General features: G+C 36.3%; 1 protein-coding gene and 2 long non-coding RNA genes across 5 annotated transcripts; all 3 read right to left on the bottom strand.

Annotated features, from left to right (window-relative positions):
* Nucleotides 1-2,631: 2,631 nt before the first annotated feature.
* Nucleotides 2,632-19,313, bottom strand: LOC118802031 (sialoadhesin-like). Of its 3 annotated transcripts, XM_036562481.1 has the most exons (11): nt 18,825-19,313; nt 17,654-17,920; nt 12,409-12,678; nt 9,013-9,285; nt 8,561-8,899; nt 8,157-8,423; nt 7,226-7,474; nt 7,030-7,140; nt 6,566-6,637; nt 6,409-6,483; nt 2,632-4,543 (listed from the first exon to the last, which is right to left on the bottom strand). In XM_036562481.1, the coding sequence occupies exons 1-11, from the start codon at nt 19,162-19,164 to the stop codon at nt 4,536-4,538; spliced, it is 2,271 nt and encodes a 756-aa protein (XP_036418374.1). In that variant the 5' UTR covers nt 19,165-19,313; the 3' UTR covers nt 2,632-4,535. The 3 variants fall into 3 exon arrangements, with proteins under 3 accessions (XP_036418374.1, XP_036418373.1, XP_036418375.1); XM_036562480.1 differs by lacking the exon at nt 2,632-4,543 and having other exon boundaries at nt 6,368-6,483; XM_036562482.1 differs by lacking the exons at nt 2,632-4,543; nt 12,409-12,678 and having other exon boundaries at nt 6,368-6,483.
* Nucleotides 19,314-22,041: 2,728 nt separating this feature from the next.
* Nucleotides 22,042-50,252, bottom strand: LOC118802032. Its single transcript, XR_005006612.1, has 3 exons — nt 50,191-50,252; nt 24,707-24,973; nt 22,042-22,085 (listed from the first exon to the last, which is right to left on the bottom strand). It is a non-coding gene; the product is annotated as an uncharacterized LOC118802032 (long non-coding RNA).
* On the bottom strand, nt 25,751-35,683 carry LOC118802033. Its single transcript, XR_005006613.1, has 3 exons — nt 35,643-35,683; nt 28,232-28,267; nt 25,751-25,905 (listed from the first exon to the last, which is right to left on the bottom strand). It is a non-coding gene; the product is annotated as an uncharacterized LOC118802033 (long non-coding RNA).
* Nucleotides 50,253-62,771: the final 12,519 nt, after the last annotated feature.

Raw genomic sequence — 62,771 nt, 5'->3', positions numbered from 1 at the left:
CTACTTATCCTTCATCACTGTTCTTGAGAGGGCAAAAGAATGACTGTCATTTTGGTAAGTAAAATGATTAACCCCTGCTATTTTATTAGCTTTTAATCAGTAATAAAGTGTGACTGGTTCATCGCTTTACTTTAGGGTGCACAAACATTATGAACTCATCATGAAGAAGTAGTATATAATCAGTAATAAAGTGTGATTCGCTCATCACGTTACTTTAGGGGGCACAAACATTATGAATTCATCATGAAGGATCAGTATTTAATGAGTAATAAAATGTGACTGGTTCATCACTTTACTTTAGGGGGCACAAACATTATGAATTCATCATGAGTTATCAGTAATCACTGCTTTCTTTATAGTGAATTGAGAATTGACACTGCTTAGTTTTGTGTTTTTCTCACTCTGACACACCTCAACCAGCACAACAGGAGCTTGTAAATTAGCAGTTGAGTTCAATCAGGTGTACTAGATGTGGGAAAGCACAAAAATGTGCATACAATTAAGGATTCTTATGACCCCAGGAGAAAGACACTCCAATAATGAACTCATTTCTGAGTTCAGTGGTAACTGTAGGCTAAAACATTCCCTCATGAGGCTCTGTGTATCAGTACAGGAGTTAAAACATGTCATATTATTAACATGAAAGATGAATTAAAACTATGGCAACTGTCACAAATGAGGACTAGTTGCAAAACAATGTCAGTGTAAGCTTTTAATTTTACGAAACAGTCACTAGGTGGGTGGAAACAGACGAGGTAACATAAGAAATCAAAAACAATAAACTCAAGACCTGACAGATAGAAACAGGCAAATACAAGGGCTGCTTACACAACATGATGAAGAAGAAGGACAAGATGATGAACCTTCTTTAATGCATGGATGTTTTTTTAGCTGGAATGAGTGTCTTATTCTTTTAACCCAGAATGTAAATTTCACTATGAAATGGGGAGCAAAGCTATACAAAACAATTACAGTACAAATACAGTACAAAATAACACAAATTTAAATACTAATAAGCTACAGCAATGTAAAGAGAATCTTCACTCACAGATCATCAGAGAGAGCATACTGAGCTCCATACTGCCCCAGTAATGACTGACTGAACAATGACCTAAACACTTCCCCTTTAGTCATAGACCAAGCACATGAAAGAGAGAGAGAGAGAGAGAGAGAGAGAGAGAGAGAGAGAGAGAGAGTTCTTGGGTTCTGCCTTAATGTTTTTTGTATTCGGCCTGAATCCTACAAACCCAAGTCCTTCTGTAAAATACGAAGGAATTGATCTTTAAATCTACTTTGACCTGTTTTTGAATAAAAACAGTTCAAAGAGAAGATATAATGTTCTACTTTATCAACTTCATTGTTTTTTTTTTTAACATATGAAATTGATACCTGCAATACGTTCAAAGAAATGAGACAAGAACAAAACAGAAATACTTTGACAAACTGATTTTAATGACGCTGCATCCACTAATGCAGGTTTAGACTGTACTGTGCACAGTGGAAGTCATTTCTCAACAACATCCCAAAGGCTGCAGAATTCTCTGAGCTCGAGCTCATCTGAAATGGACTGATGCACAGTGGAAACGTGTATTGTGGTCTGACAAGTCAAACCTCTAGATTATTCATGGAGATAATGAACATTGTTTTCTCTGGGTCAAAGAAAAAAAGGACTGTTTTTACCAGCGTGAAGTTCAAACATCAGCGTCTGTCGTGGTGGGTGTGGGGGAGGTGGTATTAGTGGGTAACTGGCACATCTGTGAAAAAATGAAGTGCGAATGAGAGCAGAAAGGTGTGAAGTAGATAATACCTGAAGATACGAGTCTTCAGACCACAGAGGAAAGAACTGACCGTGAGAACTGACTGCAGTGCAGAGTCCAGGGAAAAGTTCATTCCACCTCTCTGGGGCACCAAAGCAGAGAGACCCAGCATTACGAGTCTGCTTAGATTTTAAGGATGGACATGAGGAGCCTGAAAGATGAAGATCAGTATGATTATAAATACGTGAATAAAAGACTGTCTTGTCATAAACATGAATTTATAGCTTGTAAAAGACGCAATAAGTGTCACTTAAAAACATCATTAGGTTTCAGTTCTTATTTGGTTGGTGTTGTCATTACTGCAGTTTTACTAGAATAAAAGTCAGACCACAAACACATCTCTAACTCCTCTCTGTTCTCAGGCCTCTGAGACAAAATTTGGCACAAACATTATAATCATATACTATAAATATATATGATCTACAAGATGCTGTAAATGTGGAGAGCTGAGCTCCTGACTTTGAGGTCTTTCGTTTGCTGTTTTATAGGTCACTTCAAATTAGTCTACATGTAGAATAAAACAGCATTTTGACAAGATAAGAGTTTACAAACACAACACACTCTTTCACAGTCTAATTTCACAGTCTCATTTGTTTTTTCATTTGATTAATATCTGTTCACATGATTAATTAATTATTCACAGATGATTGATGACTGGAGTCTGTTTACTGATTCCATAATTATCTGATCCTTGTTAAAGTCACTCAGGTTTTTTTTACATCTGCCAATTTCTCCCATATCCAAAGCATCAAGAGATGAGAACTGACTGATTGATAACCATCTAACATGTCCAAGACCTTGACGTGATGTTCTTACAAGTGAATCATTTGCCCCTCATGTTATAAGAAGATCAAACGATACACTACATGCCAGGCTAGTAACATTAGCTGAGGTTAAAATAGATGATTCACACTTTAGATTCACTGCATTCTTGGTGTAAATTTCAAGCCTCATATAATTGACTGTGGCTTTTAGTGCTCTGGTTGGTGGTTTATGTTAATGCAGTAATAGTGAGGTGATGAATAACTGAGAACTATCATGGTGGTGTGACCACCTTCATTAAAAACAAAGGTCTTGGTTTTACAATGCTATGTTGTCTGGTGTTTGATATTTACTAAATCTGCTGTAATTTGTCCACATCAGTTGGGAGGGAACTGAGTTATGACACTGATTTCATGGAATTTAAACAGGCTTATGGGGTCCATGACCATCAGTAGCCCCAGGGTCCACTAACAGGTTCCTCTGTGTACATTTCAAGCTATGTGTGATCTATTATGGGTTTTTGTGGTCTGGTTCTGGGTTTAGTTTAATGCAGTGATGGTAAAATGCTGTGTGGTGAGCTGGGCTTAGACAGAACTTTCACAATGGAGAACAAAATCTAATTTTCTATTTTAAGATTTTAACCTGGTTTTTCTGAGCAAACCTTAACATTAAAATAAGAGAATTACTCTCATAGTTTGAGAGTTTAAATACAACAAGCATAACATTTTTCAGTTCCCAGAAATCATCAGGCCTCTTCTGAAGTTCACCCTGGGTAAATTAGTTATTGATCAAAGCTAATATCTGTCTCTGAATAAAGAACAGGACATAAGAGGTGTTGTGGTGCTTAGAGAAAATATTTATTTGTGTTAATTCCAGACATCAGCAAAGATGAATAAAAATATAGTTTCTATTACACCGATTTATTTCTTAAGCTTCTTAAAGAAAACAAAGTAATATTTCATTTCATAAAACATAACATGATTGTAAATGTAACTTTAGCTGCATTATAAAAGATCAACAGGTTAGAATACATTAAGAATGAGAATATCAGAACAAATGACCACACTGCAATTAGTCAACCACCATCAGTTTATGAATGTGGTTTAGTTTGGTTAGACATAAGGATATGATAAAATATATAAAATGAAAAAAAAATTAAAATACATTAAGCATCAAAACTCATGAGATCAAAAATATATTATCATACAAAAATCAACAAAAATTGCCATTGTTCAAATCTGCCACATAGTATGTTTACAGTGATACTGTGTGACTGTCAATGCTAATATGCTTTAAATTTAACATTGCTATGATAAACGCTCTGTATGCTGCTGTACGTGTACAGTGTATTATTACTCATAACAGAGAGTGTTAAACTCTTTTAACTCACTAAACTCAGAGGAAAAGAGAGATGAGATGAGACTGATGAGTCTGTTTATAATGTTGGTCATGATTAAGAATTTAGAGTTTATTAAATCATGTAGAAAAGACACTAAGATCAAGATTAATTTGATTTTCAACATAGTATGTGTTTAAAAGTCTGATTCTACAGAGCTGTAATTATGAATATACACACTGTATACACATTTAATTAAAAAAAGATTACAATGTAGCCTGCAAAATAACAATCTTACAAAACAACTGAGCTATAAGCGACTCAAAAACAGATGAGATGCAACTGTACCACAAATAAAAGTTCCTCACTAGAGACACTGACTCAGAGTCAGTGTTAGAAAAGTACAGTAATACACAAATGAGAAAAAGTGAGACTCTGTTCACTTCATCAGTATAAAACAGTAACAGAGCGTTTGTTATTGAAAGATATACAGATATTAAATATAATTCTGACAGTCTAAATGTGTTCAGATCCTCTTCTGTCTGCACTCCTTAAAACCCCAACCAGGAGTTTCTGTAAATGGTTACTTTTCTGTACTGAAACAACAGCAGGAGTTTTCTTCATAGACCTGCAAGAGAAAAGCACTTTATGACTTTTATATTTTAGGTAATTATTTATTAATCAAAGTTATTTTCAATAAAACAGTAACATAAACTCATGAAACTAATCATGACTATTGTCTAAATATGCTGATAAAGAAAACAAGGTCTGATAGTGTTCCTGGTGTTAATCTCCTGAAATTGCCAGATTAGATTTAGAAAGTAGGTCAAGTGTAGTATTCAAAATTTAATTTCAAACAGGAAGACATGATAATATAACATATTTAATTTCTTTTTATCTTTTTTGAAAATGTTTTACTTTGGTGCAAATGAGTTAAGTAGCAAAATTAAATTATTTTTTAACTCATTTCTCACTCCTGCCTGTTTAAGGTGAATGTAAACAGTTTTCTGTTGTTAAAACAATCCACTACACTCGCAATGGAGTTGATGTATCTGAAAAATGAGGCATCAGTGTCTCAACCTGATGTGTGTAAAATTCCATTAAACTTAGATATTGTTTCTTTACAGTTTAAATATTTCTGTACATCATGAGGGAAGAAGGAGGGCAGTTAAATCCTCCTCAGCACAAATCTGCAGAAATTTGTTGTGCAAGAAAAAAGTCACTTGTATTTTAAACACACTCAGCTTCCACCTTCACTTACTGACTCAGACAATACTGTCATCTGGAGATCAAGTCTAGGTTTTAATAAAGCTCTGAAGTCTTTTTAAGCTTCATGCAGTGTTTAGATTAAAGGGGAACCAGAGAGAGCTCAGATCCTCTGAAAGAGACTTACACTCACAGTAACTACACTGTTAGAAATAAAGGTTGTGTGCAGGAACATTTTCATTAATCAAGGTACAAACAATGTAAATGTTCCCTCAAAGGTACAACAGTAGTTTTAAGGTCAGATTGTGAACGTTAATTAAGTTTTTCCCAGTGGAAAAGTATGAATTTGTACCTTTTCATAAACTAATGTTTTAAAACAGAGCAATAAAATAAAAAGCCTGGAGATGAGATGGAGTGTTTGGACTAATACAACATAGAAAATATAATTTAAATGGATTATGGTACAATTATGTTCCCTAACTAAAGGTACTGAGATGTACCCTTGAGGGTATGACCCCAGGGACAAGGGTAACTGCCCCAGTGACAGTTTACTAGAGACTACATAATAGAAGAAAATCAACCTCGAATTTCTTTTATTACCTTTAGACTTTATCATCTGTAAAGCACTTTGAGCTGCCACTTGTATGAAAAGTGCACTATAAATAAACGTATTAAATTATTATTGTTATTACTATTATTATTATTATTATTATTATTATTGTTATTGTTGTTGTTGTTGTTGTTACAGGTTGTTTTAACTTCTTTTTATTAAAGAAATGTGTAACTTGGCCAAGGGTTCCCAAACTTTTGTATCTAATGGTTGATGGACTGTGGGGGCTTCAGGCACCCACTTAATGTCACTGATGATAATTTTACAACAATTAATGAGATGAAGGAAACTGTATATACATTATACAATATGTGTAAAAGAGGGTGTTTATATTATATATATTTTGCTATAATATAATGTAAACTTTTTTTTACTGATGTAAAATTAAAACTCTTTCATTTTTTTCTTTTAAATAGCTTTTTTGTAACCTTTGCCCTTAGAGTTAATGTTTTTTGTATTAATGTGTGAGTAAAGCCCCTTGGTGAATGAGTAACATGGCTCCAAAACCGTATCTTTTTTTAAATGAGTAAAAAAAAATGTAGATATTAATTTATTTATTCTATAATTTTTGTTTTCGATGATGTTGCATGGCAGAGGAACAGCTAATGCTTTGTGTTAACACAGTCAGTCTTATATGATCCTTTACAGAAAATAAATGTATATTAGGTCATTCATACCTTCTCTGTGGTGTTTCAAATTTTCCATCTTAATTTGGTAATAAGTCACATCATTTGGTCTCCTCACTGGTTCATCTGATACAGAAATAATTTAGATTATATCAAAGACAATTAAAGAGAAAATATGTTTCTGTTATTGTAGAGATGCAGTTCTTACAGATTCCTTTGTAGTTGTTTGTAGTCTCAATCTCAGCGTAAGTTACATCACTGGGCTGAGCTGCAGAATCATCTGGAACAGAAGAAGTTACTCATCAGAGACGCCACTGTGTTCATCATCACATCATCAAAGATACCTCACTTAAAAAGTATCAACAAAGAAGAGATGAAATATAGCTGTGTTCCTGTTATATATAAAATCAATAATCCATCAATGTGATCACTACTTATTACAGAGCAAATAAGATCTTTTAGTGAAACAGTGTAACTGTAACTGTATGTTGATAATGCAAACTGATCAGCCTGCAGTGGTGGGTTTCCCGAGAGAGACCCCCCAGACCCTGACAGACTCTGGCTTTGATTGGTGTTCTGCTGATTTCCAGTAGAGGGAGACACAGCTCACAGAAATCTGTCTTTAGTCAGCTGCATAAACTGATACAGGACAGACAAAGTGTGTTTTCAAACCTTTGTTCTTCTTGTAACAGCAAATCAGGCCCAGTATGATAATGAGGAACAAGGTTAAACTCAGTCCCACTGCCACTCCTACTGTTACACCATCAGATCCAGAACCTGAAGCTGGAGAAAGAAACCAGTGAATTATTACAATTTGTGAACTGTAGAGTTACAGAATGAATCAAATAACATGAAACTGTATTCTCACCTCTGACTGAGAGCCAGCTCTTTGGTGACTCTCCTTTCTCTGGGTGTTTACAGTGGTAGAGACCTTCATCTGACTTTGAGACAGTACGGATGATCATCTCTCCTGTAGTCTGGGTCTGGAGCAGTGATCCATCTTTATAGAAATCAGCTGTGAGGTTTGAGGGCTTTGTGGAGCGACATAAACAGCGGAGAGTCAGAGAATCTCCCTCAGACACAGGATGGACAGGACTGTCCAGAATCACATCACCATCTGTAGGAGAGATTAATGAGTGAAGTAACACTGTCTTAAGTTTACATCTGAACTAGAAATTGCACTTTAGAGTACGAGATCAGTTTTTTAGTTAAAGGTTGGTAAATTTACTAAGAATCAAAAGGAAACTCTAAACTACTGTTTTGAAAAGAAACAATAAAAATAAACAACTCTGATGGGACACAATGTAACTAATTAGGTAATTAATCAAAGAGTTCATTAATAAGTGCATTCATATAGACCCATCACTCAGGTAATGACAATACACAAGATTATTTATAAAGTTTTAATTATTTAGTGCCTTTCTTGGCCCGACAATTGCTTTAAAATGTAAACATAAAAAGCAGCTAACAGGTAAAATATAATACAGACAGACAAAAGTTAAACATTTTAAAAATAAAATAAAACAGTTTGAGAGCTGTGGCACTGAATGATGTATAATACACAAATAAAAATGCTCCTAAATCACTTCAGTTACTGCATATTAAAGTAGAAATGAGCAGCCAGTTCATAATCAGCTATAGGTTTGTTAAGATGTAAAAAGAGCTTTATAACATCCTCCTATACTGAAGTGTTAATCTAGTATGGAAGTATTTACATTTTTAACAATTAATTCATTAAATAGCTTTTCTAATAATTCTGAATTGGACGCCTATTATTGTTAAGAATAATGGAGACTCACTGTGCACTGTGATGTTGAGAGGATCACTTCCTCCTCCAGATTCAGACTGACACCAGTAAACTCCAGTGAGGGATGTGTAGAGGGAGCTGATGTTGCATGTAGATCCTGTAACTGATGAACAATCTGACACCTCCCCACTGTGTGTGTATCGCCTCACTCTCCATCCAGTAGAGTCACTCTGTCCCTCACAGCTCAGTGAGAGAGAGCCAGCACTAAAATGTTGAGTTCTGCTGGGACTGATGATCAGAGAGGCTGGAGGAGATGAACCTGAACATGCACACAAGATACACATGTAGCATGTTGATCAATACTAATGCTAAACAAATATACTGTTCACTAAAAGAATGGTTTTGATGAATACGACATATATATAAACAAAATGATTAATATCTGTATTTCCTCACCAGTGATCCATAGTGTCTGTGGAGTGCTGTACTGTGTCTGATAGGCTGGTTCTCCTCTCTCTGCTCTGCACACATAAACTCCCGTGTGATTTAGAGCAGCAGGACTGAGAGTGTAGGAGCCTCCAGCTCCTCTTCTGCTGTCTGACAGGAGCTCTACATGATACAGAACATTGCCATGAACGTCTCTTATTTGTTGTAAGCCTTGTCTGTAGAGAACAGCTCTGTACCAGCTGAATGTCCAGCCTGTAGAGGAGCCTGTAACCTCACAGCTTAAGGTCACTGAGTCTCCTTCAGTCAGCCAGCTCTGTGGAGACACACTCAATACTGCCTGAGCTACATCTGACAGAGAGAACATGGAGAATATAATAGACTAAATCAAGTTTACACACAGTGATAAGATCATTACATACAGTATAATTAATGAGAATATTAAAACAAATCCACAGACTCACCAGACACAGTCAGTGTAACAGCATCACTGATCTCTGAGCTCTGAGAGTCATGTTTTCTTTCTCCTCTGCAGGTGTATTTACCACCGTTAGACTCTGTAACAGGGCTGATTGTGAACTCCTGTGTTCTTCTGTTTGAGGACAAACGGTCGTCTTTATACCAGCTGTAAGTCCACCTAGTGTCTCCTCCTGCCTGTGTGTCACATCTCAGAGTGACCGCCTCTCCTTTAAACACCTGTTTATCAGGCTTTATGGACACCATGGCTTTGGTGCTGTCTGTAACAAAATTCCCAGTTCCCAACACTGTTATTAAAATAAGAGGCGAAGTTTTGAGATTAAATGATGAATTTTGCTCATTATTTAATACGCAGTACTGCGCAGTAAAGTTTGCACAGATAAGTTTGATCTGTGTCTGTTCTAAGTGGATGGATAAAGTGTTTTAGTCATACAAACTCTGTGCCTAATACAAACTACAAAGAGGCAAATCTGCTGTGTGCCACTTTGACCAAATAGCCATTTTTGATACATTTTCTGGCTGTTGCTCCTATTAAAGTTAATCATGAACAGACATTGTGGGGCCATTACAAATCCTCCTGGGGGACCATGCCCCCCGACACCAGGCTTACACCCCCCCCATCGATAAACGTCTAGTGATGCTCCTGCTGAGGGTGTTGCATGATGTATTAAAATTTGTTTGTACTCATTGTTCTCATGAAGCCTTCAACCAAAAATAATCCACCAACTCCAGATTCCCAAATCTGCACTGATCCTCCCCAAAAAAGTACAAACTTTCTTCTTTTTTGTTCATGTGCTTTTCTCAGTAACAGCTTTTTCACTGTTACACACTCAGACCATTAAGAGGTTTTCTCACAGTGGAAGGAAGTCTAGAAACATTTGTACAGATGTGAAGCAAGAGTGGAGTTTAATTTTCTCCTGTGTCTCAAGGATGAAAGCATTAAGTGCTGTTTATCTGGTGGTGAAAGTTTTGATGGTCTACCAGATTGTGCATGGCTGTTCCATTTTCTCTTGATCTTTTAATACATTTTTAAATTTTAGTTTTGGAAGCTGTTTTTTCACTTATTTTCCTTTGAAAATATGTCATATTATATCCAAGGTTGGAGCTGGAGCCTATCCCAACGCTCATTGGGTGAAAGGCAGGAAACACCCTGGACAGGTTGCCAGTCCATCATACGGACATGCAGACTCCACACAGAAAGTACTGTGGTCGCCCAACCAGGGCAGGAAAAAATGTGTATACACACATACAACCACACACATAAATCATAATATATATATTAATGTGTTAAGTTTTCAATGGTTTTTAAAAGCAGTAAGACACTCGTGAGCGTACGTTATAGTGATGGTACTCTGCTTTGCATATTGGGAAAACTGTGATAATGCACAGCCCCCTGTAGTAGATTTCTTTAGAACATCACAAGACATTCATAAAACCCACAAGCTCTGTTAGATCAGAGCACAACATGGTTAAGAAGGTTTGTTGGATCTTTTTTTAACAAATGTATATCATTAAATCTTCTTTTAATTACATTTTATGGCTTGATATCAAATATGTCAGTGTAAACAGCAGAGGTGTAAATAACGAATTACATTTACTCTCGTTAGTGTACTTGAGTACAGTTTTCCCTGTAACGGTACTTTTTTGAGTAGAGTTCAATAACAGTACTTTTACTCTTACTTGAGTTCATTTTTAATGAAATACTTTTACTTCGCTACTTTAATTTTCATGACGTTACAGAGTAAAAATAAATGATGAGCGAATCAGCTCTGAAACCAACACGAACAAAGGACGGTTAAATTTAAAAGATTCACCAATCAAAAAACAGCAGCTCCGACAGGAAAAACACTACAGAGATGACCAGTTTAGTGGAGAAGGACAGAGGAGGACTCAAGCAGCTCACACGAGGAACAGTTCGCGTCCAAACGGTCATCTGTATTCATTTAACATGAACTTAAGAAAACGGAGTTATTATCAGCGGCCAAACACGAAACCTGCAGAGATCCGCTCTCACAACTCGACTCCAGCCTGAGGGAGCGTTAGCCGAGCTAGCTGATCTGAGCTAAACAGGTACCGTGTTTACGGGTTTATTCTTTCTTTTATAATGTTTCTGTTTATGAAACTTAAAATCTGCTGCGTATATTTTATTACACGTGTCTGTCAGCTGTTTTAGTTATCAGGTGTCGCCCACAGGCTACAGTTTACCCCTTTATACAGCTAGTTTAGCTGCTGTTAAGGAGATAAACGGTCGTTTACGGCTAAAGAAATCTAGTCTAATACACGACCTTCACCAGCTCTGAGCAGTGATTCTGTCGCGCTGTCGACTGGCCTGATCTGATCCCTCCCCACCTCTCTCTCTCTCTCTCTCTCTCTCTCTCTCTCTCTCTCTCTCTCTCTCTCTCTCTCTCTCTTTCTGCCGTGGTCTTTGTCTTTAACGGCTGTTTAACTGTCTAATGCGATAATAATGTCTGATTCTGTATGAAGTGATCAGCATGATTAGTGAAATATATTACAGTAAAATCAAAGCTGGGTAAGTTGCTGATGTTGCTGCTGATTTTAATGGTGTAAATGTTCTGAACAGATATCAGTGAAAATATACAGTCTGAAGGCTGTGAATGTGTTTACTGTCTGTAGAGGTTCACACCTATTAACGTAAGCTAGAGTCCAGGGAGCTGATGGGCAGCAGGTCTCACTAAAATGACATCATTAATTAAGCAATTTACTCATAATTTTGAGTCAGTTTTCACAACCTCTGCACCGTCTTTCAGGGATTCTAAAATACTTTACTGGAAACAGATAAACTAGGACATCTTATATAATCATCTAACCATGAAATGCATGCAGTTTAATGTGAACCTTGTTCCTTACACAGCTCACAGAAAGGTGTGTAACTGTGCTCTAGCAGAGCGAACTGTGATCAGTCTCAGCTCTCAGAACTTTAGCTTTAATGTTTTTCTGTACAGATTATTTCCAGTGATGTAGCCGAGTCAGCTCAGAAATATGTTCATGTTGTGACAGCGGTAATACGAAAAAGTAACTAAGTAACTCAGTACTTAAGTAGTTTTTTAATGAACTACTCATTTACTCTTACTTGAGTCATTTTAATTACTAATACTTTTACTCGTACTTGAGTAAATTATCACTACAGTAACAGTACTTGTACTTGAGTACTCTTTACACCCCTGGTAAACAGTGTGAACCAGAACTAGAACTGAACAATGTATCATTTTCGGCTTTGGTCTGGACCAAACTACTATATAAACTGACCCTCAGATTTATGATGCCTTTAAATAGATGTATCAGTAATATTAATTATTTAGTCCTATCTATGCTGTTAACCCTCAGTACTACAAAATATTACTCAGTGAAAATCTCTTACTCACCAGTAACGTTTACCCAGAGTGCAGCACTGTGGTGTGTGTAGTAGACTGGGTTTCCTCTGCCAGCTCTGCACCAGTACTGACCTCCATCAGAGAGACTAACTGAGCTGATGGTGTAGACGTTGGTGATGGTCTCCTTCTCAGAGTTCTGTGTGTGTTTGGACCAGTAAAACGTCCATCCAGCAGACTGAGGGAGGTTACAGTACAGAGTCACTGTGTTTCCTGTCAGTACAGGTCCATCATGGTTTGAGGTGATTGTAGGTCTGACTTTTACTGTTGATGAAGAACAAAGTTCAGTTGAGAGAATTTAGACAATCAGCTTTATGTTATTTAGAAATGTAACTTTGACATTGGTTTAATGTTTAAGTAATGTACAGTTAACTCATGATGAGACACACAAGAATAAACCTCTCCAGCAAATATATCATCATATTTTAGAGAAGATTTAATTTATTAAGCTCATCCACACATGATACCTTCACACCTCTGTTTCAGTCATCATTACAGAGGAAACAGAGTGGAGATCAAAAGAAAAGTGTTAGCAGTAAATTAATCAGACTTATTAGACCAAGAAATGGTGGAAAGGTGTAACTGAGGAACATATAATGCCTGACAAACACTTATGTGTCCTAATATCCGGATGTTGGTGTCGTTTTTGTATCATTCCTGAAGCTGAAAAGGTTTTGGCTTAAACTCTGTGGGAGACTCACTCACAGCTCAGTGTGAAAACTATTAACAGACAGAATTATTCTGGCTCTTAGTTCAGCTAATCTAGATTACTGTATTTACTAAAAATCATTTTAATGTGATGTCTGAAGACAAAGAAGGTTATAAAGCAATATTAAGGTCAGTTAGCTAAGTAGCTGCGGATAGTTAGCTTGATTAATTAAACACAACTGTTCAGTGCTCACAATTATCATTAAAACATTGTGTATAAAGATAAATATTAATGCACTCAAACAGGCCATTATTTGTATTGTTTCTTTACAGTTCACTGAAAGACCTCCTGTAAAAGTTAACTGCTGAACTACTGAAAGGTCTAGTCTGTTACAAGGCAGCCTGAGCTGAAAGTTTGATGGATGTAGAAACAAAAACAAAGGGAGATGAGACTTTTGCACTTGGTTAATTAGATCTTTTATGTATGATTTTCAAAATGATCTGTAATTGGGTCTGTGATCAAGTGAAAAGCTAGAAAACTCAGGAATGTGTGGACATTTCTGCTTTTTTCCAATGCAGAAAAAATGACCAACTTGTAGGACGACTTTATGTCTTTATTTAAGGTTTTAACTGGAAATTAAATAATGAAGGGTGGTCTCTGACTTTGGCAAAGCACTGTACATGAACTCATTAAGGCTTTGTTGCATAGCACTTCTGTACTTTAAACTCTTAATGATAGAAATAAAGTGAGAAAGTCGCCACACTCACCTGATACAGTCAGTGTAACAGCTTCACTGGTGTGTGTGTATATTCGGCCTGTTGACTGTGTTCCCTTACAGGTATAAACACCTGCATGAGACTGATCAACATTAGAGATTTCATATTTCTTCCTTTGAGCATCTCTGAGAAGATTATTATTCTTATACCATTCATAATTCCAGTCATCTCCACTTTCTATTTCACACGTCAGAGTGACTCTCTCTCTGATGAACACATGATCAGCTGGCTGGACTTTCACTGTAGCTTTTGTCCTCTCTGTTCAAAGAAGACAAACACTTTTAAGACATATACACTCTCTCTGAACGTGCATGACAGTATTCAAAAACATTCACTCTCTATTAGTTTATAGACATAATACTCTTCTGCATCCTCCACTGTCTGGCTGTGAACTCTAACAGATGTGTCACATAAAAGCCAACAATTGCCATCAGCTGATGTTGCCAGTGTTTATGAGATGAGCTACACAAACTCACTGAAGGTTCTAAGATAAATTTTAACAAGAATTTTACTGATCATCATCTGTTACGTCTTAAATTTGTACAGTTAGATGGTATTTTTATATCAGTAATGCATGTCTGCACATTTAACGTCAATGCTACACTATGTAAGTTTTGGGGCTTTGGAGACCTCTTTGGTGAAAATGTGTAATTTTTGCATGTAGAACAATATTGTGTAACATTCGATGTGCTAAGAACCCCCTGAGTAAATGAATCTGATGACTGTGCTTGTTGAAAAAGCATTCAAGGAGGACTATTGTCATCATATCTTCATCAGTATAATGTTATTTTTGCATTAGAGACCTAAACATCAAGCAGGACATTCTTTTTGAGACTGTCTGTGTGATGTTATTACTTAAAGATGTGTGACTTGGTCTGAAAAAAAAAATCCTCTGGCTTCTAAAGTATTTGAGGCTTTACTGGGTGACTCGTCACAGTACACAAACACCATATTTTAGTGTTTCTTTTTTTTCCAATTGCCTCTTTCAATTTTTATAAAAAGTCTTACATAGTTCAGATGCGACACTCACCTGATACAGTCAGTGTAACAGCTTCACTGGTGTGTGTGTATATTCGGCCTGTTGACTGTGTTCCCTTACAGGTATAAACACCTGCATGAGACTGATCAACATTAGAGATTTCATATTTCTTCCTTTGAGCATCTCTGAGAAGATTATTATTCTTATACCATTCATAATTCCAGTCATCTCCACTTTCTATTTCACATGTCAGAGTGACTCTCTCTCTGATGAACACATGATCAGCTGGCTGGACTTTCACTGTAGCTTTTGTTCTCTCTGTTCAAAGATGGTAAATACATTGTGTGATCCACATACTCCTAACCTTTATATGTTAACATTAGGGGTGCGGGAAAAACTCGATTCTTAGATGCATCGCGATGCGGATGTGAACGATTCTGAATCGATTCATTCAACGTCAAAAATCGATTTTCTAAATATTTAATTTATAACGTAATGTTGACGGAACGCAAAAGGCTGAACTGGAAGTGTGTAAGTGCGGCGCCCGGACAGTCTGTGGCACATAACAAAAACACTACTGGATGAGCGAGAAATCCGACCGGCTCCCTCTGCGTTAAAGCCAGGTTAGATCAGGAGTCACAACACTAATGATAAGAAGAGCCATTCTGTCCTTTCCACGAAGTCAAACCACCTTAGGAGCCGCAACATTTAATGTCCAGTATGTCTCAGTATGTGATAATGTCCTAGTATAGGCTGAAAATATAAAACGAGAGCGCAGATTTACTTCGCTCTGCTTTAAGCTTTAGCTCAGTTATAGCCGCTTTCCTCCCGTCTCCGCCAGAAAACTTTTCCTCAGAAGTAGAAGAGTTTCTTGTAAAATGTCTCAGCGTCCGGCTGTTTTACGAAGCTGAGGTCGCTTCTCATTCGCCAGCTTCTCGTTCTAATTTTCCCGTTCCACCTTAAATTCTGCCTTAGGCGCCGAATGTAACTGCTGCACCATTTAAGGTGGAACGGGAAAATACGAAAGAGACGCGAGTTCATTTTCGCAACTTTTTAGAGAAAGACAGTCTCTCGTTGCAGATTTAACCAAGCGCGCTGCTTATAAATGCGAATAAGTCCTCCAAATGTTCGTCTTAATCTCTGTCTTTTCGTTCGCTACTGGCGAGGCCAGACCTCGGGGCTATGTGACCTGCTGTCTGCTGTCTGCTGTCTGTTCTCCGTCGTTGAGAACCGGGGCTTTCGCGCTATGCTGCACACTTTGGAGCCGAGATTCAGCGTCCAGTCTCGAAAATACCCCACTTTATCGCTCTCCCCCCTCATCCCCATTATAAAATGACAAAGAACACTGGAAGGATGGCTGTAACGCGCTGCGTGGACACCCGATACCACTGGATCTTATTTCAGGGTAACCGCGCATTTTATCGCAGATGAGTGGCAGCAGTGTCTCTGAATGAGAGCCTTCTAGTTCACTTGCCACATCACTTCCAATTGATTTATTAATAAAACATATTTTAGATATTTAAAGCAAAGTATTTGTAATGATCCATAATACATTTACAGTATGGATCATTACAAATACTTTGCTTTAAAACTACCAAGTCCTCAAACAGTAAGAAGATAGAAATCCTGTATAGAGAAAAAAGATGCATCGAGATGCATCGATAATCGTTTTATAATCGCATCGCAGCCCTCTGAATCGTAATCGAATCGAATTGTGAGGTGCCTAAAGATTCCCAGCCCTAGTTAACATATTCTGATTTTTTTTCAAATGCAAATTTGAAAATTCTAATGTATTTACAGCTGCAATTTGAATGTGAGGGTGCATCACTTAGGACAAATACAAAAAGTATATGTGCCTTTAAATTTCTTTTTAAAACGGTTGTAATTTCATTTTCATTGTTTTAACAGTCAGACTTTGACATGTTAAAAACAGAATAACAATCAGCCATTTGCAATTACTTTTCCTCACTGTCGCTCCAGCTCTGCCAAAATTAAAATCTGTTTGCAACTGAATATTTACTGTTAATGAAGCACTGCCATCAATCAAACACTGTGGGTGGGACGTCGGGAGGGAGTTTTTAGTGCAGGGCGTGTTTTAGGAGGAAGTGACAAAAAAGTCTAAAGGTTGGCAGGACTATTGTTTAGAATATGGAGGCAGCAGTAGCAAGCAATACTATTGACACTTTAACACTTGCTAACCAGGCAGAGAATAAATTTGTCGAAAGTCCTTTCCTGTTGTTTTGTGTCGAAATAATTCTTGATGGATTAGGAGAACTTATGGTTATCACAGGCACCAATGTCAGTGACACTGGGACTGACTTCAGGCAGAAGCTCTCAGGACAGATAGAGGAACACTGGAGAAACACGGCCCTTAACATTTTAGTGCTTTCTTTATTTTAACACACTCATTAAAAACAGTCAGGGGTTGTTAACAAGTTGGTGTCTCATGGACACTGAAAATGCAGTTGCAACTAGGATTGCAGATACATTTTATTTCGGCAGAGCTGGAGCAACAATGATGAAATCCAATTAAAAATGGTTGATTGTTATTCTGTTTTTAACATGTCAGACTCAGATTATTAGGACAATGAAAATGAAATGTTAAAAAGATTTTGCTTTTCCATATTAAAGTTTTCCAACGAATAAACATAGAAATGCAATTTTATTAATGTCTTAAATGATGCTCACTCACATGGGAAATACAGTCAATACAGTTAATGCAGTAAAAACACAATGTAATTGCATTTACTTTTGAATTTGAAAAAAGTCCAGAATTTTCTACCACACATTTAACTGTTAATGGAAGAGACAAAATGAAACAAACGCCACACTCACCTGATACAGTCAGTGTAACAGCTTCACTGGTGTGTGTGTATATTCGGCCTGTTGACTGTGTTCCCTTACAGGTATAAACACCTGCATGAGACTGATCAACATTAGAGATTTCATATTCCTTCCTTTGAGCATCTCTGAGAAGATTATTATTCTTATACCATTCATAATTCCAGTCATCTCCACTTTCTATTTCACATGTCAGAGTGACTCTCTCTCTGATGAACACATGATCAGCTGGCTGGACTTTCACTGTAGCTTTTGGTCTCTCTGTTCAAAGAAAATAAATTAAACTTTTAACTTTCAAAACTTATAAACTCTTTCTGAACATGCAAAAACATTTACTTTCTAGTAATTTACAAATCAAATTTTATTCAGGATGTGTTTTTACATTGATCACTATTACTCGTCTGCATCTTCCACTTTCTGGCTGTGGACAAACTCTAACAAACATTTCACACGAAAGCAAACCATTGCCATCAGCTAATGTTGCCAGTGTCTGTGAGATGAGGTACATTAACTCACTGAATGTTCTAAGAAAAATTTAAGAAATTTTTGATTGTAATGATCTATTACATCTTAAATTTGTACAGTTAGATGATATTTTCATAGCAGTAATGCATGTCTGCACATTTAACTGTTAAAGCTACACAATGTCATTTTTGGGGATTTGGAGACCTCTTTGGTGAAAATGTGTAATTGCAGGGAACATGGAGAACAGTATTTTGTATCATTAGTTGTGCTATGAACCCCCTGAGTGAATGAATCTGATAACTGTGAGCTCATTGAAAGAGAATTCAAGGAGAACTCAGTCAGAACTTGGTGAAGGACGTGTCTTCTGAGGATGTGAGTTAATGATCTACTGTTGTCATCATATCTTCATTAGTATAATGTTATTTTTGCATTATAAACCTAAATATCAAGCAGGACATTCTATTTGAAACTGAGTGACGTTAATACATAATGACACATGACATGGTTAGAAAAAAAAACCCTGTAAAAAACTTTCTGATTCCCTCTGGCTTTTAAACTATTTTAGACTTTACTGAGTGACTCACTGCAGTACAGAAACACTGTATTTTAGTCTTTTTTCTTTCTGCTACTTCCTTCAAATTTAATAAAAAAGAGCTCAGCATTACTGGTGGAAATAATGTAAGAAAGATGCCACACTCACCTGATACAGTCAGTGTAACAGCTTCACTGGTGTGTGTGTATATTCGGCCTGTTGACTGTGTTCCCTTACAGGTATAAACACCTGCATGAGACTGATCAACATTAGAGATTTCATATTCCTTTCTTTGAGCATCTCTGAGAAGATTATTATTCTTATACCATTCATAATTCCAGTAATCTCCACTTTCTATTTCACATGTCAGAGTGACTCTCTCTCTGATGAACACATGATCAGCTGGCTGGACTTTCACTGTAGCTTTTGGTCTCTCTGTTGAAAGATGGTAAACACTTTTAAATCTCATACACTCTCTCTGAACATGCATGACAGTATTCAAAAACATTCACTCTCTGTTGGTTTACAGAGAATATTTTATTCCAGATGTGTTTTTATGTTGATCACTACTCTTCTGCATCTTCCACTTCCCATCTATCTACTAACTATTCCCATCAGCTGATGTTACCAGTGTCCATGAGATGAGCTACATGAACTAATACAGTGGGCTAGATGAAGGTTTTTGTGCTGTATTCAGATGGAATTTGTATGCATTATTTTCATGTGTTATAAATGAAACTGGCAATTGAGCCTAAACACACAGTATTTGGGCAGTAGATCGAACAAGGTGTATGTCCTCTTATGCATATGTATTTGAGGGACAGTTGCAGAAAACCTACGAGGACTGTACAAAAAATACGTACAGATTTTGGAAGCAGGGTTGGGATAGCTACTGAAAAATTAGTATTTATCTACTTTTAGCTACTTTCCCAAAATGTGTAGCTAGCTACAATTTAGCTACTTTTCCAGAAAAAGTAGTGGCTACTTTTTTTCTACTTTTTGAAAAGTAGTGCACTACTTTTTAACTACTTTCAAAGCACGACTGTCAGAATGTTTGTGAATCTCCACCTGACACACCAAACAAGGCAAACTGATAGTGTGAACAAGACACTGCATTTAATCCTGTGCCAGAAAGAAACATACAATTGAAAAGCTGCAAATATACAAAAAGATCACCAAAAATAAGTTTAAGTGTAACCAACCATCAAACTTACACAACCAAAGGTGTTATATCCAACAAAAACTTTGATTAAGTAAAGGAAAAGTCAATCATTTCAGGTTTTCCTAACAAAAATCTACAAAAAAATTGTATACAAACCAAACAATTTTGTGCAAAGCACTGTCAACTGTTGAAATAAAACTGCTCCATTTTAAACATTTCAGTAAGATACAGACAGAGATGACATTCAGAGTCCTTTGTTAAACTTCAGCAACACTGTAGCCTCTAAATCCTCATTAGTGACTCTGGCCCTGTTTGGGGTGAGAATTAGGCCTGCGCAGCTGAATAATCTCTCCACTGCTGCAGAGCTGTTGCAGCTCCACAGCAGAACTAGATTTTTAGGTAAAATAACATAATCCTCCTTCACTGTAAAATCATTGTAACACACAGTTTTAACAGAGTTTTCACAATAAATGGTCTTAAACACTGGAGTTAACACATAACTGCTAATTCACCAACCTTTAACGCTGAAGACTGACGCGCAAACAGCTGGTCACAGCAGTGCAGATAACGAAATGGAAAAGAGAAAGATTCAAGACGAACATCGATAATTTGGAGATGAACAGACTTATTTGCATTCATTATCACGCAGCTGGTTTTCTAATACGTTTAATTTGCAACAACTCGCAAAGCTGAAGTCGCTTCTCATTCACCAGCTTCTCGTTCAGATTTTCCCGTTCCACCTTAAATGGCACAGCAGTACATTCTGGCACCTCGGGCACCATTTAAGGTGGAACAGGACAATTCGAACGAGAAGCTGGCGAATGAGAAGCGACTTCAGCCTCGTAAAAAGACGACCGTTGAGAGACATTTTATAAGAAACTCATGGAAAAGTTTCCTGAGATGTGAGAGACGTGACTGACCTAAAGCTTAAAGCAGAGCAAAATAAGTCTGTGTTTTCGTTTATATTAAATGTGTTAGCCTGTACTACTACATCAGCACATACTGAGACTTATTTACAGCCAAGATTGTAAAACGGACATAAGTGTTGCGGCTCCCAAGGTGGTTTCATTTTTGTTGAAAGGAAAAATGGCTCTTCTTACTATTTCGATAGCCGACCCCTGAGCTAAGCCTGCTAGTAAGGGGTGATCAGCGCGTGAGGCCAGTGCATGCCTGTTTGCTCAAACTGTCTGCGGCTCAGTCAGGATTGCACAATCGCCACTAGCCATTAACGGCCGCGTTCTATGGTTCAGATTTTGCACAGATTGCCTGAAGTCTGTAGCAAAAATGTAGCAAAAATTATCGCTAAAGCTGCACAAAATTTTGTAGGTGCTACAGCTTTTAGCTACATTTCATAAAACTGTAGCGGCTACAGTTATTAGCTACAAAAATTTGTCGTTAACTACAAAAAGTAGTGAGCTACTTAGCTACTCCCCCATCCCTGGTAGGTACATTTTCCACTTGATTTACTGAATTTTGAGTAACTTACTGCAGCCAGTTTTGCATGAATTTTTCTTCAGTTTTTAAAAGCAGACATAGATTTTCTTAAAGTCACAAAAGACACGTGGCTAAGAGCAGACGTAGGATTTAGGTATTTGCAGACCTCTCTGGAGGAAATGATTCATTGCACACAACTTGAAAAAGAATATATTTTTTAACATCAGGTGTTTTGGACCCAAATCTGGTGAATCTAATCATGGAAAGCACATTGAAAGAGTATTCAAAGAGAACTGAGTCAAAACTTGGTGAAGGATATGTTTGTTGAGGAAGTGAATGATCTACTACTGTCATCACATCCTCATCAGCATAACATTAATTTTGCATTTGAGACCTAAACATTGAGCTGGTCTTTCTTTTTGAGCTTGTGTTTTTGACAATAATACATAAAAATGTATGTCGTGTTCCACAAACCCTCTCCTGCTACTTCTTTCAATTTTGATTAACCAACCTTACAAAGTGCAGCTTTAATGATAGAAATGAAGTGAGAAAGTCGCCACACTCACCTGATACAGTCAGTGTAACAGCTTCACTGGTGTGTGTGTATATTCGGCCTGTTGACTGTGTTCCCTTACAGGTATAAACACCTGCATGAGACTGATCAACATTAGAGATTTCATATTTCTTCCTTTGAGCATCTCTGAGAAGATTATTATTCTTATACCATTCATAATTCCAGTAATCTCCACTTTCTATTTCACATGTCAGAGTGACTCTCTCTCTGATGAACACATGATCAGCTGGCTGGACTTTCACTGTAGCTTTTGGTCTCTCTGTTCAAAGATGATAAACACTTTTAAATCTCATACACTCTCTCTGAACATGCATGACAGTATTCAAAAACATTCACTCTCTGTTGGTTTACAGAGAATATTTTATTCCAGATGTGTTTTTATGTTGATCACTACTCTTCTGCATCTTCCACTTCCCATCTGTCTACTAACTATTCCCATCAGCTGATGTTACCAGTGTCCATGAGATGAGCTACATGAACTAATACAGTGGGCTGGATGAAGGTTTTTGTGCTGTATTCAGATGGAATTTGTATGCATTATTTTCGTGTGTTATGAATGAAACTGGCAATTGAGCCTAAACACACAGTATTTGGGCAGTAGATCGAGCAAGATGTGTGTCTCCTTCATGCATATGTATTTGAGGGACAGTCAGGGCTCCAGACTGCGACTAAAATGATCGAAATTGCGACCACAATTATTAATTTTGCGAGTAATATAAATAATTAACTCGCCAGTGGCGACAGGCAGCAACTTTAGATTAGTTTTTTATCGGTAACTGCTTACTTATTAGTGTTTTCTCTTTATTTATTGCTCTTTTGTTGTTTTTTTTTAAATCATTTTTATCGCAGTGCGAAACCGATAGGCTGTAGCGTCCAATCACATGGACGAGTCCGCCTATCAAAAAACGCGCGCCCTCACGGGATTTCAACCAGTGGCAAAATGTAGCCAACGGATGACCCGAGCTGAGCTTTTTGCAGTGAACGTTGACGGGTAGAAAATGGCGAAGCGAAAAATATCAGATTTTACACACAATCTACGTCTCTGTCAGACCTTAAGAGGTTGTCTGCTCAACCGCAGTCTGACTCAAGACCAGTGAACGAGTGAAAGACACACACGAAGATGTACTTGAACAACTGTCCACCTCAAGCACGTCATGCAGAAGTACAACCACAGAAAGACATTTCAGAACTTCTTGGCTTCAGGAATTTCCGTGGCTCAGGTCCGATAACATAAAGCAGACTATGTACTGCGAATTCTGTTCGAAAGCAGGCGAAGATAAAGCTGGGAAAACTGATTTCTTAACAGGAATGAATCATTTCAATAAAGAGAGTGAAAAACATGGCGAGAGTCGAAGGCATAAAAATTCATGTGATTTCATTGCAAAGCGCGTTCCTGAGGAAACTCCCTTAGCCCACACAGTGTCTCGTGCATGCGGAAAAACAGCCGAGAAAGAATTCAGAGAGCTTAAAATGAAATTCAGCGCAGTCTACATGACAGTATTTGAGGAACTACCCTTCACCAAATTCACCTCACAAATCCTGTTAATGAAAAAAAACTGGATGTGTTGAAGACATATGATGATGACACAGCTTGTGCTGAGTTCATAGGATGCATTGCAGACAAAATCAAAGGACAGATCACGAAAGAAGCCCTAAGGCTAATTATATCTCTGTAATCGCTGACTGCAGTACAGATGTGTCCGGCAGGGATAATGTTATTGCTTATTGCAGACACGTTTCTGGAGGTGTACCAGTAAACCGGCTTGTTGGTTTGGCTGAGCTTGAGTGCTGTCATGCACAGAAAATACTGAGCACAATTAAAAGCCTGTTTAATGATGCTGACCAAACGAATCCTAACGGGTGGCAAAACAAAGTCAGTGCCTTGATGGGGCCAGTGTTAACATGGGTGCCACAGGTGGAACAGGTACACTCTTTAGAAGTGAGATAGGAAAACATGTTCTGTCATTTCACTGTTTGATAAATACTTATCATAAAAATGATAAATACTTTAAAACTTATTCTCTCTCTCTGAACATGCAGGACAGTATTCAACAACATTCACTCTCGTTAGTTTACAGAGAGAGTTTTATTACAGATGTGTTTTATATTGATCACTACTGCTCTTCTGCATCTTCTATTTTCTGGTTGTGAACAAACTAACGTTTCAGGCAAAAGCCAACTATTGCCATCAACTGATGCTTCTAGTGTTAATAAGATGAACTACATGAACTCAATGAAACTTCAAAAATAAATTTTAAAGAGAATTTTGATGATCATCGTCTGTTAGGTCTTAAGTTTGTGAAGTTAGGTGATATTTTCATAGCAGTAATGCACGTCTGCACGTTTAACTGTTAAAGCTACACTATGTCATTTTTGTGGATTTGGACCTCTTTAGTGAAAACGTGTAATTAAACACAACATGCAGAACATTTTGTAACATTAGTTGTGCTATGAACCTCCTGAGTAAATGAATCTGATGACTGTGAGCTCATTGAAAGAGCATTCAAGGAGAACTCAGTCAGAACTTGAAGAAGCACATATCTTCTGAGGATGTGAGTGAATAATCTACTGTTGTCCTCACATTATCATTAGTATAATGATATTTTTGCATTTAAGACCTAAATATCAGCAGGACCTTCTTTTTGAGACTGTCTGTGTGACGTTAATACTTGTAAGCTGTAAGATGTGGTCTGAAAAACCCTGTAAAAAACTTTCTGATCCCCTCTGGCTGTTAAACTACTTTAGGCTTTACCGGGTGACTCGCTGAAGTGCACAAACACCATTTTAGAGTTTTTTTCTGCTACTTCTTTCAGTTTTAATAAAAAAATGTATACCTTGCAGCTTTATCAATTTAAATTATGTAAGAAAGACAACACTCACCTGATACAGTCAGTGTTACAGCTTCACTGGGGAGTGTGTATGTTTGGCTTGTCTTTTGTCTTCCCTTACAGGTATAAACACCTGCATGAGACTGATCAACATTAGAGATTTCATATTCCTTCCTTTGAGCATCTCTGAGAAGATTATTATTCTTATACCATTCATAATTCCAGTCATCTCCACTTTCTATTTCACATGTCAGAGTGACTCTCTCTCTGATGAACACATGATCAGCTGGCTGGACTTTCACTGTAGCTGTTGGTCTCTCTGTTCAAAGATGACAAATAATTGTGAAATGTTTAAGCATCATTCTGCTGAACTGAGAGTTGAAAACCCATTTTGGACCTGGACTTTAGACTAAAATCCTTTTGCTTTTAGTGAAACTATAAAACAGTGCTAGCCAGTACATGACTGTCGAACATAGCTTTGAGTAGCTGTGCACACATAAGATCATAATATTTTTCATGAAAAGTCTAAAAAGTTTACTTAATTGCAGAAAAGATGTGTTTCAGTACTGACAATTCTTAATGTTACACACTGATTTTCAGACTCTGGAACACATTTACTTCAAAACAATGAGATCTAACTGCTCTCTCTGTGGTCATGAGGGACAGAGATGCAGCCTCACTTCCTGCTCTAAAATGTAGGTTTGTGGCTAAAATAAGGCTCCGCCTACAGACTAAAACTCTGTGTTTCTGTAGTGACCTGAAAACTTGGGGCAGCATTTTCATTAATAAAGTTGTTGTCACATTAAAACAAATCAAAAGGATCTTTTAAATTAAAGAAAAAAAAATTAAGTATTATTTTCACAAATGTAAATTAGGGGTTAGTGTTTGGTTCAGACACCTCTCAATAGAAAATATCCTATAAATGATTCTATTTTATTAATTTTTTTTTCTTTTCATCATCATTCTAAAATCATGTAATTTGTCTAAAACGAAACAGAAAATGTGACATACCTACTACTGTGATCCTGATGGAATCACTCTGTTGTGTTAAATAGTCTCCCCTGCGCGCTGCACACCTGTACTCTCCTCCTTCTTTAAGCAGCGTTACGGTTAGTGTTTTTAATTCATGTTGTAAATACTGAGAGTTTTTCATCCATAAAAACTTCTCTCCAGTAGACTGCAGCATCTCACAGCTCAGAGTAACTGTGTCTGGGCTCTGAGGCTCCACCTTCACAGTTGGTTTCTGTTGTGCTGTTGATATAAAATGATGAGGTCAGCAGAGCTGCTTTACTCTTTATAATATAAGAAGTAGATTATCATCCTAATCACATGATTTGAGACTGATGAGTTTAATGTTTCTATGTTCTATGAATGTGTTTGCTCAGTCAGGCTGCACTTTAACCTCTGACTGTCTCTTCTTTATGAACCCTTTATCATCTATTTATGCATTGGCAACATTAGCTTGAATTACAGTTTGCACGTTTTAAATATTAATGTGTCTGAGCACTTGTGATTTTACTTATTTGGAACACTTGTCTACACATTCATAACCAGGACTGACATTTATTGAGGTTCATATTGCAGAAATATGATCTACTTCACACACTGAGTAAACCACACTGCCAAATATGTGCAGAACAGAAGTGCTGTTTTCTAAACTCCTTTATGTTCATTACTGCTTTATGTACCTATTTCATCTGTTTGTTTCCTTCCATTCTTTCATAAACTGCTTTAATTCCAGTTTGACTGTTTATTTTATTTAGTTAATTATTGAACTATTTATTTAATCATTTATTTTCATCTGAAAGCACATGTTGAATCTATATACTGAACCAGTGGACAGTTTCACATTGGTTTCATTTAGATAATTTTATTTATTATTATTCATAACAATAAATAGAACTGCTTAACCACCAAATATTTAAAATCAGTCAGTTGGCTGTTAAACTGAAATGACTGATGTTGACTCCAGGTGATAATCAACAGTCGAAATCCTTATCGGCCCAAGTTAAACCTTAATTAAATAAAATATTTTATTGGTTAAAATTAGTTAATTAGAATGGCAAAATATAATATAGTTTGACTAGTTAAATTATATGAAATATTAGTTTAATGATCCTGCAGGGGGGATAAGGGGCAGATTTGGTTTATATTCTGTTGGTTTTAGGTGGTGATTGAGAATAAGTTTTAGAGAAGAAGAACAGAGAATCTCACCATCATTTACTTCCAAATGTTACAATGAAAAGTTGGACAAAACTATAATATAATCACAATATGTAATACTTTTAGGCTATATATTATTAATGTTCTATTTTACAAAATATTTTATAATATCAATTATTAATATATATCATGTGTAATTAATAATAATAAATGTAAATAAAATCAAGTACGCATTGACTTCAGTTTTTGTCGTCTTTTATTCTTTGTAATTTTTATTCTAAAAAAAACAAACTTCTGGTCTCAGTCTTGGCTTCATCTCAACTACTACAAAGTCTTGGTCTTGACTCAGACTCACCTCTAATAATCTTGAATATAACACTAGTGTGTTATTTGAGATGGAGCCAAAACATTTTTTGAGGCGTTTTTGGGTGTGCATTTATTGAGATGAGATTGGTGACAGTCTAAGTTCAGTGTTTGTTAGCAACGTTAGCCTAGCATCTCCCATTGTAAAATAAAGAAGCAAACTTTAGATACCAAACATGTCTTGGCTATCGCCTGCATCTGGAGTAAGTGATGAATCATGTTAATATGATTGATCGCCAAACTGTTCAATTAAGACGAAATATACCTATAGAATTAGGAAATGTCTAATATCTGTTTTACTGGAAGGTTTTTAATAATATAACATTTCAAGTGTCCACAAAATTTTCATATTTGATTTCTTCAACGAATAAAGTAATATTTTATTTAAGAAAATAAATAAATGTTTGTGATAAAATCTCTTTTCTCTGTCTCTCAGTAACGACAACGGCAGACATGTTAGTGCCAAAAATAATCCAGCTTTAACCAGCGCACACTCAGTATTTACTATCAGCCTTAGTGAATCTGAATTAGTACTTCATAATAATAATTATCTCCTTCCAGTATTTTGTGCTTTCTGATGAAAACTCCTTTAATTGCATGTGAAATGAGGGAAAAGTGCAAAATAGTAATGACTGTCCTTTTCATCTCATTATAGGTGCGTTTGTCCTTTTTCATAAATCACAACAGCAAAATAAGGTTGGTGATGGTACAAAATGTTCATAACTCTTCCCCTAAGTTGATTTCTTTGTTACCACATGAATAATTTTTTTTTAGATTGTTCTGACGAGCCTTTTTTTACGGTGTAGTTAAATCAAAGAAGCATTTCAAAGTAGGCTACACTCTGCCAACACATCATAGAGCTGTTTCTACATCATATTTGAAGTTATGTGGGGAAAAAACAAACCTTCAGAAACTACCAAGGTCCAGACCTCAGTGTTCTCATAGCTAACTGTGGTATTACTTGTGTATTAAATGTGAAGAATAAGATGTGTATGCAGGTGTACATGAGAGCTAATTAACTAATCCAGTAGATGTTCATGTAATGATTCACCTGGAGTTTGTTCACAGTGGATGAGCACAATCAGCCCTAAAGTAGGAGAGAAACAGAGAACATGATGCATTATTGTGAAGTATTAGATTATTTTACAAGAATAATGAATAATGAACAGTTAAAATCACAAGTCTGTTTATCAGAAGAGCAAGTCAACTAAACTATCATATCTGACCTTAAACCAGTCTGGGCAAGAGTGGCGCTCAACCTAACGCTGGGCAAAATGTAACAATTTCAAACCTGGTTAAACAGACTCTGCAGTTTGCTGAAAGCACATGATTCAGCCTTCAAATCTGGCAACAGTGAAGAACTTAAAGCTGTCAGACACAACCTAAAGGCTGGAATCAGGGCTGTAAAACACAGGTATGGCAAACAAACTGTAGCCTATTTCACTGCCAGCTCAGATCCCCAAGACATATGGCAAGGAATCCAAGCAATCATTGACTATAACAGCAAAGTCAGTAACTCAGCGACCACAGACGCTTCCTTCCCTGCTGAACTGAAGACTTTCTATACCTGTTCTATCACTGCTCAGGCTCAGCTACCAACTACCACTGCCCTGACCCCCTCCACAGAGGAGTGAGCACTCATACTAGCTATAGATAAGGTCAGAAGAGCAATGAAGTGCTTCAAGAGACTGATCTTAGCTCATATAAAGAGCAGTCTTACTAGTAGTCACACATTGTGCAACTGGATTATGGACCTCCTTACCTGCAGACCACAGTCTGTTAAGATGACAACATATATACTCCTCCCTCACATTCAGCACAGGACAAGCGCGCAGCTTTGACCCATGCTCTACGTGCTGTACACCCATGACTGCATCGCAAAAAAACAGTTCCAATGCCCTCAGATTTGCCCATGACACAACACTAATTGGCAACATCAACAATGATGTATAGGGAGGAAGTGAAGCTCCTTACAGAGTGGTGCACCATCAACAACCTCTCCCTCAGTGTTAGCAAAACCAAGGAGTTCCTCAGTGTCCATGTAGTCACATAATACCTGGTCAGTCAACACATCACACATTGTCTAAAAGGCCCAACTTCACCTCCACTTCCTCTGAAGGATGAGGAGAGTCAACCTGCTACAACAGTTCCTCTGCAACGTCTACAGGTCCACTGTAAAGAGCATCCTGACTGGGCATAAGACACTGCAGAAGGTGGTGAAAACTGCCCAGCACTTCACTGCAGCAGCCCTCCCACCCATACTTGTTGGGCATCTACAACGTGATCCAGCAACATATCAACTGAGCCCACACACCCCACCCTCCCTGTTTCAACCTCTGCCAATCTCTGTAATTTTTTTAGGTAGATCTGACGAGACACTTTTTACAGTGTGTAAACATGTCACTTTTAACTGGAACGCTCTAAGACATTTAAACTGTATACTTTCTATACTTGAATGTTCATGCTGTAAGCTGTATGCGTGAACATTAAGCTGCTAATGCTCATTTTCCTGCACTGTACACTTTGAATATAATGTGATGCTCTTTACAAACACTTATAATTTGCACATCTGACCTGGTTTACCTCAACATACTGTACACGTCAAATTAAATACACCTTAACTGTAAATTGCTCAAAGACTACATAGTTATTATAGTTTATTTATTATATTATAGTAACTATAGTTTTTAGTTTAAGTTCTACCTCTACTTTCTGACATAGTTACACTGTAAAAAATCGCTCGTCAGATCTACCTAAAAAAATTGCTTCATGTAGTCACAAGCAATTGAACTAGTTTTATTCAGCTTAAAAAAACTACACTGACTGAAAGAATCGTTCATTCAATGTATTTTTTTAGGATGAATAAAACTAGTTAATTGACTTGTTACCACATGAAGTAATTTTTTTAGGTGGACCTGATGAGCCATTTTTTACAGTGTATTATCCTTCTGTTCTATTTTATTCTATTCTATTCTATTATCTTTGAATTATTGTGCTTTTTATTATCTGTTTTTTAGTCATGCACTGGAGAAACAGCCTGACAGTGTTTTGTTACCCTATAAGAAATGGCTCATCAGATCAATCTAAAAATGACTTCATGTGGTAACAAGTAACTGATTTAGTTTTATTCTTTTTTTTTAAGTTTGAGGAACTGATTTTAATTCAAGTATAACATGCTGTTGGTCACTTTTCATATTCCGACAACTACATCATCTACTAATTTTGACTGCAGTCTCACAGATATTTCTCAACACAAATGGTACTGCACTGTAAAAAAATTACTTAATGTGGTGACAAGCAATTGAACAAATTTTATTCAACTAAAAAAAACTACATTGATTTAAAGAATCGTTAAATGTATTTATTTAGATTGAATAAAACTAGTTAATTCACTTGTTACAACATGAAGTAATTTTTAAGTAGATCTGACGAGCCACTTTTTACAGTGTTAATAAATATTTAATATTTAAAATATTTAAATACTCTGACATATGATATTAATAATTCTTTTTTAAAACTGAATAGTCATGAAATTCGCATCTGCCCTGTAGAAAGTGGCTCGTCAGATCTACTTAAGAAATTACTTCATGTGGTAACAAGTAAATTAACAAGTTTTATTCAATCTAAATAAATACTTTAGAAGGAACGATTCTTTCAATATTTTTTTGAGTTGAGTAAAATTAGTTCAATTACCTGTCACCACATGAGGTAAGTAGATCTGACAAGCCACTTTTTACATTGTAGGGTGGGTACAGCAAAATAAAGTGGGACATCAGGTAAAGTGGACTACATTCACCTAATGCTCTATTGCTTTATAAGTGAAAGGAGTCAATCAAATGTAACTTTGATAAATAATTAATGTAAAGGTACTTATTCAGCATTTGTTTTTAATTTTTTTTTATTTTTTAATTTTGATCAAAAATTACCCAAATTCATAAAGATATCAGATTTCTGTTAGAATTTACATGTCAAAAAATGGCATATCTGATTAGACCAGGGTCTCCTGAAAATAACAGCATATGGCATGTGAGACTGTCACATGTAATTAATTTATAATTGCAATTGTAATTGTAATTGACCCAAAATACCAAAAAAAATAAAAAAAATGTAGGTGTCTAAGGGTTAAATTATTTTAGACTTTATATAATAATTACACTAACTTAATACAATTAAGTTACTGTAATTTATGGGAATCATGTCACAGTAACTTAAATCCACTAAGTTTTAACAAATTCTGCCATATAAGTTGACCTAACTCAATTATTTCTATAACCCCAATTCCAGAAAAGTTGGGATGCTGTGTACAATGTAAACACATTTAAATAAAAACAGAATACAATGAGTTGCAAATCTCATAGACCCATATTTTATTCACAATGGAACATAGAACACACATCAGATGTTGAAAGTTAGAGATTTTACCACTTCATGAAAAATATTAACTCATTTAAAACTTGTGGCAGCAACACATCTCACAAAAGTGAATAAAATATGGGTCTGTGAGATGCCCATTCATTGCATCAATCATTGCATTCTGTTTTTATTTACATTTATTTACATTTTACACAGTGTCCCAACTTTTTTGGAATTGGGGTTGTACTTAACAGGCTATGTAACTATAGTTATAACCATAGACTAACTGTTCTGTTCTTTAAAAACACGTACCTTCCTGTAGAGCACGTGACGTTAGCACATCTCAAAGGATGTGGCTTGGCTGTCATCTGACATGGCTGATATAAAACATAACATAGCTGCAGAAGAAAGGCTTGAAAATTTCTACCCACTCCCACAGCTAGAACTAGAGAAGATTATCTCCTCTGCAAATTGTACAACCTGCACACTTGATGCAATCCCCTCAAAATTACTCAAAGAAGTGCTACCAGTTATCATTAATCCTCTTTTAACTATAGTAAACTCGTCCCTTAGCCTGGGCCATGTACCCAGAGCTTTTAAACTAGCAGTTATTAAGCCTCTGATCAAGAAACCAAACCTTGACGCTAGTGTATTGTCTAATTACAGGCCTATATCTAACCTGCCATTTATATCTAAGATCTTAGAAAAAGCCGTAGCCCAACAACTTAGTTCATATCTACATAAGAACCACATATTTGAGAAATTCCAATCTGGATTCAGGCCACATCACAGCACTGAGACAGCTCTAGTTAAGATAACAAATGATCTTCTTCTTGCCTCTGATCAAGGCTACATATCCCTGTTGGTGCTACTTGACCTCAGTGCAGCTTTCGATACGATAGACCACAATATTCTCCTAGAAAGGTTAGAAAACATGGTTGGAATCACAGGGACAGCCCTATCGTGGTTCAAATCTTACGTTATTAGTTCGTACAGGTAAATGACTTATCTTCCAATTATTCACAAGTAAGATCTGGAATTCCGCAAGGCTCTATTTTAGGACCATTATTATTTACATTATACATGTTGCCGTTAGGCACAGTTATAAGCAGCCATGGCATTAACTTTCACTGTTACGCAGACGATACGCAATTATACATATCAGCCAAGCCTGATGACAAATACAGGCTAAAGAAAATAGAGGACTGTGTAAAAGATGTGAAGGGTTGGATGTCGCGTAACTTCCTCCTCCTAAACAGTAACAAAACAGAGGTTCTCCTTCTGGGTCCAAAAGTGGCAAGAAATAAATTATCAGATTTAACTTTAAATCTCGCTGACTTTCCAGTTATACCAGGTTCAGCAGCAAAAAATCTTGGTGTAATACTCGATCCAGATTTATCATTCGATCAACACATAGGCAGCATCACTAGGACAGCTTTTGTACAGCTTCGCAATATCGCCAGAATAAGAAATGCCTCATCACTGCGTGATGCAGAAACATTAGTACATGCCTTTATTACCACAAGGCTAGATTACTGTAATGCACTACTATCAGGATGCACCAGCAGGAATTTAAGTAAATTCAACTTGTTCAAAATGCTGCAGCCAGGGTTCTCACTAAAACTAGAAAATTTGATCATATCAGTCCAGTTCTATCATCACTCCATTGGCTGCCTGTTAAATTCCGTATTGATTACAAAATTCTTTTATTGACGTATAAAGCCCTACATGGGCTCGCTCCTGAGTACCTGCAAGACCTTATTTCCCATTACGAGCCACCACGATTACTCAGATCACAGAGTGCTGGCTTTTTAATAGTTCCCAGAATTCAGAAGGTTTCATCTGGGGGAAGAGCCTTTTCTTATAAAGCCCCCAAACTCTGGAATGATCTTCCAGAAAATGTTCGGGACTCAGACTCAGTCGCAATATTCAAATCTAGGCTGAAAACTCACTTGTTTAGTTTAGCTTTTGGTAGCTAATGTTTCCCCTTAGATAAAGGCAGCAGATCCAGGGGTCCATGGACACAGGGAATTATAGTAAACTGAGACGCTGGTGCTGTCGTCCCACCGCTCGCACGCGAACACTCAGGTTTGTGGAAGGTGGAGCGGAGGGATGCCAAATTGTTTCAGGGTGCTCCCGTGTCTGTGTGCCCTTTTGGTTCTCTCCTTTTAGTTAAGCTGTTATAGTCAGATCTGCCGGAGTCATTAGCCACACTCTGGAAATGTTTTACATAGTACTATACATACACCCATACAGAACTAAACTAACTCCATTTCCCTACCTTTCCTCTGAGAAAACGACTGCCCACCTGTCCGGCCGGACACTGCTGGATGATTGTTTGTAGAGCTCTCCGGCTACCCGCTTCAGACCAGTTACCCACAACCCAGTCACCACCACCTGCCTTGGACTGGCTGCCCACTCTACGCTGAAGTCTCCTAACTATTACTACCTCCTAACTATTACTACCTCCTAACTATTACTACTACTACTACTATTAATATTAGTAGAATAATAATTTTGTACGTAGTTTGACCAGAGGAGGATGGGTCCCCCCATGTGAGCCTTGGTTCCTCCCAAGGTTTCTTCCTCAGCTCTGAGGGAGTTTTTCCTTGCCACTGTCGCCCCTGGCTTGCTCACCTGGAGGATTTACATTTCATGTTGAAACTTTGTTTTAAACAGATTTCTGTGAAGCTGCTTTGTGACAACATCAGTTGTAAAAAGTGCTATACAAATAAATTTGATTTGATTTGATTTGATGTGTTTGGCTACTACAGTGGAGGTAATTGAGTATTTCACTCAATATGCAGTGAATCCTTTACACACTAACATGACAATATCTACTTAATATTATATTACAACATACTTTAATTAAGGAAAACAACATCAAACAATTTAAATCAATTCTGCTCTAAACCAACTTCTAAAGTTCAACATGGTTCTCAAGATTTAACACTGTGTGCAAAATCAGTGTTCACTGAGATTAGAGGGACTATAGCAAACAGGCAGACACCCAGGGGAAAGTACACTGAAGAGAACTACAACACACAGATGTTAGATTAAACAAGTTGGAAAGACAAACCCAACATGCAAACATACAGAGCCAAGAGAAATACTAGAGTTTTACTGACAAATATTAGGTAAAGCTGACAAGTCTTAACAGACAATACTGTTAATAAAAACAGAATGCAATGATACGTGTAACAGGACAGAATCAGTCAGATGCTCACGGTACAATAATCAAAAGAGACTTTGCTGTTTAGAGGATTTTCCAAAGACATGTTCAAAAAACAGGCATAGGCATACACACATATATATATATATATATATATATATATATATATATATATATGTGTGTGTGTGTGCGTGTGTGTGTGTAAAAAAATGTAAATCAATAAAGTACAAAAAGTTTAACATGGTGTGTATCTGTCTATGACCTACAAACTAAATCTAGCTTTAAAGGAAAGAAGTGATTCTTAATGTGGTTTTACTGGTCTATCTTTGTACTTTGTACATCGTTTTATGCAATATAACTAGCCTGATACTTCCAGGATACTTTACTCTCATGCTTAAACTTATGATATTACAGTGAAATATAGTGTGAGTTTTGTTGGCCAGTTTTGGGGGGCTTTAGGCCTCATTCAAAGTATATAATACACAGTCTGAATCAGTAAGTATTAACAGAGTGAAAATATCTACCTATAGCTAACAACACCTTACTAAACACAGGCAGGGAGACGGAGAGAAAAAAGCTGGAGGAGACTGAAAGAGCTGAAGAAGCAGGTCTGATAAAGGTTAGTGTGTGCCAAGTAAAGGCTTAGCCCCCCTATCCATAAAGCTCTAGTGATGCCCCGTATACTGGACAAGATGTACAAACAAAATGCAGATTCCTGGGCTACAAAAACTCAACAGGGTTTCATTCTTCACAACTTCCACATTTGTACCTCACACTTACCTGTTAATAGCTAGAACTAACAGGACTGTTGAAGAATCACTCATCCCTCTGTTATCAGATAGATTAATGCTATTCTTCTGTATATAATAATTACAGTGAAAACAATAAACATTGAAATCTAATTAACAACAGCAATATAAAGAGAATCTCTACTCACAGATCATCAGAGAGAGCAGACTGAGCTCCATACTGCCCCAGTAATGACTGACTGAACAATGACCTAAACACTTCCTTTTTACTCATAGACAAAGCACATGAGAGAGAGAGAGAGAGAGAGACAGCGAGAGAGAGAGAGAGACAGCGAGAGAGAGAAGAGAGAGAGAGAGAGAGACATGGCGACAGAGAGAGAGCGAGATCAACAGAGAGAGAGAGAGTCTGTGCACACAGCCCTTTTCCTGTAGCTTTATAGCTTTTAGCTTGATTTAAATTTTTCTCAAATCTGATTTTGGTAAATGATCAAGTCACTCGTCTTTAGGATTATTGAGACAGTTTTAATACAAGAAGTCTTTGCTCATCATAAGAGGCCTTTAAGTGGCATCTTCATGTTAAGTACTTTGAAACATAATCCTGAAATGTTTTGTTATAGCAAGTTTAAAAGAGTTGTTGCTTTTTCTGTGCCTGAATTAAAAACAACTATCTGATAAAAGATCATAAAACATATATAAATATACAAAATATAAAGAAAAATAAACCTGACTAAAAATAAAATATAGCCCTATGTGGCATTATTTAATTTATTTAAATTTAAATGTCATATTAAATAAGAATCTTTTTAAATGCTTTTAATTACAAATGACAGATTATGTTTAATACAGATCATTCTGAACTCTTGAGTCAGCCAGATTAGCCAGTGCTGCAGTAATTCAGTCTAGAAGAGACAGAGGCATGAAGTCTTTCACTGTCAGCAGTGGAGAGAATATAATGAAGGTTGGAGACTGCAGAGGTGATAATACACTGTTTTACTAACATTAGTGTTGTGTTCACTGAGGTCACTGTTTAAAATTACACAGTCTAGTTCTGCAGTCAGTAGAATTTCATGAACAGTACAAAGAGAAGATTATTATCTTTACTGTTTGTTTTTTAAACATACACTCATTCTGAAATTGATGCCTGCAGTATGTTTCAAAAAAAGTGTGATGGGGCATTTTAAGACTAGGTGAAATGTGAAATGTTCAAAAACCATCTTAAGCAGGTGATGCAGTCATGCATGGATATAAAATGAGCATCCAGGAAAGGCCAAAAACCACAGCTGATAATCCATGACTTTTAACCCATCAGATGGCACTGCAATAAAACTGAAATACTTCTGTGATGGAGATCACAAAATGGGCTCAGAAATATTTTAACAAACCGTTCTTAGTGAGCACCGTCTGTTGCTGCATCTGCATGTTTACTATGTGTAGTAAAAGTCATTTTTCAACAATGTCTAATAAGGCTGCCAATGTCTCTAGACTCGAGCTCATCTGAAATGGACTGATGTACAATATTGTAGCTTAACTAGTTAAACTTTCAGACTGTTTATGGAAATAATGAATGTTGTGTTCTCTGGGTCAAAGACTGTTGATAAAGTTCAAACACCAGGGTTTTTCATGGTCGGGGGGGGGGTATGGGTGTCTTGCACATCTTTGAGGTGTGAATGAGAGCAGAAAGGTGTTAAAATAGATAACACCTGAAGATACGAGTCTTCTGACCACAGAGGAAAGAACTGAGCGTGAGAACTGACTGCAGTGCAGAGTCCAGGGGAAAGTTCAGTCCACCTCTCTGGGGCAAAGACACCAAAGCAGTGAGACCCAGCATTACAAGTCTGCCTAGGAAGGACATGATCACTATGGTTATAAAAATAAAATAAAAAACGATCTTGTAAGAAATATGACATTATAGCTTTATGTAAATTGTGGCTTAAAAACATTACTGGGTTTCAGGTCCTCGTTTGGTTGATGTCATTACTGCAGTTTTACTATAATAAAAGTCAGACCACAAACACATCTCTAACTCCTCTCTGTTCTCAGGCCTCTGAGACTGTGAGTTTGGTGGACAAAGTGCACAAACATTTTACTCACAGACCAAAGATATATTGAATTTTTGTGTGTGAGTTTTTCTGTTCTCTGCTAAATAATCAACTAATTATCTAATTATGCTAGATTATAAATAAGAAATCATGACTGTCCTTCTTGTTTCACCCATTAGCAATCACTAATATGAAATATCATTTAAAAGCATACCATCTGTCAGATGAAACTAGAGATAGAACAACTCCACTCCACAATAGTACTTTTTTTCCAATACTGATTTCAAAACTTGAGTCTTGGTTGAAATTGATAACTGTCTCATTTTTATCTTAAAAACTACTAAGCTATTTTTAAGCAAAGCACTTCATTTAATGTGAACATCTAAAAGTAGGCTGAAACACCCACCTACCCCTCTGGAAGAAATACACAGCTAACATCACATCATACAGTGTATGTGTGCTATTTGGCCTAAAATCAGACCCTTTCTGTTTTTTTTTTTACTTCAAATCAATGTAAAAGTTGGGAAGAAAGTGTCTGAATTATATTTAAAAAGTTACAAATATTAATATAATGTACCATACACAGCATCGTCTCCTGTAATTATCTGTTTTTTGATTTTCACCAATGAGCCAAAATATTATGCCCACCTACCTAATATGCTGTTGGTTCTCCACAAAGAAGCCCACAAATTTGTGCCAAATGCCTACAGGCTTCTTTGTGCCAAATGTTTTCTATTGGTGAAAGGTCTGGACTGCAGGCAGGCCAGCTCAGCACCCGGACTCTTTTTCTCTGAAGCCATGCTGTTGTGAGGGATGCAGTGTGTGGTTTAGCGTTGTATTGCTGAAATATACAAGGCTTTCTCTGAAAGAGACGTTGTTTGGATGGGTGCATATGTTTTTCTAAAACCTCTTTCTCTCTCTCTCTCTCTCTCTCTCATATATATATATATATATATATATATATATATATATATATATATATATATATGTATAGACGCAGGCTTTTGAACTGTGCACTGATAACAAGCTGGATGGTCCCTCTCCTCTTGAGTCCGCAGGTCGTGGTGTCCATGTTTCCAAAAAGAATTTCAAATTTTGATTCATCTGACCACAGAACAGTTTTTCATTTTGCCTCAGTCCATTTTAAATGAGCTTTGGCCCAGAGAAGACGGTGGCATTTCTGGATCGTGTTGACATATGGTTTCTTCTTTGCATGATACAGCTTTAACTTGCATTTCTGGATTGCACTGTGAACTCTGTTTACAGACAATGATTTCTGGAAGTTTCCCTGAGCCTGTGCAGTGATTTCCAATACAGAATCATGTTTTCAATGCAGTGCTGCCTGAGGGCCCGAAGATAACGAGCGTTCAATATTGACTGTCGGCATTGTCCCTTACATGGGAGGCTGTATGATGTTTTATTGGTGTTTGTATATTTAAATTTGGTCTATTGGCAAAAAACTGAATTGATTTGTAGAAGAGACTCCCGTACTGGACTCCTGCCATTTAACAGTGAAATAAAAGAGAAATGAAAGTCAAGCTGCCCAATAATGAGGAGAAATAGGAATACTGAAATGTGAAGTGGTCAGAGGTGAACTGTGTTGTATGTCATTGTTCATGTGATGTTCATAGTGGTCTTATTACATCGTGTCGGCTGATACTGGCTCCGGTTTTGGGGGTAAAAGAGCTTTAGATGCGCTTAATGTAGAGCTGGGCTGTTTCGTTTAACGTCTACGTGTATCAGTCACAGCAACAACAATAAACCTGACTTTGGATCTGCTTCTTTATGACTGGCTTGTCAGTTTAAACGTAACCAATCAGGTCTCTAATGAACTCCGTGTGCGGTGCTTCGCTATGATTGTATTTATTTTATTGCTGGTCTGTTATTATTAGCAGCTGGTGCTGCAGGAGCGACATGAACGTATGTAAAGACTCAGACGTCTGTAAAGATGTTAAACAGACAGACTGACTGATGAGCTGCTGTAGGAAAACGTGATGATGCTCTGCTGTTCGTGCGGACCATCACAAAAACGCGTTCCCACCAGCAGCGAACTAAACTCATTTGGAACGGATACCCGCGATTTTTGCCGGACCACCGTTTATTTGTTTAGTGCGGACCAAGTACAGGTGGTCAGTTCACACCTGTTAAAACAGACAGAGGAAAAAGCTCCGTAGGTGCTGCTCTGTGTTCGACTTTAGGTCCTGTTGTGCTGTTTGTTGTGAAGGAAAGTGAGGATTAACTGTTATTTACACACAGAAACCACCGAAATCCTGAGTTTAATCTAGTGTCCGTCTGCCCGCGTGACGCGCGTGCACGTGAAGAAGAGTCGGAGTTCTGCACTGATAAACTTCTTAATGTGGCTTTAAGAGCGCGAAGCCCCCCGTTAAACAGAGGGAGTCCAGTTTCTCCCTCATGTCGTTGTTTTACAGACAGAGCAAAGCTGTGGAGGTCAAATATACAAACACCCATAAAAGCCTAACATAGTCCAGAACAACAGCTTCTGCGACCTGCACTCTGCGCTCTGCACTCTGCACGTTTATTTCCGGTTAAAGTGAAAGGAAAGTTTAAACTTGCGTGAGTAAAAGGTCCGTTTCAAAACCCAGTACTGAAAAACTAAACAAAAACTGGGTTGATTCTCGTTTTTGATTCTGTTATTGTCAGGGGGAAAGTCAAAAAATAGCTTAATTTTACAGTTTCACAAACTAATCATAAAATCAAACAACAAATGAACAGCAGTAGAATAAGGGGTCGTATTTCACCCAAATTACCCGGAAATAAACGTGCAGGGTGCAGTGTGGTCGCAGAAAACATTTACTTCTACTTAATATAAACAAAATTACTACACCTGTAACTACACCTTTAAAAAATCTGATCAAATTAAATCAAATCAAAAGATGGTTCTTAAAGGGTTAAAAGTATTATTAAAGAACCTTAAAGTATTATTTAGAACCTTGTGTTCTTTACAGAACAATTTGCATTTTAAATGGTTCTTTGCATGGTCCTTCAGATTGATTAAGAATGTGTTGTCATTGGTTCTTTAAGGAACCTTTTGAAAATACTTCTATATAACAACAAAAAACATTCTGCTATTCTGCTAACAATGTCAAGTTGGTAACAATAGAAGAATTCTTTTTGGTACTAAATTGAATAATTTTCAAAAAGGTTCTATATAGAACCATATACAATGCATTCTCCATCAATCTAGGAACCATTTTGCAAAGAACCATTTAAGAATGCAAATGCTTCTATAAAGAACTCATGGTTCTAAATAGAACCATTGTCTTTATTAAAGAACCGTTTAAGAACCATCTTTTTAAGTGTGTACAAACTTACAGGAGTTGATCAGATCCTGAGGGTGTGGGTTTTCTCTTTTTTTAGTGATGCGCATAAAAGAGACTTCAGTGCTAAATGCTCCCTTGTGGAGAATCTTCAGGCAGTGGAACATAATGACCTGTAGACACTCTGTTTATCAGTCAACTTGCAAAGTTAATAGGTTGCCACTCAGCTGTCACATGAAACTAGAGACAACATGACACAACTTTTTATTTTCTGATACAGATTTTGAAATATTTTGAAGTCAGGGTGGCTAATGAAACAGGTTCCTGGGATTTTCCTGACTAGCCACCTACCTCTATGATGACAGCTTTCTCTGTTATCAGTCAGCAGGAGATGAGTTCCTCCACATGTGATCTTGACCCTGTTCCTACATCACTGAATTTGTGTGAACATGTTTACTTATACGTGTTTTGCTAAGCTCTCCTGAGCCCATGTGGTGATATTAGGGGCATCAGCAAAAATGAAAAACCATATAGCTTTTGTAACGTTGATGTATCACTTTAGCTTGTTAAAAGATCAATGTAATGTTTTATTTCACTAAAACGTAACTTTATAATAAATGTAATTCAACTGGATTAAAACACATTAATTAATTACAGAAGCTTGTCAATTTTTAATGCAGTGGTGTCTGAGGGTTTTAGGTCATAGGCATTCAGCATCAATTTTTGGCCTTGCCTTTAACACCAAGATATTTCTATAATTTCTATAAATTAGAAATTTGAAAAAAAATTAGAATTTCTATAAAACGAATGTTTTGGACTATAGATGATGAAATCCTTAAATTTCTTGGAATCACGTGTTGAGAAACATTTTTCTTAAAATGTTGAACTAATCATTCATACAGCTTTTGTAAAATAAAGAACCTCTAATCATTGTTGCTTGTAAAGGACTGAGCCATTTGTGAATGCTTCTTTTATGCTCAATCCTGATAGCATCACCTGTTACCTGTTACACTTGTTTATCTGTGTTGTCCTACACTGCCTCTGTCCTAACTTTCTTGGAATGTGTTGCAGGAATCAAATTTAGAATTTATAGTGTATATTTACAAAAAATCAGTTAATAAAATAAATTATTAAATATCTCTTCTTGGTGTCATTTTCAATGAAATTCCTTCACTGCTCTGTTTGTATTTGTATTTTACCTGCTGTCCCAACTGTTTTGGAATCGGGTTTGTATCACAGCAGTGGTAAAACACTGTGTGGTGAGCTGGAGTGCAGCCAGAACTTTCACAGAGGACAACAAAGTGTCATTTTCTGTTTCAATATTTTAACCCTTTGTTTCCAAGAAAACCTTACAATGAAAGGAGAGATACTATCATACTTGCAGAGTTTAAAAATAATTATATTTTTAAAATAGATCTTAAATTACAGGCATGTTTTTTTAAGTTCTCAGAAATCATTAGGCCTCCTCTGAAGGCCTAGAAGACCCTGAGGTTTCTCCACGGGTAAATTAGCACTAGATCAAATCTAATTCCTGTCTCTGAATAAAGAACAGAACATAAGAGGAGTTCTTGTTAGAGAACAGTATTTATTAATTCCAGGTTCCATTAAAAAGTAATAAAATACAGCATTTGTTACATTGTTGTGTTGTGTAATCTAGTTAAAAGGGCAAAAAAAATATATTTCATGAAAACATAACTTGATTATACATGTATTTCAGTTGGATTAAAAAAATCCAACTAAAATACATAGTTTATAATACATGAAAGCAATACAATACAAGAATGAGAATATTAAAACATATGACCACATTGCATTGTCTTACCCATCTTAATTTATGAATATTTTAGTTTGATTAAGATTTGATTTATGTTGAATAAGAATAAGTTAAAGGATAAAATGATAAAACTAAATAAGCAAACTAAAATACATTAAACATGGAAACCTATGACTACAGATCATATATATTTATACATAAACAAAACCAAAAAAGAGTTGTCAATATTATCAATGTTCAAATCTACCACACAGTGTGTATATAATGATACTAATTTTCTCTCACTATTTTATACTGATATATTTAAAGTAAATTTAATGTTTATTTAGCTCAAAAATATATATAAGGTGGACAATAATGAGTCTTTTTTACTGTACATTACAGACACAATATTTTATGAGGGGTGTAATGATACAGTTATATATATAAGTTTTAACACCCTAGCCAAACTACATGTTTTGTTAACACATCCTGTAGAGAACACACTTAAATATCTACAAAATATGTAGTTTGAACAGGGTGCCAAAACTTTTGCATACAGCTGTATTTTTAGGTTTGTTACAATTTTTGAGGTCAAGATATGATTCTTAATATATTAAGTCTGTTTTCTGGACATTAAGTCTAGTCTAAATCTAAACTGTAATGTTAATGGTGATTTATCACTGAAAAGACTTCTTAGTTTAGGATTAAGCTTAATCTGAGTTTGAGAAACTGGACATTTATGTGTTAACATGTCTTGATTCTGCAAAAATCTAATGTACTACTCAGGTCATTTTGGTTCTGATAAATACTGAATTTTAATTAAAAACAAAATATGGTAAAGTAGCAAATCCTGCAAAATAGTAATGTTATAAAACAGTTTAAACAGTGGTCAACTATGGCTATCAGAGCTAGACCTTCAGCTCGGGCCATGAATGTCAAAACTCGATCAAAACATTAGGGGAAAAACACTCCAGTTACAAAAGCTAACTTAAATTGTAACTTAAATTTGCCGTTCCACCTTAAACTCTGCAGCAAATGTGTCAGAATGCAACTCCTGCACTTCAAGATGGAATGGAAAATTTGCAAAAGGCTAAGAGATTCTAAGAGACATTACATGTTCAACTTGAAGCTTGTGACATACACATTAGCCTATAGTTTAGCTTATAGCAGTTCCACTGTGCCCCTTCAGTGGAGAGCTCTGATACAGAGCTGCTACTTTCTCCATTTCTGACAATCCACTGATTAAGAATTACATTTTTTTATGAAATTGGTCCCACCCACTGGAAATCAAAATGTGATTGGTTTATTCCTCTGTCACTTCATAATTATGCTGATGGTGAATCTAGCATGGAGACTTTGGTTCAATTCTAAAAGTCTTAACCAATAGGAGTGCTCGCAAAGCTAAATCTACCTAGATACCACAGAGAAACTATTCCTCATTGGCCAGTTTTCTGCTCTGCCTTTTGAGAATTTAACCCCTTTGTTTCCATCCTAAACTTAACAATTAAACAAGAGTAGTACTGTAATACTTATAGAGTTTAAATACTAGCATGATTCCATGGAATAAAAATGAACTAAATATTACAGATATATTTTTTAGTTCTCAGAAATCATTAGGCCCTCTCTGAAGTCCTAGAAGGCTTTGCAGGTTCCCCTCTTACTATGAACACTATAAAAATATATTGGATGCAAAAGGACAGCAATTGAAATGCCATTAAAAGAAACAGAGGGGCGTATCGACGATAAAGTTTATATTTTGATTCATGAATGTTGATTTTTGATATTGTATTAAAATCACTACACCATTCAATTTTACTAGCTAATACACTTAAATATTAAAATGAAACGCTCTGCTGTTCCAGTCAGAGCTCAGAGTTCAGAATATATAAAAGAAAGGAAAAGTTCTAATCAAAAAATTATAGAAATTATAGAAAATGCAATCAATAAATCAAATTCATCAATATGAAGCACTGGCAAAATGGCTGTTATTATCAGATCTTCTTCTGTCTGCACTCCTTAAAACCCAAACCAGGAGTTTCTGTAAATGGTAATGTTTCTGTACTGAAACAACAGTAGCAGTTTCTTCATAGACCTACAAGAAAAAAAGCACTTTATGAATTGCACATTTATGTATAATTGACAGTCTGTAAAGCTCAGGTTTTGTTAGAAATATTCACTCACAATATTATCACTGTGGATATACCATAAACCTGTTGTGTATAAAATATATGGACCACCATGTCTGACTGTTGGTATGATGTTCCATTGGAAAGCGGTGTTAGCTTAACGTCAGATGTAACAGGACCAAAGTCGTCCAAAAAGTTCAACCTTTGACTCATCAATCCACAGAATATTATTCCAAAAGTCTAGGGGGTCATCTAGATTTGACAAGTTTTTTGGCAAATGTGAGAAATGTGTTTTTTATTGTGAAATCATGCACATTGACCTTAACACTTTCCAGACTTCAATGACTTTGTTTTGCATGTGTATTTGAATCTCTTTAAACAGGGCATCATGTGCTGCTTTTTGAGACCCTCTAGCCTGCTTCACATTGCCAGACAGTTCTATTTAAGTGAAGTTTAGAGTCAGCAGGTCTGACAGTGATCATGCTTGGGTGTGGTAATTAAACTGAACCCAATAGTCATGCATTTCACATAAAAAGCATGGCTCAGTGGATTTGTTTAAATCTTAAAAGATTAAATCATGCAGAAAATTTGAAAAATAAGTGGAATTGACCCTTAACATCTATACTAGTCACTCATGAAATGAACTTATGATAATTTATTAGAGTTCATCTTACCTTTGCCTATGTTCTGCTTTAGTTCAGAGTAGACAGTGTCAGTATCTGCAGTGGTCTTTCCTAACAGTGGACAAGAGTCACTGAATTAGCCACCACTAAAAGTAAGAAGGTATTTCACATTACATTTGAAAGCATTTGATCTGTTACAAAAATGTCATACTATACAGCATAATTCTGATAATAGTATCTACAGATATTTCCTTGTGATCTCACCTTCAAGTGAACAGTTCCAGTCTCGTTTTTTCTTTGAATTCCTCTTTGGTTTCAGCTTAATTTCAGCATAAGTCACGTCACTGAGTTCAGCTCCAGCATCTAAGAGAGAACAGAAGCTGATTTCTTTCCACTTTCTCATTCTACTACAACAGTCCTTTAACTCAAAACACAGTCCTCGACCAATCACATGCTGCAGTTTTTCACCAATCACAAGCTACAGTCCACAACAACACATAACTGAGTTCATTTTACAGAGATTAAAAAACATTACTCAGATTCAGTCTCTCTACTGATGTTTGTGTTCATAAGTCACCCTCACATCTCTCTAGACTAAACCATAACCTTAACATAAACCCCAAATGTAAAGCTAACCTTGAAGGCCTGTGGTCACTTGCATAAAACATCTTCTTTGAATTTTACCTTTAAGTTTTCCCTTTAACTTCAGTAAGCTGTGTAAACTCTCTTCAGGGAAATTCCTGACCCTAAACCTAACACTGCTGAGTTTAAGCAGGTCATTTGTTAAGAATTAGAGCATGTGTGATTATTATTATTATTATTATTGTTATTATTATTATTATTATTATTATTATTATCATTATTATTACACTCTGAGATTTTACAACTGCAAGGGTGTCCAAATCTTTGCACATGCCACAATTCTTAGTTTAATTTTATTGTCTCTTTTTTTTACATTAATCAAATATAAAGTAGCTGTGAATTGACGTTTGTGGAAAATGTTATTTTGTAAAATATTTTACTGCCATGGTCATGTTTACTTCTTTTTAAAAAATCAACAAATTATTTAATTCAGCCAAAGTTGCCCACATTTATGCAAACAACTGTTGAACCCTGCAGTACCTCTGACATCCACAAGGCAATTAAAGAGAAAATATATCTCTGTTACTGTAAAGATGCAGTTCTTACTGTTTCCTTTGAGCTTCTTTTTAGTCACAATCTGAGCGTAAGTTACATCACTGGGCTGAGCTGCAGATTCATCTGGAACAGAAGAAGTTACTCATCAGAGACGCACTGTGTTCTCACATCATCAAAGATATCTCACTTAAAAACAAGTATTAATGAACAAGAGATGAATTATAGCTGGATTCCTGTTAAATATGAAATCAATAATCCATAAATGTGATCACTACTTATTACAGCGTAAATAAGATCTTTTAGTGAAACAGTGTAACTATTGTAAAAGCTTAATGCTAGTGATTATGTTGGTGATGCAAACTGACCATCCTGCAGGGTTGTGGTTCCTGAAAAAGACCCCCCAGACCCTGACAGACTCTGGCTTTGATTGGTGTTCTGCTGATTTCCAGTAGAGGGAGACAGAGATCCTGCAGCTCCACAGTGAAAGTAAAAACACAGCTTACATGCTTTTTCACTTACATGCATTTGTTGAAGCTAAAATACATCTTTGAATAAGAGATTTAAACTATACTTTTATATCAGCTACAGTACAAACAGCACAGCTCACAGAAATCTGTCTTTACTCAGCTGCATAAACTGATACAGGACAGACAAAGTGTGTTTTAAAACCTTTGCTCTTCTTATAGTAGCACATCAGGCCCAGCATGATAATGAGGAACAAGGTTAAACTCAGTCCCACTGACACTCCGACTGTTCCAGATCCAGATCCAGAAACTGAAGCTAAAGAAAGAAAGAGATTTTGTATTTATGTTGATGTAAAACCCCAATCCCAAACAAAGCTGGGACGCTGTGTAAAATGTAAATAAATGTAAATAAAACAGAATGCAATGACTTGCAAATATCATAGACACGTTTTTTTATTCACAATAGGACACAGAGCACATATTAGATGTTGAAAGTGAGACATTTTACCATTTAATGAAAAATATTAACTCATAGAACTTGATGGCAGCAACGCATCTCAAAAAGTTGTGACAGGTCCAGAACCTTGGACTGTTGAGCAGCTAGAATGAACAGAAATGCTTCAAATTTGTTTGGAATACAATCTCTTTACATTAACTTCATTATGATCATTTACATGGTGATAAAAAGTACAGAATGTTTTTTTCCTTGTCCTGTAATGTTACTGTTTTGGAGATGCTTGTTTTTCTTTGGACAGCAACGATATATTTAACAGAAAATTAAACAGAAGCCACAGCAACAAAATATAATATCATATTTTTAAGTATGTCCACTCTTTACCTTTATTACAGATTCCATTGTTTTCAGCAGACTTGCTTTCAGTTTTTTAAGAAATCTGCAGGAATAGCTTTCCACACATCTAAAGTTCAGTCTTAGAACTTGGTTGAGTTTTCTACTTCTTGTGATCCAAGTAATCTCAAACACATTCAGTGATGTTGAGGTCTCGGCTGTAAGGTTGACAGTCTGAGACCACCAGCAGCTTCTTTATTTGATAAGTACATCTTTATCTACTCAGCTGTGTGTTAGGGGTTGTTATCTTGCTGTAGAATGACTTTCTTCCCAGTCAGACATTTTCCAGAGGGTACTGTATGATGTATTAAAAATTACTGCCTTCTGTTACTTCCAAAGGTCTCAGATTTAAACAGTCCATGAACCCTTACTGCACACCTCTGATGTCCAGTTTTGGTAATCTAGTGCAAACTTTCCTCTTTATCTATTTCCTTTTCTCAGTAATAGCTTCTTAAATTACTCTTGCAGCTACACATCCTTGAGTTTCTTCTCACAGTGGAATGATGGAGAGAAACACCTATGGATTTTTTCAGATTTGAAGCTTGATGTTCTCTTCTCTCTCAAAGATGAAAGTGTTGTTTATCTGATGGGGACAGTTTTGCTGGTCTACCAAGTATTGCACAGTTGTTAAGAGTCATTTTCTCTGTATCTTTTTATCACTTTTTAAACTCTAGTTTTGTAAACTCATATATATTTTAAACCATCCCTACTAATGACTTTAATTAGAACTAAACAGTCTGCAGTATTGAGAAATGAATTTATATAGTAAACTGCATCCAACGTTCTTTAGATACATTGATTCAAATAAATGAACTGCAGCCTCTTGAACTTCTGCAGTATTCAGACTTTCATGTTTCACAATTTTTAAAGCCACTCAAAAGCTGTTTATTTATGAAATACATATACATTAATAAAAACAATTCAATAGTAGATAAATTGCGAGCTGCTGCTCATAACTGTTTGAGTGTCAGAATGCATTATGACTGACAGCGGTGTCTCCCTGGCAACGTCAACAAACTGTTGCCAGTGACAGTGATGCCACCAATAATGCAGGCTGGATCAGTGTTGTTCAGCCCTACACATATGATTTTGAAGAACAAGAGCCCCCATGCATGAAAATAGACCACTTCACTCTAATTAACAGCTCTTTATATGATGAATAAAAAAGTGCAAAAGGGAACACAAGCTGTTCATCTTAGAGATCTCATTACATCATTGACAGGTAGATCACGGATATATTGTCTCCGCCATTTGATTGCTCAGCAGCACTAACGTTATATCTGTAACCTATAGCTATCTGGCAAACCGCTGGACTGTGCTCCTAAAACTGAGGTCACACAATCTTCTGTTATGAGTCAATGTCATATTTACAGACACTGGGAAAAAAATTCTCAGGTGCCTTATTGTGTGCCTCATTTACTGGGAAACTTTGTGAGCCTTCATGTTGGGCAGCGCTCTACACCCTCAGAGAGGGCCTAAGATACTCTAAAAATAATATTTTAAAATTGAATAGTTTTAATTTTATCTGATCATATTTTGACAAATCTAAGCAAATAAATCCTTCAAACCTGTCTATTTCACCTTGAATGTGAAAAGTTTAATTAAAGAAGCTCCTTTGTCTCCCTATCAGAATTTTGCCATATCTGCTGTTGCTGGAAATAATGTTGGTGATTGGTGGCCCAGCTATGAATTTACAAAGGGCCAAACAATAGTAATTCAATGAGAGACCAATTTGAAATGACAGTAAAATGACAAATCATATCTTCCCTCTAAATGGGTGGGCTTTGTTATCACTAACTTTATGACAAGCCCCACACCCTGTGGGGACGTACAAGCTCTGGGAACACGAGGCTAGTGAAAAACGCTAGCTAGCTTGTTGGTCCATGATGAAAGCTGAGAGTAATTTTACTGCTAGTGAGGAGGACATCGCTGCAAATTTACTATCTAGCTGTTTTCTAGATAAACCTTTAATGAAAAGTTGGAGTTACAACAATGGCAGAAAAAAGTAATGAAAAAACCTCTTTAACATCATCATGTATCAGCAGATAATAATAATAAAACAATAATAAATTTCACTCCTCCTCCCACCATCCACACCCATGATTAATTGAAATGCTCAGCTACCTCACAGACCATCTCTGACATCATTTTTCACTCAGAAATCACAGAAGATGAATGTGCTGTGACTCAGATTCACATTGACTTTAAGTCCATGTAGTTCTGTAAATATAAATTGTAGGATATTTTATCTACTGAGGATGTTTGTAACTAGTTTACTAATTGCATTATATTTATTTCATGACAGGTACCAGAAAAAACACAAAATTATACTGTAGTACAAGATTTTTCAATATTTATAGTTACTCAATTTGCTTGTTTTCAGTCTTTTCTGAAATAAATTATTTCAGAAAATAAATCTCTGGATTTTTAATGAGAGAAATAAAGTGAGAAAGACGCCACACTCACCTGATACAGTCAGTGTAACAGCTTCACTGGTGTGTGTGTATATTCGGTCTGTTGACTGTGTTCCCTTACAGGTATAAACACCTGCATGAGACTGATCAACATTAGAGATTTCATATTTCTTCCTTTGAGCATCTCTGAGAAGATTATTATTCTTATACCATTCATAATTCCAGTAATCTCCACTTTCTATTTCACATGTCAGAGTGACTCTCTCTCTGATGAACACATGATCAGCTGGCTGGACTTTCACTGTAGCTTTTGGTCTCTCTGTTCAAAGAAGATAAATACTTTTAAAATGCATATTTTATATATTTTATATAAAATGTATACTAACAAGATTGATCTATTTATTTTAAAACATTATGGGATATTGTGGGATTTGAATTCAAATGTAAAAAAAAAGAAAAACATGTCATACCTCTCACTGTAATCCTGACAGGATCACTGTCCACTGACTGATAGTTTCCCATCTGTGCTATACACCTATACTCTGCTTCTCCTGGATGAGACACTGTTATACTGTATGTTTTCAGATGATGACTTGGTTGTACATACTCAGAGTCTTTCTTCCAGAAAAAGTTCCAGTCAGTAGACTGATACGGCGGCGCACAGCTCAGAGTAACTGTGTCTCCAGTATAGACTGAGCTCTTAGGATCCACACACAGTCTGGGTTTATCTGTTGATATAAAATGATGAAGTCAGCAGATCTGCTTTACTCTTTATAATATAAGAAATAGTTCAGTTTTGGGACTATTAAGTTTAGTAATGCTTCTGTGTTCTACGACTGGTTTTATTTAGTTCAGGGTTATGACAGTTCACTAAACTATCATTAAAATGAAAACTTTCAGTGAAAAAATCTGCTCGTTAACTTTTATAAGAATAAAAATGTCAATTTTCAAAAACACAAAAACTAAAGGAAAACTATAATGTCCCCAGCACAATTAACTAAAATGAAATAGAATTACTGAGAATAAACTTTTAGTTTTTATCAGCGCAGGAATGAGAGTTTAGAGGTGAATCTCTTCTGTGTTTGGTCTATAAGGAAAGCTGGAGCTGAGCTGAGCTCAATCTACTGTGTGTTAATTTAATTCTACCCTCATCAAATACCTGCTATCACAGTGTTTATCATAATACTAAAAACTAAAACTAAAACTGAGACTAAATAAAAACTCAACTAAAACTCTTACTTTTCAGAAAATAAAAACAAAACTAAAAATATTAATGCATGCTTAAAATGAACTGAATCTAAAATAAAACTGTAATAAATTATTTTGAGCTCTTTTGTACAGTTCCATAACCTGTATATTCTATATTGCAGAAATGTGACCCACTTAACACAGTCAGTAAATCACTCTGTTAAGCATGTGCAGAACACAGAGTTCTGTTTTCTCATTTTCTTTATATATATTTTTTTCACCACTGATTCTGGTTTATGTGATTTTGATACTGTAAACGGGAATTATGGATTCAAACCCATCTGGAGAGTCTTCATTACAATTACCGTTCAATATAGCATAAAAACTGTGACCCGGTTTTCCTCATGATTCTGTATTATTTTTAAGATTTGCTGCATGTCTTTCCAAATTGCAGTGACCCGTAAGGAGTTTAAGCCAATGCTTTATTGAAATAATGGTTCTGTCTTCCTAGTTCAGGGTAACTTTTTTGGCAGTGGTAAATGATGTTAATGTAAAGGATTTTTTACCGAGAATGAAGAGAGATCATTAATTAGTGCTACATTGGGACAGAAAAGGATGAAGGCCAGAATCTCTGATAGCCTGTCCATGACCTCCAACCAAAACTGCTGGGTAGGGGGACAAATCCAGAAAATATGATAGTAATTGTCTGTTAAAGATGGGTGATGTAGCCTTGAATCAGTGTGGCTAAATCCCATATGGTGTAGTTTAGGGGCTGTAATGTCTGTTCGATAAGGGGTTTAAATTGTATTAACTGCAATTTTGAATTGCTGGTCATAGAGAAGATGTCACTGCTTATCTTTTGCCAGTTGAGATTACATGTTATTATTACATGTTATTAGATTACAATAGTGCTGTCATTAAATGCTCTGAGTTTAATGCTTTGAGTTTAAAGTCTAATGTAAAGCAGTTGATAGAAAATAGTAATAGAAATGTGAAGATACATGTCCTCCAAGATGTTTAGGATTTTGGAGGGTGGCTAATTTGATTCAAGGCTTTTGGTGTGTCCAATAGAACTTTAGCGATTACACTGTCAAGAGAGGAGAACCGGTTGGACGGTGGGGTAACAGGGGTCATAAAGAGCAAGCAAGTGTGATAAAAGTGGTATTCATATGATGAGTTACGAATGCATTTTGAAAGAGGGGTGAAGTAAGAGGCCAGAATAGTAAAATTTGCTGGGTAGCCATCAGGTCCTGGTCATTTAAGATTAGGCATTACAAAGAGGGCTTTGGTCATTTCTTCAGAGGAAAGATGTTGTTTTTAGTTTAGTTAGAGAAATACAACTCAGGAATGCTTCAGTTTCTTCCAGTGAGGGTTTCTTTTCTGAAGTGTAGAGATTGGAGTAGAAAAATCATAATACATCAATACCTGAACTGATTTCACAAGAGTAATCAAAGATTACGGTTATTATTGACCTCTTTATTTTCTGCTCTAATTGATTCGCTAACATTTTTCCATTTTTATTTCCAAATTCAAATTGCTGTTTTGTAGGTCTAAGCATGGACTATTCAGTCTTCTTGTGCACTATATTATTAATTTTATATTTGGTTTTCAGAGGTTCTTTAAAAAATTGAGTCAACAGGCATCAGAGAGGCCAGTAGGTCTAATCTCTGCACCTCATTCTGCAGCTTTTGTTTCTTTGCTATTTCTAGGGTTTGATATTCTGCTAGAAAGGTAATGCTGATTGAGGTGCGAGCTGGTATAATACTATTAATACCTGAATGAGTGAATGATGTGTAATGAAACTGTCTATGAGGGAGAATGATTTGTGATGAGGGGCATAATATGAATATTCTTTGCTACTGGGGTTCTGCAAAGTCTAGATATCCACCAGTATATAATTGGGCATGTACTGTTAGAGCAAAGTTGCTGAATGATTATTTTTGTTACTTTGTGCTGGAGATGAACAATCTAAGCTGGAGGTCAGAACTATATTGAAATCACCACTGAGTATAAGAAATAAGTCAGAAAAAATAGATGTGTTTAAGAAGAGTGAACGAAAGCTGGAGAATGTTTGGGCCCAGAATGTTTACTAAAGTAAAGTTATCTTTCCCAGGGGTGGTACTGATAATAATGTAGCGGCCCTGTGGTTCAGTCAGTATTGAATTGAAAAAAAATAACAACAAAAGTCATACAAGTCGTTGATCCAAATGGTTATACAATCGATAACCTCCTTAAAAAGTAGTCTCATCAACTCACAATTGGAGATAGATCTGCCTCTGTGTCTAGTTTGATACGTTAAAGACAATAGCAAATGACATCAAGAGCGTTCGAATCACTACTAATAAATGTTCTGCTAAAATGAAGTATCTAAACAATCAATCATGCAGAAACAACAAATAATAGACTTTACATTCTAAATCAGAGACTTGGCAGGAGTTGGCAACTAAGGTGAAAAAGTTACTCGCTGATCACCTTAAATGGACCTAAAACTGGTGGAATTTGAAAGGATGCACTGCATTGGCAAATGTGACAGTAGTCGCCCAAGAGCAATTGTTGTAAAGCTCTTGCGTTACAAAGACAAGGAGGAAATACTAAAAGTGTCTAAAACACTCAAAGGCACTAACATCTACATCACCGTAGACTTTTCTGAAGCTATACAATAGAAAAGAAAGTAACTATTACACCCAGCTGTATGAAGCACATCAGCAGGGAAATATTGCATTTTTCAGACAAGTCTATTAATGATGCAAATAGAAACTGCAGATAAATCTTTCACAAACCTGTGTAAAAAAAAAAATAAAAATACAATAAGCCTGCACAACTCGTTTTCCATGTTCCATTTACACAAATGTAGTCTTGCAAAGCACTGTGACTCTTTGCTGCATTATCTCACTATTTCTTATACAGTTTACTATTATGGGCCTCTCTGAAACTTGGTTGAATAATCATAAAGCTTCAATTTGTCATTTTCCTGAAAATCCTTAAGCTCTTGCATATTTCCTGACGAATTGAAATGGGCAAATGTTATCCCATTACATAAATCAGATGACTCAACAATATTATAATTATAGGCTGATATCTATTCTTCCATGTATTGTCGAAGTTTATGAAAAACTCGTCTACAACCAACACATCTGTTATTTTAAAACATACAAACTATTACATCGCAGTGTGTTTTCTGGGAAAAACATTCTACCTCTATGGCTCTAGTTCAGCTACTTAAGAAAATTTCTAGTGCATTTGATGAACATAAAATAACCGTAGGAGTCTTTATTGCCTTATTCAAGGTATTCGACAGTATCCTGCTACAGAAGTTACAACACTGTGGCATTTAAAATGTGGAGTTAGAATGGTTCAGAAGCTCTTTATCAAATAGAGAACAGTGTGTCTTATGGTATGTGGCAGAAATCCTGCTCCAGTCTAAAGAATATAGATTGTGGAATTCCTCAAGATTCAGTTATCTGTTAATACATGTTCACGGTCTTTACTTGGCAGCAAAGAGCGTGTTCTTTATTTTGTTTGCTGATGAAACCAATATTTTTCTTTTTTGCATTTTTTTGTTTGCAAGTTTTTAACTAATACTTCTGGATTGTCTGCTTCATTTTACTGAATTCCATAAAAGATAAGATTGTCTCTCTTGCTTCTAGTCTGAATGTCAAAAACAGTTTTCTTCATTTCTTTGTTTTCTTTTCTGATGAGCTCAACTTGCAAGGTAAGTGACATCACAGAGCTTTGAAGTTCATTTTTATTTTGTTAAAGGTTGTTTATCTGTTCTTGAGTAAATTCTGAACTTGTTTGAAGATCTTTTATATCTGGTGCAGTGTTCAACATCCATCTCTAATTTTTTATTGATTGATGTCAATACACTGATCTGTATTTCTATGGTGTCTAAATCGTCTGTGTCCGTGGAAGGTTTTCCTCTGCATAGTTGATTTGTGTACTTCTTCTTTGGGTCCATCTCTACTTTCATGTCATGATAAAAATATTGATCAGTAAAGTGAAAGTGACTGATAAAGATCTTCCACTATAAAAATGTATACAGGATGTCCTGGAACAGAAGTCAAATATCCACGGAGTCGTACAAAGACCAAAGTTTCGAGCTGCAGCAAATTTCTTTCTGTCTAGCAGTTTGTCATGTCTTGCAGTCCTGTGATTCAGACTTTGTGTGTTCTCCCTCAGCCGCAAACTCCCTCGGTACCTGTTATCCCTCAGTATTTAGAAACATTTGCTCTCTATTCCTCAACTTTTTATAAGAGTTTACAGACAGAATTCTATTCAAATTTTTTTAGCTGTGGACAAACTCTAACAAACATTTTACACAAAGGCCAACTACTGCTATTAGCTGATGGTGCCAGTGTTTATAAGACAAAAAATTAAAGAGGAATTTGCTGACTCTCCTCTGATGCTTCATAAGTACATAGAGAAGATATTTTTATAGTACAAATGCACATTTAACTCTTAATTATAGAAATAAAGTAAGAAAGTCACCACACTCACCTGATACAGTCAGTGTAACAGCTTCACTGGTGTGTGTGTATATTCGGCCTGTTGACTGTGTTCCCTTACAGGTATAAACACCTGCATGAGACTGATTAACATTAGAGATTTCATATTTCTTCCTTTTAGCATCTCTGAGAAGATTATTATTCTTATACCATTCATAATTCCAGTAATCTCCACTTTCTATTTCACATGTCAGAGTGACTCTCTCGCTGATGGACACATGATCAGCTGGCTGGACTTTCACTGTAGCTTTTGATCTCTCTGTTTAAAGAAGATAAATACTTTTAAAATGAATATTTGAAAGGTTTCTTTCCAAAATGCTGCTTGTAACAATTTTGTAGATTTTTTTGTAGAAGTTTTTGAATAGAATAATAGCTGATAGCTAATAGACATATTAATTATAACATAAAATATATAGTTATAATACCCCATATACCGCAATGTATCATGTAATGAAAAAAAGAAAATTCTTGAAAGTGGTCTGTAATGCTTTTTATAGATATTCTTTGGAGATTCATGAAATGATATTTTTAAAAAAAGATTGAATATTTCAGAACAAATTGTCTGATTCCTTCCATTGTTGTTTTTTTGTACTTTATATTATCTAAATAAAGTTCCTCTGTATTTAAACAGTATATTTATCAGGACTCTTTCGGTGCATTTACATTGCTCTGGTGCAGCAGCCCACCGCAACGGGTCCTTAGTGAAGCTGAACTTTATGCAAATTCATCGAGCCAGGATGATGCAGGTGGTGTTGCTTGATAGTTTGTCTCTGCAGTTCAATGCATGAAACATTTTTATACGTTCTTGTGCATCATGGAAGACCACCAGCAAAAGCTTATTTGTTTGAACACAACTGTTTTACATCCAAATTTTAAAACCAGAGAAATTATTTTTTGGAAATGATCGGTTGGATGTCAATAAACTAAAATGACCAATGTTGACTGCAGGTGGTAATCAACTACATAAACTGTATTCTCTATAAGTTTAACCCTATTAATGTTTTGGAAAGTATTATTTTACTGATGCAGGCTAGACTGATTTACATGTTACTCTGTAAGGCAAAAGAAGGTAAAAGCTAGCCAACTGAAAAGTTAGGATGTGTGCACATCTGCAGATGCACCAGAGCACCAGAGATAGTGGGCAATAATTTTATGAGCAAACCACAGCTGCTCTGAGGTCAGTAGAGAATGAACGTGTCACTGCTGATTGGTTCGTCTTAGAATACAAGCTTCCCCACAAAGTAGGCTACAGTCTGTAGAGCTTACAAACCTTCCAAAACACTTTCTTTAGTTAGTTACAGAAATGTTGTCAGTTAATATGAAGTAGAAGATGTACATAAGAATCTATGTGAAAGCTAATGAAATACGCAGTAGATGTTGATGTAATGATTCACCTTGAGTTTGTCCACAGTGGATGAGCACAACCAGCACTACAGTAGGAGAGGAACAGAGAACATGATGCATTATTATTATTATTATTAAAATATTATCTGGTATCACAGGTAGAATGAATAAGTCTGAAAAGGCCATGTACAGCTGGACAATCAGCTCAAATCAGACAATGTGACTAAGAATCGCCATGAACATCATGTACATGCACAGTTCACCATCAAAAAATCTAAGTACATACAAATGTAAATAAATAATGGTTAAAGAACTTAAAATCTACAGTTAAAATCACAGGCGTGCTTTTAACAGAAGAGCAACAGAAGAGAACACACTTTGCAGAACACACTGGTCACTTTTTCAAATTCCCAGTCACATCATCTGCTAATTTTGACTGCAACCTGATAGATATTTCTCAAGGTTCACCTGAAGATTGTTTTAGTATGACATAAATGACCTCTTAAATATATTTTTTTAGGTTTCTGACTGGATAAGTCATCTAGGATGTGTGCAGCAAAATAAAGTGGGATTTATTAAGCTTTATCCAAATGTCTGAACACCTCTGGTCAAATTAAATGTTTTGTTAATTTTCTGAGCAAAAATAACACCCTCTACAGAGAAAATACTTAAATATTGTGTTTCTCTGCAAATTTTAGTGCACATTTTTTTTCTATTTATTTGAGTTTAACATATAAAAAAATAAAATAAAATAAAATAATAATAATAATAATAATAACTCATAAAATGTAAAATGTGAGACACCATTTGCACAGGCAAGTTTTTTTTTCAATGTTAAATGAACAGAAATTTTGCATTAAAATGTGCTGTTGTGTTCTCTGTAGATGATTTGTTAACCAATGGTGTAAAGTAATAAGTTACATCTACTCTTGTTACTGTACTTGAGTACATTTCAACTCTTTTTGACTGGAATTAAATCATAGTACTTTTACTTTTCCTTGAGGTAACTTCTAATAAAGCATTTTTACTTCACTACTCTATATTTAATGACCGTTACAGAGTAAAATTTATGTGCATTTCAGCTTATAAATCAATTATAAGAAAGCCTGAAAGCCAATCAAAACAGAGCAGCTCGCAAAAACACTGCAGCCCTGATGAGTTCAGAGACGTCAAGTTTAGTGGAGAAAGAAAGAGGAGAAAGTTACCAGAACACAAGAGGAACATACTTTGTAATCTGATTAGACTGTGGATAAAGGGGTATGAAGTTTTTGTGTCGTATGCATACTGTGCAGGCAAAACAAATACACTATGAGGCCAAAACTGTGTAGACACCTGACCATCACACCTATATCAGCTTCCTGGACATCTCATTCCAAATCCATGGGTATTAACATGAAGTTGCCCTCTCTTTTGTGGTTGTATCAGCCTCCACTCTTCAGGGAAGCCTGTCCACAAGATTGCAGAGTGTTTCTGTGAAATATTGTGCCCATTCACTCAATATATCATTTGTGAGGTCAGGCACTGATGTTGGACGACAAGGCCTGACTCACAACCCACATTCCAATTCTTTTCAGAGATGTTCAGTGGGGTTGAAACTCTGTAGTGAGAGATACAACAGATGATAGCCATGCTTCAGCACTCAGCAGCTCCGCTCTGTGAGTTTGCGTTATCTACCACTTTAGGGCTGGACTGTTGTTGCACCAAAACACTTGTATTTCACAGTAATGGCATTTACATTTGACTAGGACAGATCTAGCAGGGCAGAAATTTCATGTACTGACATGTGGCAAAGGTGGTATCCTATGACAGTGCCACATCTGAAGTCACTGAGCCCTACAATAGACCTATTCTACTACCAGTGTTTGCCTATTGAGACTGCATGGCTATATGTTTGATATCATACACCTTTAGCAATAGATGTGGCTGAAACACCTGAACTCAGTAATTAGGGTGTCCACATACTTTTGGCCACATAGGTGTATCACTCCACATGAAAAACAAGCTTCAGAGAGTCACTTAAACAGAACTTAATTTGTTGTATTATAATATTCAGATTAGTCTCAGCATTCAGTTTTTTTTCCTCATGGCTTTAGTCTTGTTTGTATAGTTTGAGGGATCCAGCCCAGTCAAATTGTGATTGTGGATAAACAAACAAACAAACAAAAAAATACTCAATGTAATTACTCACATAATTCTTCAAAAATAACTAATTTACTCCTACTCATAATTTCATACATTGTAGGGATTTTCAGTACCCATTTCAACCCTGGTGTTGAATCATTTTCACTCAGAAAATCAACAAAACATAATTTTACAAAGAGTGCCTATACTTTTGCAGATAAGGGCTCAATATCTCTGAAAGTTGTCAGTCCTTCATCTGAGAATGTCACTGTCTATAGTGGCACTTAAACTGGAACTTTTCCTTCAGCTTCTGACAGCGCTTTTGATGACTACATAGTCATGTATGGTTCAGTATGCAGTGCCAACATTCAGAATAATCCCATGCCAGGATCTAAACTGCCTGTACTGTCAGAAACTCTGAGCTGACTAAAGCAGAACAATATATGCTGGATGACCTGTGAAATCATACTCAGACATTTTCAGCCAGCATTCTCGTGACTATGGATGGACTAAATTGGTTGCTCACAAAATGTGGATCAAAAAGTCATACTCCCATCTTTCAGTGGGCATATAGGAAGTCACCTTGCCTCAGTCAAGTGGAAAAGCTAAAAACACCGGACACTGTGGAGGACAGCGATAGCCTTAGGTTACTCTATTGGTTATGATTATAAAAAAAGAAGACAACACTCACAGATTCTGTGTAGACTATCGAAAATTAAACTCACAGTCACAGCCACAATCACAGATACACACCCAATGTGACTGTGGTAACCAATATAAATATTAATAGATAGATAGAAATCGAAATGTTGCAGTAGTGGGCTCTGAGACAACGCAGCTGCAGGCATGCAATGCAGACATTTAGCCAGAGATGTAGGAGTTTCTCAGGGAGCTTTGTTTGGTGAGGACTTTTCACACCTTTTTTTTTAGTTCACTCCATTTTGACACGTGTGCACACTCCACCCGTATTCAGGTCTGCTGCAAACAGCTGAACCGATCCGGCAGAAACCCGCGTGTCTACGTCCGCTTCAAACAAACCCTGGTTCAGTTTACTGCTGATGGAAATGTGCTCTGTGATCAAACGAGGGAATTCATCAACAGAGCTGGCTTTCCTTCTCTTATAGAGGAACGTCAGCGCTGTACACTCAGCATAACGACTGTTTTAACGACAGACTCTTTAAAGACACTCAGCACAAGAGTTATTAAAAACAATAGATGAGCCATAAAATAATGATAAAGATGCGTTTGATTTCAACTCATGGAACATGGAGCATATTTTTGGCTGAGCATCAGTGCCCTGAGTAGTTAAACCCAAACTGATAAACCAAAGACAAAGAAGCAGATATCAAGTACAATTTATCATTATTCTTGATTGTGATGATGCTTATCCAAAAGCCCAGTGAGTGGAGTGTGGTTTCAAATTAATCACAAAACCCCTCAAAACTAGAGAAATTCTGGGTCCAAACAATTACTCTTTTGGGAAAACCAGAGGGATATTTTTAGTGAAAACGCAATGGACTGCAACTCCAAATCACAGTCCACACCTATATCGTACATTTCTATTCTTTTTTACCCCTTTTTAACATCACTACAACTGTGTGTTTTTTTTTTTAACTTATGTTTTTTTTTTTACATACCTGCAAATTTTGCAAACCTACTGACAACAAGAAAAGCCAACCTGATTTTCAGGCCCTAACATTCAGGTTTTTAGTGTCAGCATTTAAGAAAGGAAAAATACATTATTATTTAAAAAGCTGATTTTAGATTTAGTTTTCTCTGCCCTGTGATGGACTGGTGACCTGTCCAGGGTGTATCCTACCTCCCACTCGATGACTGCTGGGATAGGCACCAGCTCCCCCCATGACCTGGAAGGATAAGTGGTTTAGAAAGTGGGGGGGGTCGGGGGGGGTTAGTTCTCCTGTGAGAGCCGCTATGCTACACAGGTGGGCCTTAGGGTTGGAAAAGGTTGAGAACCCCTGCCCTAGTTCATGTAGACAGTTTTTCAATTTTTTCAATGCAAAATTCATGCATGCAAATTTCAAATCTTTCAGGATAGGAGACAAGGTATGGCTGAATGATCCCACCAGTCAAAAGAAAAAACTGGAGCCTAACTGGACCTTATCCTTTCTCCTGATGCTGATGTTATTAGAAACAACATACTGGACTTATGTGAAATTCATGCTGCTCCCAGATTCATTCATAGGAGATTCATTATGACCATTTGAAGCCATATCGGTCTACCTGGAATGACAGAGGAGCCACTCCTCCCTCAAGGACAGCACAGCTGTCCAGACCCTCAGTGCAGGGTCCTGGAGCCTATGCTAGTATCTACACAGCTCTGTCTGGGTCATTACCCTTGTGATCTTCAGGGTCTTGCTGTGGTAGTAGTGTTACTCCAGCCCTGCCCTCACCTTCAGTATGTGCTACCCCAGTACAAACACATGCTTCACAATGCAGCTACCTAGAGCTCCATCAGTAGTGGGTGATGGACACTTTAGCACAGTAAGAACATGTTGAGGCAGAAAGACAGGCATGTACTGAAGTTCCTGTAATGTATGTTCTCTAACATGAGAGATTTTTTGCACTCCTATTGAAATGAAGATATTTCTTATAAAATAAGAAGGAAATATTTTTCTTTACTGTCAACACATAAGTGGTTAACCATTAGACAGTGCATGCGTAATGCTGAAGCTGTGTTTGGTAGAACTGTGAAGTGACTGATTTCCTGTCCTCGCTTTTCTTCTAAGTAAGGAGTTAAAGTTGATCTGAATAAATTGTCGTCACTTGACTTCTCCTTTTTTTTTGATCCGTCCTCAGCGACACTTTAAATACTCAGTTTTACCCTTTTACAAAGTGTAATATCAAATTATATATAAATATTTTAAAAACTATAAAAGGTGCTATAACTTTTTTACAAGTTACATTTTGTGTTTAACTTTTTCCTGATATGTTAAATCCAGCAAATTAACAGCAATTGTGCATCAACATGTGCAGAAGTGTGTTCTCTTTTTTTTAATGTTGCTTGTAAAAAATATTCTGTCACAGGTTGTTCCAGATTCTCCTCTATATTATTATTAATCCTTCAGAAAATACAATTCATCCTGAAAAAGAAACAGTGGAATGTGGACACACCACAGAATGTAAAGAAAGATTTTTGGTCTAATGTTTTGGTCAGATCATCTCACAACAAGACCAGACTTATGAATTATTAATGTTAAAGGACATCAAACTGAAACTCACAATACTGTAACTCACTTTAACATCCAAAAAAAGCTTGTGAAGCAGCTGAATTACAGACAATTACTTTATCAACAACTTCATACAGCAGCACTGACTCTAATGAAGGTATAAAAAGAAGCTTTACTCACAGAGCGTCACAGAGAGTGAACTGAGCTCCATACTGTCCCAGTAATGACCGACCGACTATTCTGTGTGAAACACTCAGCATTTCCTGTGTTCCTACACTCGAAGTACA

The sequence above is a fragment of the Colossoma macropomum genome, unplaced genomic scaffold, assembly GCF_904425465.1.
Source record: "Colossoma macropomum unplaced genomic scaffold, Colossoma_macropomum, whole genome shotgun sequence".
Classification (NCBI taxonomy): domain Eukaryota; kingdom Metazoa; phylum Chordata; class Actinopteri; order Characiformes; family Serrasalmidae; genus Colossoma; species Colossoma macropomum.
The sequence above is the reverse complement of the archived record's forward strand: the minus strand, read 5'-3'. Positions and strand labels throughout refer to the sequence as shown.

What these genes read in the sequence shown, in the direction of transcription:
- LOC118802031 (XM_036562480.1), bottom strand. Translation starts at nt 19,164, where the DNA reads ATGTTTTTGAATACTGTCATGCATGTTCAGAGAGAGTGTATGAGATTT. An exon ending in ACTCTGGGTAAACGTTACTG is followed by an intron (nt 9,286 to 12,408) that starts GTGAGTAAGAGA and finishes ATTTTGTTACAG; the next exon opens with ACAGCACCAAAGCCATGGTG. An exon ending in AAACAACTACAAAGGAATCT is followed by an intron (nt 6,484 to 6,565) that starts GTAAGAACTGCA and finishes TTTCTGTATCAG; the next exon opens with ATGAACCAGTGAGGAGACCA.